Source organism: Acinonyx jubatus, chromosome D2 (assembly GCF_027475565.1).
Source record: "Acinonyx jubatus isolate Ajub_Pintada_27869175 chromosome D2, VMU_Ajub_asm_v1.0, whole genome shotgun sequence".
Lineage (NCBI taxonomy): Eukaryota > Metazoa > Chordata > Mammalia > Carnivora > Felidae > Acinonyx > Acinonyx jubatus.
Window position 1 is genome coordinate 38,410,806 of NC_069393.1, and position 70,620 is coordinate 38,481,425.

The 70,620-nt window shown below is 44.1% G+C and overlaps 3 protein-coding genes and 1 long non-coding RNA gene across 4 annotated transcripts in view; 3 read left to right on the forward strand and 1 right to left on the reverse strand.

The window, feature by feature from the left end:
- Positions 1 to 439: 439 nt before the first annotated feature.
- TMEM254 (transmembrane protein 254) lies at positions 440 to 9,184 on the reverse strand. The gene is made up of 4 exons (XM_015066217.3): positions 9,026 to 9,184; positions 6,820 to 6,923; positions 6,571 to 6,630; positions 440 to 2,139 (listed from the first exon to the last, which is right to left on the reverse strand). The coding sequence occupies exons 1-4, from the start codon at positions 9,113 to 9,115 to the stop codon at positions 2,019 to 2,021; spliced, it is 375 nt and encodes a 124-aa protein (XP_014921703.1). The 5' UTR covers positions 9,116 to 9,184; the 3' UTR covers positions 440 to 2,018.
- A 19,240-nt stretch (positions 9,185 to 28,424) lies between these two features.
- On the forward strand, positions 28,425 to 39,503 carry LOC128312602 (cytoplasmic polyadenylated homeobox-like protein 2). Its single transcript, XM_053207190.1, has 3 exons — positions 28,425 to 28,767; positions 34,962 to 35,164; positions 37,292 to 39,503. Exons 1-3 carry the CDS (start codon positions 28,662 to 28,664, stop codon positions 37,832 to 37,834), a joined length of 852 nt encoding a protein of 283 aa, XP_053063165.1. The 5' UTR covers positions 28,425 to 28,661; the 3' UTR covers positions 37,835 to 39,503.
- A 19,528-nt stretch (positions 39,504 to 59,031) lies between these two features.
- SFTPD (surfactant protein D) overlaps positions 59,032 to 70,620 on the forward strand; it is an 11,702-nt gene continuing 113 nt past the window's right edge. Inside the window, exons 1-8 of the mRNA XM_015066237.3 lie at positions 59,032 to 59,153; positions 61,209 to 61,410; positions 66,016 to 66,132; positions 66,406 to 66,522; positions 66,820 to 66,936; positions 67,213 to 67,329; positions 67,943 to 68,026; positions 70,222 to 70,620. The exon at positions 70,222 to 70,620 is cut by the window's right edge and continues 113 nt beyond it. Of these exons, the coding sequence (XP_014921723.2) occupies positions 61,212 to 61,410; positions 66,016 to 66,132; positions 66,406 to 66,522; positions 66,820 to 66,936; positions 67,213 to 67,329; positions 67,943 to 68,026; positions 70,222 to 70,598 (1,128 nt within the window). The 5' untranslated portion in view covers positions 59,032 to 59,153; positions 61,209 to 61,211 and the 3' untranslated portion in view covers positions 70,599 to 70,620. The remainder of the gene's footprint in view (positions 59,154 to 61,208; positions 61,411 to 66,015; positions 66,133 to 66,405; positions 66,523 to 66,819; positions 66,937 to 67,212; positions 67,330 to 67,942; positions 68,027 to 70,221) is intronic.
- Positions 61,419 to 65,396, forward strand: LOC113600201 (uncharacterized). Its single transcript, XR_003421159.2, has 2 exons — positions 61,419 to 62,609; positions 63,106 to 65,396. It is a non-coding gene; the product is annotated as an uncharacterized LOC113600201 (long non-coding RNA).

Below are 70,620 nucleotides of genomic sequence, written 5' to 3' on the forward strand. Positions count from 1 at the left end.
AGGTAAACGGGCCCTGGGCAGCTCTGTAAATGTAACAAGGAGCATATGCCCTGCAACTAGGGCACTCTACGTTTTCTTTTTTTTTTAAACGTTTATTTATTTTTCAGAGACAGAGACAACATGAGCATGGGAGGGGCAGAGAGAGGGAGACAGAATCTGAAGCAGGCTCCAGGCTCTGGGCTGTCAGCACAGAGCCCAACGCCGGGCTTGAACTCGCAAACCGTGAGATCATGACCTGAGCTGAAGTCGGACGCTTAACCCACTGAGCCACCCAGGCGCCCCTCTACGTTTCTTTATCCATGGAAAAAAAGCCTCAATATCTGAACTGTACGAACAGTTCCATAATAGAGTCTACCTAGAAAAGAGTAAAATCAAATGTGCGACAATAATGAAACTGACATACAAAAAAGTATTTGAATAGAAAAGGCAATTCACAGCATTTATTCAAGTTAATGCATTTTATTCAATAATCTGCCATATCGTTGCTGTCACCATTACTGTAATATTGTCATTACTATTTCTCTTTTGACAGGGCCATGTGTTTAAAAAATCTGGGTTGGATTTCCATGATGTTTAACTCTATGATTAAAAATCTGTCTCTTCACCAAAAGGCAACCCCTTCACCACCAGAGAAACTGGAAAGACTGAGATTTAGTTGTAGAAAGTGATCACCACCAGAAACAATTCATAGTCCATCATCTCTCAGGGTTGTACTTTTACTTGGGGCCTCTTTAGGGGTGAGCGGGCTGCCTCTCATAAACGTTTGCTTAAAACAGGTAACATGCCCTGCTGCATCATAGAAGGAAAATAAGGTCTAGTACTGGGAAACAGATCTTCCTGGGAAGGAATCTGAATGGCTCCTAGGTGACTGAGCCATTCTGGCCAAGGTCAGGGGACAGAGTCAGTGACCCTTCTGACCTGACCAGTCAGTAGTAAAAAGGTCTAATCAGGTGAATGGGAGAGGTAGTCGTTAGCTTCCAGTTAGAATCTCTAGCTCAGGAACATCTGTGTTAGAGTAAGCCAGAGCAGGAGGGAGATGTTAGAGTCTGGAGAAAATGACTAAGAAAAAGATACAGGTTTCCTAATGGGGAACCCACAGAAAGGTGGCACTACCGGCCAAGGGCAGTCCTGTGCTTCTCTCTGAGAAGAGAATACACTGAGTGGGTTCTGCAGTTTTCGTAGAACAACTGGAATGACACTGAACACTTGGAAAGTTACATCGGTTTCTGTCCTTTGTTCGCAAAACGCTGGTAGGACACCTGTGTGCAAAGCAATGGGCCAGGTGCTGAAACAAAAATAAATCTGTCTGAGATGTGATCCTGCACGGAAGGAGCAATCCAGCAGTGGCCTTCAGACCCTTGCACACCACAGAGTGCTATGTCCTAGAGGCCGCGTGGAGGGAAGGACGGCTTCGGACTGGCAGGACCAGGGAAGGCGTCCCCCAATCCTCTCCTCTCGGTACTCAGTGTGTCCTCTGTGCCTCTATGTTACTGCTCAGCCTGACCCATTCCATGCACCTGCTCATCTTTCTGATCTTTTCTTGGTGGTGTGAGAAAAGGAAGTTCTAGAGGATGAGATCCTGCCTCACAGATGCCTACCGTGTGTGGAATTGAGGTGTCGTGGACATGTCACTCTGTCTTGGTTCAGAAAGGTGGAAAAAACTGGGGGAAAAGAGAGCTGAGATGGGGTTTACTCAGAAGGTGGGAGCAAAATTATACCACCAGACAATTCTGGTGCACAGCTTAAACCAGACAACAGAATGAGCACCAGCACTGCCAATGACCTCAAGAAGGTAGCTGGAAACCCTCTGCCTAATAGTCTGTCTACAGAACTGGGAAGCTTAAATCCTTTCTTGTCATCCAGTCAAGCTCAACCAGAGAATATGAAAGAATAATGAATAACTAAACGGTCTCCAACTTCTGGAAAGTAGAAAGATCAAGTCAAGTCAGCATCTTCCTTGCCCCCAAAACAGTGAAGTGGAAGGCCAAAAGTGTAGAGAAAGCATTTGAGTATGTTCCTTAAGTTTGTTTTTGGCGTTTTGGTCTGTAAGCAATTAAGATGGAGAGAGATGCCACCCCAAAGAGGAAAGTTTGTAGGAACCACAGCACTTGAGCCCGACCGTCCGTGATGCCTTTAGACCTAAAAAAAAAAAATAAAAAATAAAAAAGAGAAACTTAACCACCAGAATTTTTATGTTATGGTTTCATAAGAGTTAGTCTTCCATTTTTTATTTTTTTAATTATTTATTAAAAAATTTTTTAAGGTTTATTTATTTTTGAGAGAAAGAGATACAGAGCACAAGCAGGGGAGGGGCAGAGAGGGAGGGAGACACAGAATCCAAAGCAGGTCCAGGCTCCGAGCTGGCAGCACAGAACCCGACGTGGGGCTCGAACCCACAAACCATGAGATCATGACCTGAGTCGAAGTCGGACGCTTAATCAACTGGGCCACCCAGGCGCCCCTAGCCTTCCATTTTCTTAAAAAATGTATTCCTTCTAGGGGCGCCTGGGTGGCTCAGTCAGTTGGGTGTCCAACTCTTGATCTCGGCTCAGGTAATGAGTTCAAGCCCCACATCAGGCTTTGCGCTGACAGCATGGAGCCTGCCTGGGATTCTCTCTCCCTCTCTATCTGTTCCTCCTACTCTCTCTCTCTCAAAATAAGTAAATAAACTTTAAAAATATATATATATTCCTTCTATCTACTTTCATTAGGTTTATTTTTGCCATTTTCCTCTAGTTTCTTAACTCGCATGGTTAGTTCATTTATTTTCATTTTTCTTGTGCATTCAGGATGGTACACTCTTCCCTCAGACGCAGTCTGGCTACTGCCTAGGGCATGGAATTATGAAACTATTTCTCGGGGCACCTGGGTGGCTCAGTCGGTTAAGTGTCTGACTTCGGCTCAGGTCATGATCTTGCGGTTTGTGAGTTTGAGCCCCGTGTTGGGATCTGTGCTGACAGCTCAGAGCCTGGAACCTGCTTCGGATTCTGTGTCTCCTTCTCTCTCTGCCCCTCCCCTGTCTCTCAATAATAAATAAATGTTTAAAAACATTAAAAAAAAAAAAAAGTTTCTCCTGTGACTTCGATGAGCGGAGGGTTAAAAAGCACTGGGATGCCTTCAGAGGAAGAGTTTTGAAGGCAGACCAGATGTAAATCCTAGCTTGGCCAACTACCAGCTGTGACGGCTGGGCAAGCCACTCCTCTCTTAGACTCCGTGTCCTCCTCTGAAAAACAGAAGTATCAGTATTTATCCCAGCAAGTTTGGGGATGATTTAGGAGATAACATACACACAGTGCTTAGTCAAAAGCCTGGCTCACAGAAATAATAAACACCCGGCTGCAAACTAAATTGCTTGAAACAGAGCTCAAAAGAAAATGGCCTAATGGGAGTGAATGGCTTGCTGGTCTCATCTGTATATAAATAAGTCTTATGTGGATGACTTCTAATTTAGAATAGTATACATAGAAATGATATTGTTTTCCACACTAACAGATTAAAGGAGAAAAATCCTATGATCATCTGGATACATGCAGAAGCATCTGAGAAATGACAACATCCATTCTGAATACAAGTTCTCAGCTAACTTAGAAACAGGATAGAACTTCCTTACTCTAATAGAGGTCTACGTGACTCTAGAAAAAACGGTGCAAAATTTGAAAGCTTTCCCTTTAATCTGTAACAACACAAGGGCCAGGATATATGAGGAATTCATGTTCATGCAGTATTATTTATAATAATAAAAAACTAGAGACTTCAAAGTCCATCAGAGGGGGATTTGTGAAATACAGTGAGGCACAGCCATGTAACAGAATACTATGCACTAATAAAATGAATGAGGTAAATTTATAGGTGTAGACATGAAAAAATAGGCATATGGAAAAATAGACAATGGAAAAAGTTACAGAAGAGTTGATATCTACATTTATATATATTATGGTGGCTATGAAGTCAAACACATAGACCAATCTTTTCTCTGGTTAAAAGGGATTCACCAATTCCTTTTTATGGCTTGACAGTGTGATTTGGGAGGTTACAAAAATACATTCACTTAAATTCATTCATTCATTCATTCATTCACAATTCAAATGGAGTATTTATTCTGATGTACAGTGACTAATGATATACTGCAACATATGAGACCATAAAGAAATAACTTCAAGAACATAATAAGAGTGACCTCACCTCTCTATGCCTGCTCTTCCTCTACCCTTCAAAGACTTGGATAGCAGGATGTTAAATTTGAGTCTTTTGGTTTTCACTAGAGGCTCCAAATGCCCATAACAGAACAGGCGTCAAATACTCCAACACTGTAAATTCGAGGGGTTAGACCACACGCCTCCAAGCTAAGATTTCAATGCAAGGCTGAAGGGGCCAAGTACTGCGGCATTTCCCGTCACAAGTCAGACTCAAAGAACAGCTTCAACAGACCCACTTGGAGAGCCTGACCCGAGTCCCCTGGAATTTAGGGGAAGAGATTAATATCTGACTCTAAAGTTAAGACTCAGGTAAAGCTTGCCTGATGGGAGACCAAACACACATGACTGCAGCGGGAAGTGCATGTATCTGCAGATTATCCCACTGGGAGGACAAGGAAGCTGTTACTATGAGCCATCCAGATCTGGTGGAAGGCCACAGGCGTGGGTAGGCTGAAAAGGGACCCTGGCCCAGAGGCCCTAATTGAAGGGTAGAAGAGATCTCAGTAAAAGAAAACTTCCCCTCAACCACAGATCCTGAAGGGAAACTGCAGGTGGCAGGCTGGAGGAGGCAGCGGAAGGAACCATCAAGGGAAATGCAGAAGGGAGACTGATCCCCAGTGATGGCTGCTTTCTCAAAAACCCACTGGGCCTCCGCCAGAGAAAACGAGCCACCACCGGGCATGCAACATCCACAGCCCCCAGCTGCCTGACCACAAGGCAGACCGTGCCCTGTTTCCCCAAACTTACTCCCACCCTGGTGGGCCACAAGCAGCTGTCGCTAACAAATAGGAAAAAGAGGTGGCCCGAGAGAGAAGACACTAACTACACTCTCTTCCCCAGGGCAGCCTCCTGAGCCCCAGCTGGATGAGAACAGACACTTTTGACTTTGGTTAACAGTTTCATCGTTTTAATAAATAGCCTGGACTAGACTGGATTACATCAGAGAGTGACTGGAAAACCTATGGAACCACTTCAGATTTCATCCACGGTCCAGTGGGAGGCAGACAATAACCCATAGGGTGAGTGTAACTGGAGAGGGGTGAGAAAGAATAAAGCAGCTTTCTGCTCCTCTCCTAGAGCGCCCAGCTTGTTTCATAAATCAGAAGACAGAGTGACATAATCTATTTGAAGCACTTAGCAAGGGTCTGGCAGAGTGTGATTAATAACTTTATCAATTATTTATTAATTAATTTAATAAATTTAAAATAAAATGTAGAATTTATTTATTAATTTATAATTTTATAATTAATTTAATAAATTAATTAATTTATTAACAACTTAATAAATATTACTTTATTATTAAAAGATAGTTGTTATAAAGTATCTTAGTTCTCACCTTTAGAATACAATAGAGGTGATAGTTCATCTCGACCAGAAAAAAATTAATTGCAAAGTAAATTTGGCATGACAGTAACCATTGCTTCATGAGAGCATGCTGTCTCTACACGCTTACGTAAAGTAGTAATGGAAAGAGAATCTTTCCAAATACGCTCACATAGTATTAACTTATGCTGTCATCTGCTGAGTAGGGTCTAGTCCAGAAGCTTCTTTTTTTTTTTTAACTTGCCGAATTAACCCAGAATTATTTGTGGAGCTTGAAAACAAAGAACATATTCCCATTTCTGAAGCAAGGCCTACCAAATCAGGATCTCTGGGTCTGGAAACCAGACATGTGTATTCTGAGAAAGCTCCTCAGGTGATTCAGTCATGAAACTAGGACTGAGAATCTGAAAATCGATGGCCTATGTCCATAACTTGGCTCTTTTTCTTTTTTTATTAAAAAAAAAATTTTTTTTAGTGTTTATTTATTTTTGAGAGAGAGAGAGAAAGACAAGAGCACAAATAGGGGAAGGGGCAGAGAGAGAGGGAGACACAGAACCTATAGCAGCCTCCAGGCTCTGAGCTGTCAGCACAGAGCCCGACGCAGGGCTTGAACCCACGAACTGTGAGATCATGACCTGAGCCGAAGTCAGATGCACAACCAACTGGGCCACCCAGGCTCCCCTAACTTGGCTCTTTTTCAAACTAGAAAGCAAACTCCAAATCTTCTGTTCTAGTTGGGACTATTTAGAGAATTTTTTTTTTTTTTTTAATGAGAAAACCATCTAAATTAAGTAGCTCATTAATTGACTAGCCAACACAAATGAAATGAATCCATTTGTTAAATATTTACTGAGTACTCCCTCTGGGCTAGGCTCAGTATTAGGCATGGTGATTCAACCCTATGCTGAGAATGCTCTTGGCCTACAAAGGCATGAATTATTTAAATGTGGCTACTCTTAACTTACATTAGATAGCAAGAGAAAAATGATAAAGACCTATTAAAAACAGTTACTTGCAAAAAACAAACAAACAAAAAAACCCCAACACTTACTTGCACAAAACCATGGCATATAAGGCCTCTCCCACGTGAATCAGCCAGGCAAGCCAATACCTGAAACAAAAGTCAGCCTTGCTTAAGGTGATGGTTATCTGCTGATGAAATCTAATACAGAAACCTCAAAAAGAAAGGTGCCTTAATGTGAACCAGCAACACTCTTAGATATCTAAAGGCAAGTGCAGGCCTTCCAGGTCTTCAGTAGGGCTGGAGCTGGCCACACTCCACTTCCGGAGCTCTCCTTACCCACTGCGCAGGAGGGTGTGATGATGGTCCACCAAGTACTGAGTGAAGAGGCCCAGCGGCCCTAGGCTCTGGTAAGGAATACTCTGAGGCCAGAAGACAACCCACTGAAAGAGAATCAGAGGCACAGAATACCTGTTAGGGTGCTGAAATCAGCACAGGTTTATTTTTCAAAGAAACTATGAAATAACCCAGATTCTACAAAAACAACTAAAGACCAAAGAAACTCTGAATTAAGTCATTTGGGTTTCCATTCTCCACTTCTGTTTTCTTTCTTTCTTTTTTTTTTTTTTTTGAAGTTTTATTTATTTAAGAGAAAGAGAAGACAGTGCCAGTGGGGGAGGGGCAGAGAGTAAGGGAGAATCCCAAGCAGGCTCCACACTGTCAGCACAGAGCCCGATGTGGGGCTCGAACTCACAAAACTGTGAGATCAGGACCTGAGCCTACATCAACAGTCAGACACTTAACTGACTGAGCCACCCAGGTGCCCCTCCACTTAATATTTCCTAAAAGTTATCTGGTTGGGAGATTTATGACAAGGAAGCTGTGTGATTATCAGACTCAGTGTCCAGGCTGGATGACTTGTATTCTTAATGAATTCCACCCAAAACATTATTTTTATACAGGTTACTAATAACTGTTGAAGTTTCCACGTCCTTGGTAGCTTCTTTACGACAGAAGCTACAGCTTGAACCAAACCCCCATTTAACTTAGAATTCCTTCACTTCTTTCACTCTTCCTACCTCTAAAACTGGGAATGATCCGCCTCAGAGCTGAAAAATATGTGAGTCAAGTTTGTGAAGTGCTAACACCAACTACCTAATCACATTAGGTTTGTATAATCTGATCGACTTTCCTTTAATCTCTATGTTGTAACCTCTGCCGGATTTTTCTGAGAATAATTAAATGCCAACAGGTCCAAAACGTTATTGTCTCATTCAGATCTCATTATGTTGTAACCTCTCCCATTATGTTGTAACACATCTAAAATTTAAATAAAGCTTAAAATATCACTGCACCTTCCAAAACCAAAGGGAATGGAAGGGGCAGCACCTGCCAGCCCCATAATATCCCAATTTGAGGTCCCCAACGCTTTCCTCCATCTATTTTTCTAACTAGTCAGGAATGCAGAACCATAGAACAGAAATGCACCTTTGCAGAATTTCGGTTCAATCCCTCCATTTTACATATGAGGAAATCAGAGTCAAGGAGCTCAGATTTGACAACAAACAACACTGTGGACACGACAACACACTTCTAAGCCCCAGTGTCCAAGGATCTCCCCGTCAAGATCCAAATAGATTTCCCTCTCTTCAAAATTATACCAACCTAGTCCCCAAGCTACTTTTCCAGGCATCTTTCCTATTATCCTTTAAACGAACTGTCAGCCAGACAAAAGTCGCTTCTCTCTCAGCAGAGATCCCTTCTTCCTGATACCACATCTATGCCATAATATTTATATCCTGTCTATCCCTTCTTTAGGTTTATCCCCGTTTTCCAAACAATTCTAACTGCCTCAAACATTCTGCTTCGGAAGCCCTGTTCTGAGCCGGCAGGCCTACGGCAGCCTGTCAACGTGAATTCCTCCTCGGTGAACTCTACTCACACCCGGTTATGCCGCAGTAAGTGTGGAGGCGCGAGGACGCAAAGGAGGGACAGGTGGAGTAGAAACCGTCCCGTGAGCCCACCGACCTTCCGCTTACGACAGTAACCTAGGCAACCGCAGGACGCGCAAGCGCGAGACCTCGCTGCCTGAGCTACCCTCGCCCTACGAGGGCCTGGAGGGCCCAAATAGGTGCACCACCCCTCCCTACTCCTCACCGCGAAATAGCCCAGTCCCAGGACGGTGACCAGCGAGGGCAAACGTCTGGCTCGACGGAAGTAGCCAGAAGCAGCCCTGCCGGCCTCGGACTTCGTCACCACCATCTTGAAAGATCTACACACTGAATCGTGGGATGGGGAACCATCCCCGCCCCCGCCCCCATCCCGACAAAGCCTGGGTAGCAGGTTTCTCAGGACCGCGAGAACCCGGGAGAGGCGCGGGCACACGAGTGCGCCTGCGTCTTCTTTCCCGGGCCCGGTCCCCGCCCTCGGGGCTCCGAGCCTTATTGCGCCTGCGCGACCCCTCCGGCCCGGCTGGCCCGGGTCCTGCGCTTGGAGGAGCGCTTGCTCCGCTCTTCGGACGGCTCAGGGCGGCCGCTGCCCTTACCGTGTAATACCCAAATGAAAGGATGATGACGGTGAACCACAACAGACTGCCCCTCTGGAAGTACGCTTTACCGCCTGCCGCTGTCCCCATGGTTGCGGCACTTCAGCGAGACTGCAAGGCGGGGCGCTCCGCTGCGCACGGCGAGGCGGGGCGGGGCCTGGGCGAGCGCTCCTCCCTTCCTCCTTACTCCCGGGAGGCCGAGGCACCTGCGTGTTGGGAAACTCGGACAGCGAGGCTTGCTGGCCTCTGACCTGCTGGGCCGGTCGTTGTCTCGCAGGGAACACCCCCTCTGTGCATGGCCCTTTCCCGGACTTAAGAGGAAAGTGTTGGAATAGATGGTGCTTTCCGCCTCCAATAACCACGAGTCTGAGTGAAGGGATGCTTTTCCTCTTCATTAGTGAAGATGTATGGTATCATACTGCACAGCACTTGTGAGCAGGGGCTGTGGAATAGACGACTTGGGTTTAAGTCCTGCCTGTGCCACTCATTTGTGGCTTAAGCCTACACTAGTCATTATTAAATAACAAAAATTCAAGTGAGTAATTGATCAAATTGGCTTTACTGAAGGATTCCTGAGTGGGGCAGCGCCCATCTAGCAAATCAAAAGGAGCTCTGCTGAGCTGCAGAAAAGGCTTTGGGTTGTTTGTTTGTTTGTTTGTTTGTTTTTAAGGTAGAGAGAGGGCATAAAAGCAATTTATTACCAAGGATTGCATTGTTTTAGGCAATGCATCCCTGCCAAAGGGTAAGGGGTTGACCGAGAAATTCCAATGTGGCTGGTTGAAGTTCACATCGGGGAGTGGGATGGAGAATGCAGTTAAGTTAGGTATTAAGTCTTGACATGGGGTCTAAGTTTCTTCATCTGTAAAATGGGAATATATCTATTCCTACCTCAGGGTTTTTCGGTGGGTTAAATGAGTTAATACCTACCTATAATAACAGCACTCACAAAAGTCTCTCGCCCATAGTGCTTTATAAGTTTTGATGATAATTCCTGGGCCTTTGCATCAGGCCCTGTGCTAAGTGTAATTCTGAAAACAACTCTGCACAGATTATTGTCCCTCACATAAAAGAAGAGGAAACAGCACATAGAAATGTCCAAAGTCATGTAAGTGGGCAGAAATACTGGAAATCAAGTGGTAGCCAAGCGTTCTGGCACTCTTAAGGACCATGCTCTATGAGGTGTGGAATATTTCCATAACTTCTTTCGTTGACATGGGAACAGCCAAGGTTCTGTGTCCTCATTTTTTAACATGAGTGTATTGGACTACATTTTTTTTTTTATTTTAAAGTTTATTTGAGAGAGAGCACAAATGCACATGAGTGCATAGGGGCATAGAGGAAGGGGAGGGGCATAGAGATAGAATCCCAAGCAGGCTCTGCACTGTGAGCACAGAGCCTGACTTGAGGGCTTGAACCCACGCACGAACCGTGAAATCATAACCTGAGCTGAAATCAAGAGTCCCATGCTTAACTGACTGAGCCACCCAGGCACCCGTGGTCTGGGTTTTAAAGAATGAATTCCACAGGGCACCTGGGTGGCTCATTCAGTTGAGCGTCCGACTCTTGGTATCTGCTCAGGTCTTGATCCCAGGGTCATGGAATCAAGTCCTGCTTCGGGCCCTGTGCAGACAGCTCAGAGCCTGCTTGGAATTCTCTCTCTGGCCCCTCTCCAACTCATGCACTTGTGCTCGCTCTCGCTCTCTCTCAAAATAAATACATTTTATAAAGAATGAATTCCAGGATATGTGATGCAATCCATTTCCCAGATAAATCACAGTGCCTGTCAACATTGGAGTTACCAGTCCTAGACAGCTTTTCTTGGTACTACTTTTTTCCCATCACATCACTTTCTTGGTCCTCCTCTCTCTCTGAATACCTGTGCTTTTTCAGCTTTCTTTTTACTTCTTGTCTTCTAGACACGTTTTTCCCTTGATCTTTTCTCTATATTTATAATCATACCTTTGAGATTCAATTTTTGCCTCCATCTGGATGACTCCAGCCTTAATGTCTGCAGCCTTAGCCTCCCTCCACTTGCCTGTTGGTCACCTTTACTAGGTGTTACACCGCACTTAAAAGACATGTCCACTATTATCCACAGGGTCAGTCCCACCAAGGCTCCCCTGTTTATGTTAATAGCCACTTCCTTCTTCTGGGAATCCAGATTCCCTCCTGCCCACCTTTGGCTGCCTCATATCTAGTCAGCTGCCAAGAGTTCTGTTGATTGGGTAACATTACTTACCATCCTTCTGGATTAAACCATGGCTTAATTTCTACTGCCTCCCTCAGTCATTCTCTCCTCTGACCTTCCTACTTCTTCAACCCACATGCAATCCCTTTATCAAATCCAACCTACAGTAATCTACAAAGTACAGTCCTAACCAAACCTTTACCAAGAGTTTTCAGGAACTTCCCTAATTTTAGGCTATTGTTTTTCAGTATGCCTCTTCTGGTATTAGTCTGCAGCAAGGGAGATAATAGGAAGAATAACTCAGGATAAAAGTTGTTGAAGAGGCAAAATAGCTAGGGAAACCATATCTTCCACCATCATGCTCTGAGCCCAGCAAAATACGTAGTCCTCCGTGGCTCTCCTCCCCACACCCCTGATTATGGTGGGAAAGAGTGGTAGGGACATAACCAGGGGTCTTACCATCAGACCATTATGCACACATAAGGAATCCAGATGAAGGTACAGAAGATCTTTACTCAGATGTGAGTAGTTTTTGTCAATTCATAAAGAACACACAGGTGGGGCGCCTGGGTGGCTCAGTAGGCTGGGCATCCCACTCCGGCTCAGGTCATGACCTCACAGATTCTGAGTTTGAGCCCTGCATCGGGCTCTGTGCTGACAGCTCAGAGCCTGGAGCCTGCTTCGGATTCTGTGTCTCCTTCTCTGTCTGCTCCTCCCCAGCTCACGCTTTATCTCTGTCTATCAAAAACACAAATAAACATTTTTTTTTTTAAATCTAAAGACTTATCTCTTAAGAAAGAAACAAACAAAGAAAGAAAAAACAGTGGTTTGAACTATAGTGTCCATAGGGGTTGTAGATAAATGGGTAGATTTGAGAGATACTGGGGCGCCTGGGTGGCTCAGTCGGTTAAGCATCTGACTTCAGCTAGGGTCGTGATCTCACGGTCTGTGGGTTCAAGCCCTGCATCGGGCTCTGTGCTGACAGCTCAGAGCCTGGAGCCTGCTTCAGATTCTGTGTCTCCCTCTCTCTCTGCCCCTCCCCTGCTCATGCCCTGTCTCTCTCCATCTCTGAAAAATGAATAAACGTTAAAAAATTTTTAAAAAGATACTGAGGAAATGGAATTGTTGTAATTAGTGACTGACTGGATGTGGAGGAAAGAGGTAAAGAAAAGGGCAGTGTAAAGAATGACTCCCAAATTTCTCACTTGTGCAACTCAGATGGGAGGGTGCTATTTACTGAAGCAGAGAAGACTGGAACAAGGTTGGGGGGAGAAAAGAATAAAATCAATTTCAGACATGTTGAGCTAGGAGAGACTTCTGAGTGTAATTATCAAACAGACAGTCTTAGAGAAAAACACGGCACGAGGGAGACAGTTACTGGCCTGCTGACAATAATTTAAGTCATGGAAATGAATGAGGTCACCTAGGGAAGATGTGTAAAATGGGAAAGAATGAGACTCAAAAACAGAGCCTTAAGGAATAAAATATTTAAGGTATGGATGGAGACAGGAATTAATTGCTAAAGAAATTTGTGGAAAACTAAAAATTATGATGTTGTAGAAACCGTCCAACAACTTTTTGAATATTTCCAAGAAGTTAAACACAAAGAGTCCACATGTGGGTGTATAAGGTTCCTTGCAGTATAGACTCGAGTCCAAAAGTAGGAGGAGGGGGCTAGGTCAAGAGCTGAAGGCAGGCTTTGCTCATACCATCACATTCTGGTGTGGTGATATTGTCAAGGTGTGAGTGTGGAATACATTTCCTTTACCACCTTGTTATCTTGAGTTACAACTTCTAAATGTTAAGACGTGGTATGTGAGCATTCATGTATATTGTTGCCCTGGACCCTGCGAATGTTAGAAGAAGGTCTGTTTTTCATGTGTTAGATTTTTTTTTTTATGTTTATTTATTTTTGAGAGAGAGAGAGAGAGAGAGAGAGAGAGCACATGAGCAGGGGAGGGGCAGAGCGAGAGGGGGCAGAGGATGCAAAGCACAGAACCCAACACGGGGCTCGAAACCACCGACCATGAGATCACGACCTGAGCTGAAGTCGGGCGTTCAACCAACTGAGCTACAGAGGCGCCCCACATGTGTTAGATTTTTATTCCTATGTACTAGTGGTCTACAGGTAGGTTTACCTGTAATTTCCTTGGATTTGTACTTACCTTGGACTTGTAATTTCCCGCAGATGTCTCAACTCAGTTCCCATCCCAGAGACAGTGATGTTAGTTTCCCTTCAGCAATTTACCCCCCTCCACTTTCTATCCATTACTCAGTTTCATTTTGTTTCTAGCCCATTACCTATCTGACATTATTGAATTATTTGCTGCCTTGTTTATTTTCTGTCCTCCCACCCCTCCCAGCTCCCACCCATTGGATGGATGTTAGTTCCACTGGAACAGGGATTATAAGCATTGTGCTCGCTGATGTCTCAGGATTTAGAACAGCACCTGAAATGTGGTAGACACCTAGTAATTTTCTAAAATGTAAATGAGTACTTTTATTTCTAAGTGGATACTGTGATTTATTTAAGGTATAAAAAATGGGTTAACCAAATATTTTCTGTAATATCACTGAGCGAAGATTTAATAAACAGCTATATTGATATGCAAGTAGCATATCAGTGATTTATCATGGAGATTTCTTAAGCAGTTGAGAGTTTTGAAAATGCTTTGTTCTCCTGGCCAATTTAAATCCTTTTCTAATCTTAAAATTACTACTTTTTAAATGTTTATTTATTTATTTTGAGAGAGAGATAGAGTGAGCAGGGGAGGGGCAGAGAGAGAGAGAGAGAGAGAGAGGCAGAGAATCTAACTCATGAACCATGAGATCATGACCTGAGCCAAACCCAAGAGTCGGACACTTAACCAACTGAGCCCTCCAGGCACCCTGTTAAAATTACTAATTTTTAAGATATTTCTCTTTCTAAATTTTGTAAGCATAAATTTAAGTTCCTCTTCTTTCCAATCATTACTATTTAATGCATTTACATTGCTTATTGAAATTTATTAATAAGTTGTTATTGTGACACTAATGATTGCTTTCAGACATAACCGATATTAAAAAAAAAGAAATTAACTGATATTTTAACTAAAATAGATGTAGAATCAAGGGTGCCTGGCTGGCTCAGTTGCTAGAGCATGTGACTCTTAATCTCAGGGTTGTGAGTTCAAGCCCTACACTGGGCATAAAGCTTACTTAAAAAAAAATTAATAAATAAGTTAGATGTGAAATCAGATAGAATAGGCAGATTGTTATTTTCTGAGCTTCTGAGGCAAGCTTAAACATCATGATATACTTCAGCATCGGTTTTTAAAAGCAAAAACTTAATCGGTTAAGAACATACTTCAGAAATAAAAATAACCGTCATAGAAACAGTGCTTTTCCCTATGAAAGTGCATTCATTAAATGTTTTATTTCACAGTCTGGCTGGCTCAGTCCAACTTCGGTTCAGGTCATTATCTCACGGTTCGGATCATGAGTTTAAGCCCTGCATTGGGCTTTCTGCTGTCAGCACAGAGCTCACCTTGGATCCTCTGTCTCTTTCTCTCTCTGTCCGTCCCCTGCTCACTCTCTCTGTCAAAAATAAAAAATAAACATTTAAAAAAAGGTTTTATTTCACAGACTAGTATGTCAAATCAGTCAGTGTTCTTAGATGGTCTTTCTCAGAAGAAATTCCAGAAGCAATTTGCCTTCAATTACGGGAATAAATAAGGGTGTTTTATTTTGCACAGCCCCTGGAATCACAAATGAAAATTTACTACTAAAATTGTAGTCATCTACTATTTGTTGTTTCACAAACAAATCATTCCACTTGGCTGCAGTTACAGTCAGGGTAAGGGATATATAGTGCTTGAAGCCTGCAAGGCTTGAGGGGGACTTTGCATTCTTGTTTCTAAGCAGCCCATTTCAAGGCTTCCTCTGGTTTCCCCAGCACCCCCAAAGCTACTCTCAGTGGTGCAAAGCTCCTTTAAGTACACAGAGGCTCCATATTTAGAAGCCATCTCTGGGAATTCAGAGTGTTCTGAGAGGAAAATTGGACTGTCAAGATTAAGGTGTATTCGTGAAAAGTTCTGTTAAATTTCTGTTGGGATGCTAGTCAGTCTCCTGAAAATTGTTAATCAGTTCAATTATGTAACACACTTCAACTTCAACACATGGTACAGGAAAAGAAAATGCCCTGGGGCATTCAGGAAGTCAGGGGAAATAGTCTAAATGAAAATCGTTCCCAAATAGTCTTTTAGCTTGATCTTCAATATTCACTTGTTCTATCACGTTTGATAAGTTTGGGAAATCAATATTTAAAGCTCGGATAGCTGAAGAAGTATTAGAAGAATTCAGGAAATAGAACAATTATTCTTTAAATGGAAACCCCTACTTGTAGTGCAGAAGACAATTTTAGCATGGATTATTAACCTCATGCTGGTAGCTTTAGCTCGAATTATTAAATAAAGAAATAATCCAGGGGCACCTGGGTGACTCAGTCAGTTAAGCATCCGATCAGGTCATGATCTCACAATTCATGAGTCTGAGCCCCACATCAGGCTCTGTGCTGACAGCGTGGAGCCTAGAGCCTGCTTCTGATTCTGTGTCCCTTTCTCTCTCTGCTCCTCCCCAGCTCGCGCTCTGTCTCTTTCTCAAACATAAATAAACATTAAAAAAAGTAAAAGCAAAAAGAAATAATCCAATACTTTTTTAATGTTTGAAGCCTGACTAACCACACTGTCAGCATTGAGCTAAATGAGTTACACTGTAAGTTATGCTCTATTCCTATTTATATTAAAATATTTTGTCTGCGTTCTTAAGAATATGGATCATATCAGAGTTGTCAAATATTAAAATGTCAATCCATCTCTAAATATTAGTGTACATGAAACGGTATGGGAAAGTATGTAGTACAGTGCCTAGAAAATACGTGGTGGTCAGAAATGTTAACATGAATGAAATACTAGACAGAGGAACAGAAACAGATGATGTGATGTGACGACAAAAGTTAACCATAGCCTACAGATCTGCCCGTGAGTATTAGTCCTGGAGAATCGGATCAGGTAGGTCTAAAATGTGACTGAGGCAGCCTTAGTTTCTAGTTCACAGCCTGGTCAGAGTTGAGAGTTGTGAAGGTCACATATAAGTAGCAGCACGTATTTTAACAAATAATTTTAATAAGTCATTTTGAGGAACTAAAAATTATAACATTTTAATCTTGGACCTATTTTTCTGTTGTTTTAAAAGAAGAAAGTTGATGTTAGTGATTCTGTTCTGGTTTAGAATACATTTCTCCTGGCCACAGCTGAAGACTGTTTCCAGTAGGGTCGATGGAACAATTCACCAAGCTCACCTTGGCGAGGACGCGTTGATCTTGGCTGTAATCTTGGGGTTTACATATTCAGCAACTCAATTTTATTGGTTCACTTAATGGATGATTAGACTTTAGATTCCTGCTTGTCAAAACCACTAATGACAATATGAACTACAAAGATGATACCATATCCTAGTGCTTCTGAGGGGCTGGAGAAAAGGAGCCTAGTTAAAGCAGCGGACTATTATAATAGAGTATGCTAGCAAAAGGAGGCTTGAAAGGGGTGCCATATTTAAAGATATTGGTGCAGTTGTGATGAACTCACTAGGATCCTATAAAATCATTTTCTCAACATTCTCTGAACACTTTTGAGAAGACAATTAACTAGCTTTGTAACCATAGGAAGACATCTCATTTTTATGGACCCTTGAGGTTCTTTGTAAAATCACCAAAACCTATTTATCTGAGCGTTTGGGGCCAGATTATTAGTCCTAGCTTCTACTGAGCTATTGAATTAGATTCTTCTACTAGTTCTAGCCGCTAAACAATCCGCTTGTAGGCTTTTGCATACAGCTATCAGATGATCAAATTGTTCTTGAGTATATTGGGGTCCCTTTAGAAAAATGATTAATTATAACCTTATTTGTTTGCAGGATGTTTTTTAACTATGGGCTTTCCCTGGGAAAATATGGAGGCTTTTCTATTTATTTATTCAATGAGATAATTATATTTTAGGATTGCATCACTATGATTTCCCTAATAATATTGCCTTTCTTTTCTTACCTGATCATTTACTATGGATTTAAGGCCAATTATGCTTAAAACTTGGGGATGGTATGGTAAGATTCTTTGGTTTCAGGGAGAAGAAAGTAAAGTTGAAATTTGAGCAGAGTAAAACATTAAAAAAATTTTTTTTAACGTTTTTATTTATTTTTGAGACAGAGAGAGACAGAGCATGAGCAGAGGAGGGGCAGAGAGAGAGGGAGACACAGAATCCAAAGCAAAGCTTCAGGCTCTGAGCTGTCAGCACAGAGCCCGATGTGGGGCTTGAGCTCACGGACTATGAGATCATGACTATGAGATCATGACCTGAGCTGAAGTCGGACGCTCAACCAAACGAGCCACCCAGGCACCCCTAGCAGAGTAAAACCTTTTAAAGAGAGCAAGCAAGTTCAATTCATCATTAGGAATGAATCTTCAGGGGGGCACCAGGGGGGCTCAGTCAGTTAAGTTTCCGAATTCAGCTCAGGTCATGATCTCACAGTTTGTGGATTCTAGCCCCAAGTCAGGTTCCTGCTGTCAGCTCAGAGCCTGCTTCGGATCCTGTCCTCCTCTCTCTCTGCCCCTCCCTTGCTCCTGCGCTCGCTCTCTCTCTCTCTCTCATAATAAATAAATAACTTAAAAAAAAAAAAGTTTAAAACTTTTCTAGTAAACCCTTGTGGTTTCTTTGATAAATGGCAATTGCTTAAGGTGAGTGTATCATCCTGACCCAAACTGGATTCACAGCCTAAAGCGAAATTTCGTTGAGATCAAATAACGCAATTCTTTTTTTTTTTTTTTAACGTTTATTTATTTTTGAGACAGAGAGAGACAGAGCATGAATGGGGGAGGGACAGAGAGAGAGGGAGACACAGAATCCGAAACAGGCTCCAGGCTCTGAACTGTCAGCCCAGAGCTCGACGCGGGGCTCAAACTCACGGACCGCGAGATCGTGACCTGGCTGAAGTCGGACGCCCAACCGACTGAGCCACCCAGGCGCCTCAAATAAAGCAATTCTTGATCAGTCTAAATGAGAATAAGTTTTATATCTCCTCGTACATCCAGACAACTCAAAAGTTTATTGATCAATACAAGCTATCTTCATTAAAAGAAAAACAATAGCACATTTGAATTCGACATACAGTGTTTATTAAGCTAACAAAAATGGATTCGTGTTCGGTTTCACTTTCATATAATATTGCTTACCTTAAACTTTCTTGCTCAGAATTGATTTCTGCTTTTTCTAAAGGACTCGTCACCAACTTTAGGAAACCTCAGATTGATCTCTTTTGGAAAACAAAGAACACGTTATTTCCAGTGTCTCTAGCTTAATTTCCAACAAAACAAAAAAACAAACATATCCTCAAGATTGGTACTTCACCTCCAGTTGAAGCACATGGAACTGACATACAAAAGATTTCTGAAAGCAGCAAAATTTAGCTGTAGGACGGCAATAAGGTGTGAAATCTGCGTTAAAATTTTAGTCTTGAAATGCCATAGATTTTGAGAAAGAATGTGGGAGGTTTAGGATATGCAGAGAATAAGAAGTTCAATGGCTGCACTTTTTTCAAGATGCTTTTTTTACTTTAGAGTTTTAATTGACTATACAATTGTCTTTATGTTAGGAGAAATTGTTAGGGTTTAACATATTATTTTTATTTTTGATATTTTATGGCTAAAACGGAGTTAATAATTGTCTCTTAGAAGAAAAAGTCCTCAGGGTGCCTGGGTGGCTCAGTTGGTTAAGTGTCTGACTTTGGCTCAGGTCATGATCTTGCAGTTTGGTTTGTGAGTTCCAGCCGGGCCCTCGGGCTCTGTGCTGACAGCTCAGAGCCTGGAGGCAGCTTCAGATTCTGTGACTCCCTCTCTCTCTGCCCCTCCCCTGCTCATGCTTTGTCTCTGTCACAAAAATAAATAAAACATTAAAAAAATTTAAAAAAAAAGAAGAGGAAAAAGTCCTACATCAGAGCCATCCCCTCATAGCTAGGTTGTCAAAAGTGAACTTTAAAAACTAAAATTCTCAGGGCCTGGGTGGCTCAGTCGGTTAAGCGTCCAACTTCAGCTCAGGTCACGATCTCCCGGCTCGGGAGTTCAATCCCTGCATTGGGCTCTATGCTGATAGCTTAGAACCTGGAGCCTGCTTCAGATTCTGTGTCTCCCTCTCTCTCTGCCCCTCCCATGCTCACGCTCTGTCTCTTTTTATAAATAAAATAAAAAATTAAATTAGACAAACAAAAAATAAGATAAAAAATAAAATAAAAAATAAAAAATAAATAAATAAATAAAATTGAGGGCACATGGGTGGCTAGGTCGTTAAGCATCTGACTTCAGCTCAGGTCAAGATCTCAGGGTTCTCGTGCTTTCTGTCTCAAAATAAATTAAAAAACTTAAATAAAATAAAATAAAATTCAGAGCTCAATGCAAAAAGTAAAACAAAAAAATCCAGAAAGGTTTCCTCTCTTCTAACTCACCCTCTTCATGCGTAACAAGGGTAGCTCAAGTCCTTATGTCCTATGTCCTCTTGTCCTATGTTGCCACCTATGTTGTCGTACGTTGCCACCCCTCTGGGTTGGCAAAAAAGTCTCTCACCCTTTACACTTTCTGTCTCTTTTTTGGGTGGATTAGTACCTACACATTGGAGACAATGAAGAAAATATAGGGAAAGAGTTTTACAACCTTTGAGAGGGGGAAAGAAACTTCTTAGCAAGATATTAAAATTAAAAGCCATAGAAGGAGGGGTGCCTGGGTGGCTCAGTCGGTTAAGCACCAGACTTCAGCTCAGGTCATGAACTTACAGTCCATAGGTCATGAACTTACAGTCCTGCATCGGGCTCTGTGCTGACAGCTTGGAGCCTATAGCCTGCTTTGGATTCCGTGTCTCCCTTTCTCACTCTCTGCCCCTCCCCTGCTTGTGTGTGCTCTCTGCCTCTGTCTTTCTCTCAAAAATAAAAAACAAACATTAAATAAATAAATAAATAAATAAATAAATAAATAAAAGCCATAGAAGGAAAGCTAGAAATTGTAGCTGCATCTAAACTGAAAACTTATGCTTTAAAAAAAAAAAAAAAAGTTTATTTATTTATTTTGAGAGAGAGAAAGAAAGCGAGTGGGGGAGGGACAGAGAGAGAGGAGAGAGAATCCCAAGCAGTCCCAGAGCTGTTAGCGCACAGCCCCACCCAGATCTCGATCTCATGAACCGTTGAGGTCATGACCTGAGCCAAAATCAAGAGTCAGACGCTTAACCACCTGAGCCACCCAGGTGCCCTGAAAGCTTCATTCTTATGAAGGGCACCATAAAGTTGAAGGACTTGGGAGGGTAGAGGCTGCTTTGAGGCAAAGAGACTTGAGTAACGGAATGTAGAAAGGGGCCCACAGCAACCCCCTGGCTGAACACTGACAGGCCCCTCAGGAGACCCACCTCAAAATGTCCACAGGCCCTAACTGACCAATCAATGGGCTACTTACAACCAGGCACAGTTACCAAAAAAGAGAAGATTCCATAAATCCCCATACCTCCTCACCTTCTGCCTTTAAGTACAACCCCGCCCACTGCCTCTGTGCCCACAGCCTCTCCTCTGCTGTCCTGCTCACTGCTCCCTTGCAGTGTATTCAATAAATGTCTATCTCCTTTGTTCTGCTTCAGGTGAATTTGGGGGTTCTTATCTGATCGGGAGAGACACCCCATCTAGACACTACAAGAAGGAATTCTTCGATGTATACGTTATTGACAAATTAGTAAAGGGTATAAATCAGACATCCTTAAAAAAGAAAACTTGAATGGCCAAGAAATATGAAAAGATGTTCAACCTTCATGGCAATTTGGGATGTGCAAAACAAAGCCCAAATAAGATACTGTTGTGGTTTTTTTGTTTGTTTTTTCCCATAAAACTGTTCTACCAGGTATTAAGACACACTATAGGATCACCTGGCTGACTCAATCTGTAGAGCATGTGACTCTTGATTTCAGGGTCATGTATTCAAGCTCCACATTCGCTGTGGAAACTACTTAAAAAAAAAAAAGAAAGACACACTATAAAGAACTGTAATAATTTAAAACATTTGGTATTTGAAACCCAAATCACATACATCAATGGCAAATGATACTCAAGAGACACATCTGATAAATACCCAACCACTTATTTTATGATAAAGGTAACATTTCAAAATATGGAGAAAAAAGTGAAGTATGCATTGACTTAGGATGACTGGTTATCTATTTGGGGGGAAATTATTTTTTTTTAATTTTTTTTTAACGTTTATTTATTTTCGAGACAGAGAGAGACAAAGCATGAACAGGGGAGGGTCAGGGAGAGGGAGACACAGAATCTGAAACAGGCTCCAGGCTCTGAGCTGTCAGCACACAGCCCAACGCAGGGCTCGAACTCACGGACCGCGAGATCATGACTTGAGCCGAAGTCGGCCGCTTAACCGGCTGAGCCACGCAGGCGCCCCCGGGGGTGGAGGCGGGGGGGATATTTTAAACTCTATTCTCTTCCTTACACAAGTTCCTGGTGAGATGGGTGGGCATGAACTGATGAAGAAAAATCCCCCATACTGTCCTAGGATCATGAGGGGGAGGGGACTCTAAACAAACCTATGGGAAAATGGATAGAGCACTGTGTGCCCTGAGAATTAGAAGCCATTTGTTGTTGCAAAAGGGAACAATGTGACACTGAGTGAAAGAAGGTGAGGCTGGAAAGACAGGTAGGGTCCTGATCCTTAATGGCATTAGGTGCCAAACTGAGGAGTTTCAATCCCTTAGCCAACGTGAGTCAGTGAAGATTTTTTTTTTAATCGGCAGGGTGAAAATGGTGTACATTGGATGGAGGTGAAACTAGAAGCAGGGAAAGCAGGGCAGTTGAAACATAGATGGAGGAGTAAAATGGGGTTGCAGAAAAGGTTACATCATTCATTCAAAAAGTCAGTAAACATTTGGTGTCAGGCACAGTGCGAGGTCCTGGATACAACTGTGGTGAACAAGACAAACAAGGTCCAGACAGGGAGAGAGGGTTCTCTGAGGACGCGCCAATCAATAAGGATTTACTGGAGGCAGCATAACTTAATCTTTTAATACAACAGAGCCATTTTGACCTTAAAATTTGATACCCTGCACTCCAGGGGGGCAGGGGGAGGGGATTGCAAACAGAGGTGTCCTTAGGGCATTAAATTAACAAATGAATGAAGGGGGCGGAGATAATGAGTAGGGGGGTGGTGAAGCTCTGGGGGGAAGGAGAGTGTGTTTGTCCTGCCTAAGAACCTTCAAATGACGGGTGATGACTGATGATGATTAGATTTTGTTCTGGATCTTGGCCAATGGGACTCTGATTTTTTTTTTATATGAGCTTGGCAGTGGTTGGTTAAGAGGTGGCATAAAGTAAAAAGTCAGTGAATGCTTTCTGTTGTTCTTCCTACTGGTGTTGATTTCAGTGACCTAAGGGCTGTGATATGGGAGCAAGAGGTGAGCAAACGGCTAAAATTCAGTTTGAGAAAATGCAATTCACTGAATGGGCAAATTTACATACAATCAACAAAACCCAAAATGCACAAAGCCAATTTGTTGAATCATCAGTTTGCAAAGTCACCAAATTTATGGAGTGTTGGCTTTATACTTTAATGGGGACAGTAAACAGCTTTGTCAGATATGTTTACTTTTGGTCATGGAGTAGCTTTTCCGTTTATGCTAATAGTTTGTGACTCTTTTAAGATGTCATTTCCTGTTTGTCAACCTTCAGAATTTTTACAGGATTTTTTAGCCATTTTCTCAGATAGTCTATTGTATTAGTTAGGGTTAGATATGGCTGTGAAAAAGCAAACTTATATTTTTGTTCCACAAATCCAGGTGTTGATTTCCAGGGCTGGTTTGGGGACTCCCATGGGACTCTTTAAACCTGTTCTCAGTTTACCCCCACTAAGCTTGTGGCTTTGTGGTCAACCCCTGCAGGTATCCTCACGCCTGTGTAAATGATTTTATTCTTTTTTGTGGAATAGTATTGCACACTGCACACAATTCAGCTGAGACCAACTTCTCATGTGCAACCAAGATTTCAGTATGGGGCACGGGATGGATGCAAGTGAAAATGCCTAATAATTTCCCTTTGAGCACATACCCTCAGAAAGAAAAATAAAAGACTATCACCTAGAGGCAAGTGCAATGTCTTTGTAAAAACACATTGTGGTTAATCTCTGCATAAAACAATTGTGGCACAGAGTAGGGACTCAGAAATATGTATGGAGTAGATGAATGAATGAAATACTCTGTTTCAAATATCTGTATAGAGGGGCACCTGAGTGGCTCAGTCACTTAAGTGTCCAAGTCTTGATTGCAGCTCAGGTCTTGATCTCAGGGTCGTAAGTTCAAGCCCTGTGTTGTGCTCCACAGTGTGGGTGAAGCCTACTTAAAAAAAAAATGTGTAGAAGGAAAATGTTAGTCACACCTTTGAAGTAAGCAAAGCAAAAACTAACCACTTGGGGGGCAATGAAGCTTAATTTTTAATATCACAAAAACAATGGAGCAAATGAATACAAAATTCATTGGATCCAAAAAGTGGAGGAAAGTTCCCAAAATTCTTGGGGTGGGGGGCCGGAGAACCCAGAGAAAAACACTTAAGGAAACAGGACTACAGAGCACCAAATTCTTTTTTTTTTTTTTAATTTTTTTTTTTTTCAACGTTTATTTATTTTTGGGACAGAGAGAGACAGAGCATGAACGGGGGAGGGGCAGAGACAGAGGGAGACACAGAATCGGAAACAGGCTCCAGGCTCTGAGCCATCAGCCCAGAGCCCGACGCGGGGCTCGAACTCGGACTGCGAGATCGTGACCTGGCTGAAGTCGGACGCTTAACCAACTGCGCCACCCAGGCGCCCCCAGAGCACCAAATTCTTAAACTCACCTATTCTTTCTTGTTGCCCTTTTCTTTTCCCTTTTAACCAGATGATCATTTTATTTATGTATTTATTTTTTAACGTTTATTTATTTTTGAGACAGAGAGAGACAGAGCATGAACGGGGGAGGGTCAGAGAGAGAGGGAGACACAGAATGTGAAACAGGCTCCAGGCTCTGAGCTGTCAACACAAAGCCCAACGCGGGGTTTGAACTCAGAGACCGCGAGATCATGACCTGAGCTGAAGTCGGACGCTTAACCGACTGAGCCACCCAGGCGCCCCAACCAGATGATCATTTTAATCAAACTGCCACACTAATCAGCTTGCTTTTGGCTAGTTTCTTTTACAGGTGCCTGAAATTTATTTTCCCAGCACCGGAGACACATCTATAGGCCAGGAAGGCAGAGAGCATCACAGTAGCCGGCCTGGCCTGGTTGGAGCTAAGAGTTTGCAGGAGGCCACGCAGTCTCCAAGGCAAGGCTGAAAGAAGTACCGGCTAGGTCGTCAAACCCCGGTTAGGCATTCTAGTAAGTTCTGACTTTTCCTTGTGGGTGATGATTGGGAGTTAAGTACTAAAAGCTCCCCTGAAGGCTGGTTTTCTGAGCACAGAAACTGTGTTTATGTGGAGCACGGCTGTATCACAAGGGCTCAATGCACAGGACCTGATGTATGTTGGGCTCTTACTGTTACGGGGTATTTTTAAAAAGTTTAAAGGACTCAGTGGGTATCCCTTGAAGCCAAGCTTATTATAAAGAATCTGGGGGTGCCTGGGTGGCTCAGTTGGTTAAGCAGCTGACTCCTGATTTTGGCTCAGGTCATGATCTCACGGGTCATGAGTTTGAGCCCTGCACAGGGCTCTGTGCTGACAGTGCAGAGCCTGCTTGGGATTCTCTCTCTCTTTCTCCCCCTCTCTCTCTTACCCTCCCCTGCTCATTCTCTCTCTCTCTCTCTCTCTCTCTCTCTCTCTCTCTCTCTCTCTCTCAAAATAAATAAATAAACTTTAAAAAAAAAGAATCTGAAGTCAGCGAGTTTTCAATAAAAACTAAAAAAAGATTGTCTAACAATGTTTGATAACTTAGGGAGGCAGATTAACCACAAGACTGGGCAATTTAGGGGCTGATTTGTTGAACTTTGCCAGTGATGTCTAAAAATGGAGTGGGAGCAGAGGCAACACCCACTGGAGGCAAGAAAGAATGTAAGGCAAGTAAAATAAGGATTGGAGGGGTCCGGTAAAAATGCTTTCAGGAAGCAGCTTGAGGGAGGACGCACCCAGTGTGAGTGCAAGGTACTGAGAGAAAATATGAAACAAAGACAGTTGAGCTGAACTTTGAATTACTGGGGGGAAAAACGCCAGAGATAATCAGGTCCAACCTTATTTTGGTTTGCTCTGCTCTCTTAGTCTCCAGACTTCTCCAGTGCTTCCAGCTCCCCCAAATATTGCCCTCGACTACCTCAGAGCATCTGCTACTGCCCAAACAGATTGGCAGAGACACCAATGCCTCTGATGCCAGTGGCCAGTATAGGACCCATCTACAGCCATAACTCACTGACGTGACTTCCTATGATTTCATCTGCAACTTCGAGTCTGTTCCTCCTGGTGATTTTTCTTCACTTTGGTTGGGGAGGCATGATCTATCTTGGGATCAAGTCAGAAATAAGGGCTCCCCTTCCACCGCAGCCTTAACTTGCACAATTAATATCAAATCCTTTTTTTTTTTTAAAGTAAGTTCTGTGCTGAACTCTGGGTCGTGAGGCTTGAACTCACAACCCTGAGATCAAGTTGCATGCTCTACCAACTGACCCAGCCAGGCACCCCTTAATTTGCCCAATAAAACCCTTACTTTCACCTACTTTATGTTTCTCTAGGGATTTTCTTATTTTTAGAGTTTGACCTATCTGTGCTTGTAAGTAATATATATCCACATTAAGCCACTACGATTTGAGATAATATATAAAAAATATGTTCTTTGGGCCTGCTACATAAATTTGTAGCAGTTTGGTTGAATAGAAAGGGGAACATGTAGACCCCTCTGAAGGTGGATGAAATCATCTGAAACAGCTGTCAAGCACATGTTATGTTTTCCATACTTAGAGCATAAAAAACTTTCTCCCACACATTTGGGAAGGTACAAAGTCCTACAGTTGTGTAGAAAACACCAGTGGTTTGCAGTGTCCTCAACTGTAAAATGGAGGTTTCAACTATCTCAAAGGATTGTTTTTTGTTTTTTTTTTAAATCTTTTTAAATGTTTATTTATTTAAAAAAATTTTTAAATGTTTTTTTTTTATTTTTGAGAGAGAGAGAGAGACAGAGCATGAGCTGGGGAGAGGAAGACAGAGAGGGGGATACAGAATCCGAAGCAGGCTCCAGGCTCTGAGCTGTCTGCACAGAGCCCAATGTGGGGCTTGAACCCATGAACTGCAAGATCATGACCTGAGCTGAGGTCAGACGCTCACCTGACTGAGCCACTCAGGCACCTCTCAAAGGATTGTTTTAAGGATAAGAGGAATTAGCAAATGATCTAATATCCATAATCTTTATTCAATATTGGTCTCTGGTCTCTCCTCCGTCTAATCTCAGTAGGCCTTAGTCAGGGATATATCAAGCAATGTGGATCATCTGTGAGCCATAGGGTGATAGTGACAAACATGAGGTCAGAGGTCAGCTGCCCCTGTCCGAGGCTCACTCTGTGGTCTAAATCTCTTTGCCCTCAGTGTCCTCAAGTCAAAGTGGGGAAAAAAATAATACCTACTTTGTCAGGGTATTATGGGGATTAAATAAAAGTTGATTTGGGGAGCCTGGGTGGCTCAGTTGGTTAAGGGTCTGACTTTGGCTCAGGTCATAATCTCACAGGTCATGCGTTCAAACCCCGAGCCAGGCTCCGGTGCTTACAGCTCAGAACCTGGAGCCTGCTTCGGATTCTCTGCCTCCGTCTCTCTCTGACCCTACCCCACTTGTCCTTTCTCTCTCTCTCTCAAAAAATAAATAAACAAACATTAAAAAAAAAAAAAGGTAGATTCAGTTTGTGCTTAGTAAACGGAAACCAGGTTTTGAAAAGGTGGATTTGGTGAAGTCATCAAGAGGCGTGTCTGGGGCGGGGCATGTCTGGACCAGGCGTGTCTGGAACTGGGCGTGTCAGGGGGGGGGGGCGTGTGAAAAAGGTGTGGCTAGGGTGGGCCCGTCAGGGGTATATTACTGCCGCTCCCGTACTCGGCACGCTATTACTCAGAAAGACCCTGGCTGGAAGGTTCCTTGAATTCCCAACTGGTGAGTTTCTTTAGTGGGAGGCAGCCTACCTGATGGACTGGTGTTTGTAGGGTCTGTGCTTTCATCTTTTAAAAGTGCGGGCCTATCGGCTCAGGTCACCGATGTGACCATCTATGGTTGCCGTACACTGGACTGGGGCAGTAGGACTTTCTGAGAGGCTCTGGTCTTTATTTATATTCTTATTTATTTATTAGATATATATTTTTAACGTTTATTTAGTTTTGAGAGAGAGAGAGAGAGGAGACACAGAATCCAAAGCAGGCTCCATGCTCTGAGCTGTCAGCGCGGAGCCCGACGCAGAGCTCCAACTCACCACCGGTGAGATCACGACCTGTACCGAAGGTGGAAGCTTAACCGACTGAGCCACCCAGGCACCCTATTTATTGACAGAATCCCGAGCAGGCTCTGCATATTTATTTTTTAGAGAGAGAGAGAGAGAGAGAGAGAGCAGGGGAGGGGTAGAGAGAGGAGAGACAGAATCCCGAGCAGGCTCCACGCCCAGCACAGAGCCCAACTTGGGGTTCCATCTTGTGAACCTTGACATCAGGACCCGAACTGAAATCAAGAGTTGGATGCTCAACTGACTGAGCCATCCAGGCACCCTGATTTCTTCTATTTTCGATATACAAAAGCATTTCAGGGTTCAGGGCATGGATGGGTTCCTGACCTAAGAGGGGCCATGTTGCTAGACAGTGCCCGCGGGGTGATCGGATCACCAGGCTCATCATACTCCTCTCTCGTCATTTTCATGTATGTTTAAAAGTTAACACGATAAAAAGTTAAAAATTCTTTTTCCCAAACCCAAAGAGCTGCCCTGGAAGAATTAAAGCAGCCCTGGGATTTTAGTTTTTCCTAGTTCACAAACGATTTATTTTGTGAAGTTCAACAATAATTTGTAACTTTCCAAGCCTGGGACATGGAAGAGATTTTGACGCTCCGGTTCTTTGAGAAAGTAGATTGAGGATACATGGGGGTTTTGGCTTTCATTTCGTTTTCTAGGTGAACCCTACTTGAGGTGAGAAGTCTCCGTGGTCTGCTCCTGCCTTGCCAGGAGTCTTTTTGCGTTGTATGCTAATGAGGGGTGTGTGAGTCATCTGTCAGAGGCCGCTCAACTACAAATTGGTGGGACCGAGCAGTCCACTGGTCCCATCGCCATCTCTGTCTCAGAGACCAGAGTGATCCCAGAGCAGTGGTGGCCCAGCTGAGTGCCTTCAGGAAGTCTTCCTTGAAACTGCTGTGGAAATGGCCTTCATCCCTGGGCCCGGAGAGCGGCCAAAGATGCAGAGTGTGGCCTGGGAGGACAGTAGCCCAATGGGCCGTCAGCCTCACAGCCAGGTTTTGAATACAGGTAGGTGGACTGCGGAGACAGGCTCCCAAGGGTCTATGATGATACAAAAGAATGTCTGCTGGCTTGCTATTTTTAGGTTGATTTGTTTTGAGAGAGAGCGTGGGTGGGGGAGGGGCAGAGAGACCGGGAGAGACAGAATCCCAAGCAGGCTCAGAGCTGTCTGTGCAGAGCCGTACTGCAGGGATCGATCTCAAAAAATAAAAATAAAAATCAAGAGTCTTGGATGTTTAACCGAATGAGCCAACCAGGCGCCCCAAGGGTGGGGGATTTTTATTCGATTTTAAATTAACTCCGCAGAGTGGGTGGGATAACGGCTGATTGTTATTATTTCTTTACTTTTAAGAGAAAGAGAGAGTGCACACGCGAGGGGGAGGGGCAGAGAGGGAGACAAAAGATCTGAAGCCCGGCTGGGTTCTGAGAGTGGAGAGCCTCCGAAGGAGGGCTCGAACTTATGACCAGTGACATCGTGACCTGAGCCAAAGTCGGTCACTTAACGACTGAGCCGCCTAGGCATCCCAGGACTGATTATTTGTTTGCTGTGTATTCCTGTATTATATTGAAAACGTACTTCAAAAAACACCAGAAACAACTAGCTTGACAGTAAAATGAGCTCCCGGGCTCCGGTGAACTTGGATAGGGTTAAGGTCGTGGGAATCCATCTGCCTCCTTCATCTGAGGCCCTAGGAGTTGCAGGGCCAACCACTGAATATCTGGCCTGAGGGCTAGATTTGACCTTCAGCCTCTGCCTCTTCCGTTCATGCCCTTGGGCAATGCACTTACTGTCTTCTAACTTCTAGTACTTCCCAAGGTAAAATATTAATAACTTCCCTAGCACCCTAAATAGGAATTATGACACTGGGGGCAAATAATTCTTGGGGGAGCACTGTCTCAAGGGGTGAAATGACATGCTCATGGTCACAAGAAAGTGGGAAAGGTTTGTCAGGGAGAGATCGATCTTACAAAAACTGGGGCTTCTTTCCCTAATTCCCTTCCAGCTCTTTCTGTGGATTATGGGACTGGGTTCAGCCCAGGTGAGATTAACAACATTGCTCAGGGTTGATTAGCTTCCAGTTTGTTCAGGGATCTCTCCATACTGTCCTAATCTTCACTGAGGAAACATTGATGGGAAACTAGAAGGAAATTACCATTTGTGTTTTCAAGAATTGCCTCGGCCACTGGATTTTCCCCCTATAGAATAGCTAATCTCATCTCCACACTTCTACAAGTGGAAGAATCTGGGTATTTCAGGTTGTGAGCTGTTCTCCCCGAGCAATCCCCTCACTGCAGACTGAGACTCTGAAGCTGTCTCTTTGCTTGCCAAGTGAGGAGGAGCTCTTTGGAGAGAAGCTTGGATTTGGAAATTCCAGGGTAATTTTTTTCCTTAAGCAGTCCTTAGTCTTTGTAGATTCTTGTGGGATTATTTCAGACCAGGTTAGAGAGGCCTGGGTCTTTTCCCACATTACTGAGCTGATATGGATAGGGACCCACAGCCAGGAATCAGCCTCCAGAATGCTCTGTTGTTGCCAGCCTTCCTCCCTCTCCTGGATCCAGTGAACTGTCATCTTTGGATTTGGATTACGGGTGGTCTGGAAGACAAAATGGTCAAGGATCCTGTACCGTCTGAGTTTCTGGGAGAAAAGGGTTCAGAGCCAACATTTACTGTGTTCTTAGTATGAACTGGGATTTATTCAAAATACTTTACCCGAATTATTCATCTAATTTTTTAATGGCTCCCTACCATAAATCCTCTTAGACCATGTGATCATGTGGAGAAATGGAGACTCAAAAGTCTGATAACCCAGCCGGCAGCAGTTGGGAAATCCCTAGAGCTAAGCCAATATTTGGAAATGTGTGGGGGCAATTTTTGGTTATTTCTATGACTAGAGGGAGCTATAGGCAACTTCGTAGGAGGGAGGCAGGGATTCCATGTGGCAGTTATGAGACAGTTTTTCACAAAGAATTGTCCCCGAATGCCAATGGCTTCTCTACTGAGAATTAGCCCTGCTCTCACTATGTGTGCCCTGTTTTCACCTGGGAAAGGAGAAACAACAAAAGTGAGAAGGAAGAAAAAAGGAACTTTCTGGTTAGTTCAGGAATTCAAAAGCAGAAACCTGGGGCTGACAGAAAGACTACGCCAAAAGTTTAAAGGGCACACGTTGGGCAGAGACAAACTAGGATGGAATTTTTCTTTTAAGGGTTTGATTTGCATTTCCCTAATAATTAGTAAGATTAAACATCTTTTCTAAAATTTTTTAATGTTTATTCATTTTTTGAGAGAGAGAGACAGACAGACAGACAGACTGTGAGCAGGGGAGGGGCAGAGAGAGGAGACAGAATCTGAAGAAGGCTCCAGGCTCTAAGCTGTCAGCACACTGCCCGAAGCTCGAACCCACGAACCACAAGATCACGACCTGAGAGCTGAAGTCGGATGCTTCACCGACTGAGCCACCCAGGCGCCCCTTAAACATCTTTTCATATGCTTGTAGCCATTTGTATATCTTTGGAGAATATTTATCCAAGTCCTTTGCCCATTTAGAAAATCATATTTGTTTTAATGTTGAGTTGCAGTTCTTTTTTTATCTTTTATTTTTTTAAGTTTATTTATTTTGAGAGAGAGTGAGCACAAGTAGGGGAGGGGCAGAGAGAGAAAGAATCCCAAACAAGCTCCATGCTGCACCGATGTGGGATCTCAAACTCAGGAACCAGATGATGATTCAAGAGTCAGATGCTTAACTGACTGAGCCACCCAGGTGACCTGAGTTGTGGGAGTTCTTTATATATTCTGGATATTAACCCTTTATTAGATATGATATGCAGATATCTTCTCCCATTCCTCAGGTTGCCTTTTCAATTTGTTATTGTGTCTTTTGATGCATAATTAAACATTTTGATATACTAGGACTTTTTTAATCTTGTTGCCTGTGCTTTTGATGTTCTAAGAAATAGAATACCCAATGTCATGAGATTTTGCCCTGTTTTCTTCTAGCAGTTTTATATTTTTAGATCTTTGGTCCATTTCTGAATTTTTGTATATGATGTAAGGTAAGCGTCCAACTTCATTTTTTTGCATGTGGATATCCAGTTTTCCCAACACAGTTTGTTGAAAAGACTGTCCCTTCCCTTTGAATGGTCTGGACACTCTTGTCAAAAATCATTTGACCATATATGTGAGGGTTTAGTTCTGGGCTCTATTCTATCCTGTTGGTCTACATGTCTGTCTTTATGCCAGAACCACACTGTTTTGATCACTGCAGCTTTGTTGTAAGTTTTGAAATCAGAAAGTGTGAGATGTCCAAATTGTTATTTTTCAGGGTTGTTTTGGCTCTTCAGGGTCTCCTGAGATACCAAATGAATCTTAGGATGAATTTTTCTATTTCTGCAAAATACGCCATTGGGATTTTGATAGGGATTGCATTGAATCTGTAAATCACTGGGTAGTATAGACATCCTAACAGTATTTAGTTTTCCAATCCATGAGCATAGATATCTTTCTATTTATTTGTATCTTCTTTAATTTCTTTCAGCAGTGTTTTATAATTTTCTGTGTATAGGTCTTTTACTTCCTTGGTTAGGTTTATTCATAACAATTTCATTCTTTTTAATTTTAGGTTTATTCATAACAATTTTGTTCTTTGTTTTTAATTTTAATTGTTTAAGTAATCTCTACATCCAAAGTGGGACTCGAACTTACAACCCTGAGATCAAGAGTCACACACTCTACCAACTTACAACTTATAACCCTCAGATCAAGAGCCAACCAGATGCCTTACAATTTTATTCTTTTGATCATGTTATAAATGGGATAGTTTAATTTTCGTTTCAGACTGTTCATTGTGTATAGAAATGCATTGGATTTTGCATGTTGATTTTTGTATCCCGCAACCTTCAGTTTGTTAATCAACAACAAACTTTTTTGGGGGTAGAATCTATAGCTTTTTCTACATATGAGATCATGTAATTTGTGAACAGACATCATTTACGGTGTCTTTCCTTGTCTGGATGACTTTTCTTTTTTTTACCCAATTGCTCTGGCTAGAATTTCCAGTACTATGTTGAATAGAAGTGGTGAAAGTGAGTATTCTTTCTTTGTTTCTTTGTGTTTTTTTTTTTTTTTTATAAGTTTATTTTGAGAGACAGCGTGCTCGAGTGGGGGTAGGGGCAAAGAGAATTCCACTGACAGTGCAGAGCCCAACACAGGGCTTGATCTCACGACCCTGAGATCATGACCTGAGCCAAAATCAAGAGTTGGCTGCTCAACCTGCTGAGCCACCCAGGCACCCCATGTTCTTAATCTTAGAGGATAATCTTAGAGGATAATCTTCCAGTCTTTCACCATTGAGAATTATGTTTGCTGTAGATTTTTTTCATAGGGCTTTTACTACGTGGAGATAGTTCCCATCTATTCCTGTGTTGTTGAGTGGTTTTTGGGTTTTTTTTTATCTTGAATGGGTGAATTTTGTCAAATGCTTTTTCGACATCTATTGAAAGGATCATATAGCATTTTTATCTTTTATTTTGTTAAGCTGGTGTATACTTGCATCCTTGGGATAAATCCCACTTGATCACGGTATATGATTCTTTTAACGTGCTGTTGGATTCACTTTGCTAATATTTTGAGTTTTTGCATTTATATGCATCAGGATATTGGCTTGTAGTTTTCTTTTTGCATAGTGTCTTTATCTGGCCTTGGTATCAAGGTAATGCTGGCCTTGTAAAAATAAGCTTAGGAGTGTTCCCTCTTCAATTTTTTGAAGAGTTTGAGAAGGGTTGTGGTTAATTCTTCTTAAATATGTTAGGTAGAATTCTCCAGTGAAACCATCTGGTCCTGGGTTTTTCTTTATTGGGAGGTTTTTGATTACTGATTATACTCTCCTTGTTTTCAGTCTGTTGAGACTTTTACTTTTCTTTTTTAAATAAGTGTAATCGACATACAATATTATGTTAATTTCAGGTGCAGATTTTCTTTTTCCTCGTGATTCAGTCTTGATGAGTTCCGTGTTTCCCAGAAATTTATCCATTGCTTCTGGGTTACCCAATTTGTTGGTGTTAGTGTTCTCTTATAATCCTTTTTATTTTATGGAATTAATTGTAGTGGCCTCATTTCTGATTTTTATTATGTTTTTTTAGTTATTCTAGGCAAAGATTTATCAATTTGGTTGATCGTTTAAAAAAAACAGCTATTAGTTTTGTTGATCTTTTCAATTTATTTTCTATTCTTTGCTTATCTCTACTCTCATCTTCATTAGATCTTTTGTCTTCTAAGTTTGGATTTAGTTTGTTCTTTTTCTAGTCTCTTGAGGTATAAAGTTAGATTGTTGGGGCGCCTGGGTGGCTCAGTCGGTTAATTGTCCTACTTCGGCTCAGGTCAGGTTATCGCGGTTTGTGTGTTCGAGCTCCACATTGGGCTCTATGCTGACAGCTCACAGCCTGGAGCCTGTTTAGGATTCTGTGTTTCCCCCTGTCTCTGCCCCTACCCTGCTCACACTCTGTGTCTCTCTGTCTCTCAATAAATAAATGTTAAAAAAAATTCATATAAAAAAATAAAGTTAGATTGTTGATTTGAGATCTTTTGTTTTTAATTTAATTTTTTCCTTTTAGAGAGAGAGTGTATGAGTGAGGGAGGGGCAGAGGGAGAGAGAGAGAGAGAGAGAGAGAGAGAGAGAGAGAGAGAGAGAGAATCTGAAGCATGCTCCAGGCTCTGAGCTGTCAGCACAGAGCCAGACTCGGGGCTCGAACTCACAAACCTTGAGATCATGACCTGAGCCAAAGTTGGTTGCTTAACTGACTGAGCCACCCAGGTGCCCCGATACTTTCTTTAACCTTCATTGCTCTTCCTCCACTCCACCTCATACATTGACATTGTTGGTTATCCACATGGGTGTGAGCTGATTCATTTTGTATTTCTTCAACTACTAATGAGGCTAACAATTTCTAATCTGTCTTTTCCTCTATAGCTATGACTCTTTGTTAGGAAGTCATTTGCTGAGGAAGTCATTCCATACCTTGACTCATAAATCTCATTTTCTCATTATAATTTTAAAGGCCTTTAACTCATTAGCAGTCTTATTATTATAAGTAGGCATGAGGTAAGGCTCTACTTTCCAACTATCTTATTTTATGAATGGTTAGCCAGTGAATAGTGTTGGTTTTTTTCCCCTCAGTATTCCCCAATGCTTTTGTCTTTCCATTTATAGGTTTTTCAGGATCTCAAGTCGAAGATGGTCATAACAAAGTAAAAGAAATGAAAGCAGGAAGAAGAAACGGAAAACCCAGACGTAAATTTACTAAGGATGAATTGCACGTACTTAATTACACATTTGAAGAGAATCCGTATCCTGATTTTACCATTCGAAAAACACTGGCTGAACAACTATATTGTCAAATATATGTAATTGACGTAAGTAAAATATTCAAAGTTTTCCATTTATGTCTTTTATAGACAATATGGAAAATGTAAAGAATTAAGAAAGAATTTAATAGCATTTCATCACCCGGGAAAAAGTGTTGACATCTGGGTCACTTTTCTTGTTCATTTCAATGTGGGTATGCATACGCTCTGTGTTTCATGGAAAAATAGACAATTGTGAAGCAGGTCTGGAAGCAGAGACCAGTTAAGAGCCTATTGCAATGATCTAGAATTGGGACAATGATGATTTGGACCAGGGTACTGGTTGTGGAAGTACAGAGAGCTGGAAAGCACTTCTGTTATTTTGAAGATGGGGCCGATAGTTTGTTAAGAGATCTCTGCATTCTGCCTCATTGCATATACATAAGGAGAGCTCCAAAATGTCGGCTTAAGCAAGTGGAAGATAAGAGTTGGCTTTAAGGTAAGGAAGGCCTGGGAATGGAGGTTTTATGCCAGAAACACTGGGAATTTCACTTTGGACATAAGACACATTTGGTATGCCAGTTAAACCTCCAGGAGGAGACAGTAAGTAAACAGTGGGATACACAGGTCTGAAGTGCAGGAGAAAGGGTTTGTCTTGATTGTGTCCCCCGACTTGGCACCATACCTCACAGCTTTCGTGGGTGCTTCATAACCATTTGCTGTGTGGACCCATATCTTGTTCAGGGAATCTCTGACGTTACTTTGGAAATGATTGGTGACAGCTGCATGAGATTATTAAAAAATTACGGTATTTTTTAAGACACACAATTAGGAAAATTGTCATTTCTCTTCTGTTACCGTCCATAGTTTGTGGATTTATTACTTGCTCGACAATTGGAAGACATAAGGAGCTTTGGAGGTAAAAGTATAGGCAAATATTATGGAAGTCATGATGGTACATTATCAAAGTTTGAACTGGAAACATTGCAAGGAAGATAAAAGGCCATGATTTCACACAAATAAATAGAAAAGGGATTGTTTCATAAGCAGATTCCTAACAGGAAGTTCACGCATATGGCCATTGAAATTACATTGCGTTGACTTGAGGTGCATGTGCTTGGAGAAAATGCCCGTGTGTGATCAGGAAGCCAGCACAGCTTACGGGAGGATGCTGGGAGGCTGTTACACTAGAGAAAGGGAGCACACTTGTTTTCAGTTGAGTCCTCATGAGATGATCTTCTGATTGGCCCTGTAACTTCTGACAAGTTAACTTTTGCAGCTTTGCTTTCTGTAAAATTATCTATGTTGTTCAGTTGTGAGAATGAGTATTTGGAGGTGTCAGATTCATTGTGCGTGGAGTTTTGTTTTTATGCAATCAATCGTGAGTGGATCAGAGGTCCTTTTAGCTTCAGTGCTACTAACGGCCTAAAGCATTCCTGAACTTGGAGACAGAGGAGACTCTAGGAGTGAGCAGATGGCAAAAGGCCCCCTCCCCCAGACACTATGACCCATGTTGCGTGACTGACTGACCTACAGCAGCCACGGCCTATTAGAATGGATTGTCCGAGAAAGGTACCATTTCCACCTCCCCCAAAGTCCTGGAGATTATGATTTGGCATGTATAACTATCCCCATTTTAGGGAGGGAAAAAAATGGGAGACTGAAGGTGCTAAAGGGAATACTTAGGGTTACAAAAAATAGGCAGTCACGTTATGAGTCAAGCTCTTATGGGCATTAGCCTTTGAAAATAATAAATTTCAGAACATAATTTAGAATACCTTGAGTTGAGAGTTCATTCTGGTGTGGCAGCTTGAGTAAAATTAAATTGTCGTGTGGGGAAAATTCATTGTGTTTAGGGAGCAGCTGGGAGAGAGTTCTGTCTAAATGCAGAGTAGGTTGTGAACAGGTCGGGGGAGATTTTGAAAGGCCTAGGTTTGCACGTACAGAAGGGCCCCTGTAGACGGTAACGGCCGTTGGGTTTTGGAATTGTGCACCACGTGACTCCTGTTGATCACACGTGCAGCCCCCGGAAAGACGGCCTTGATCTTCCATGTCTCACTTAAGGTCAGGAGGAAAGTCAGTGAGGATACTGAGGCGAGGCTTAACTACAACATTCTCTCCCACATTATGGAAATATATTGTGCAATGATACCAGATAAGTCAACTTGATAAATCACGAGTCTCTTTTCTCCTTAGAACTGGTTCCAGAACAAAAGAGCCCGACTGCCACTAAAAGAGAGACAGAGAATATTTGCTGCTAGAAAACTACGTCTGTTCCCTGTGCAGAGTCATTCACGTTTAAGCGTCCAGGACCCCCAGGCAGAATCTCCCAGGGCCACTGAGAAGACCTGCTTCTCTACCCAAGAGGCTCTTCCAGAAGGGGCTGGCTATTTTTTTCCAGGGACACAGCGGGCTCCCAGTCAACAGGTTGGCTCAGGGGACGCCGTGGTCCCAGGCATTGCAAAGGAACAGAGCTATGATTTGGAGTACCAAGGTGACACGGGAAGTAGGCTTTATCCTAACTATCCATTTTATAGCTATGACTCAGCAGTCTCTTTTCATCCTTCTACTTTTTCTGGGCAGTATTTGGAGAACTATGGGGCAGGGACAGGGGAAAGCTGGGAGTCAAAGGCCCACATCCTGCATCATGTTTGCGGTACACAGGGGGAGAGGCAGCAGCAGCAGCAGGCCTGTTGTCCTTATTCACTGTGTCAAGGACAGCAGCACAATGGTTACTGATGTCCTCAGTAGCAGCCTCAGGTTCAGAATTATCAAGACAAACCGTGTTCTAGGATCAGCTCCCGTGCCTGAATCCTGGGGATTTTGGATAGCAGATGGCCTCCCTTCAGTCAGAGCAGCAGGGTGGATGTTCTCAAACGAGTCAGGTCTCTGCTAATGCTGCTGGAGCAAAATAGGCTTTGGGATGAGGGGTCTGCAAAGGTCTGCTGCCAGGACCAAGAACGTAGCTCTAGAATATGGTTCTAAGCTTCAGAAAAAAACACCCATAGGTCATCCCATGGTCGTCCACACAGCAGCCCAAGGCAAAGGCCTCTCCAAAGCCTGCACATAAACACTGTCTGCAGGAAGGCCCCATGAGCTGTGGATTCCTTCTGGTAGGTCAGCAGTGTCCCCCCGCGCTCCACCCCTGACTGTGCATTTACAGTGCCTGGAGAACGCTGGGCTAGAGTATGGAGCATAAAACCAACAAACACAGGCAGAAGCCCACCATCAACGGCAGTTGCCAAACCCAGAGCAGTTTGCGCTTCAGAAGAAAGAGGCTCTTTGATGCACCTGCCCCAGTTAGTGTACCCTGCCCCTCAGAGACAAGAGATCCAACGAAAAGTACAAGGATGTGAAGGTCCTTCCCCTGCAGTAGCCTTTGGATGAGGCTAGCAAGGCTGCTACTGCCAAGCTCTCTCCCCCCGACAGAACCGGGGCAGCGGCCGTATGTCCTTGCTGGAACCCTGACTGCGAAGGACATCCTGATGACAGCAGCCTGGTCTCCTTGCATCCAAGAGGCAAACCCTTGGTTGAGACCATTTAAGGCAGGAACTTGCATCCGCGTGCGGTGGATGATCCTATACCTGAGCCGGTGAGCAGCCCTCACTGTCCCCCTTGGCTGAGAGCTGCTGCCTGGAAATCAGTCCAGAACGTGGATGTGCATCAGCAAGATGTCGCAAGATCTGAGAGTTCCTGGTGGAGCATCCAAATGCCATGGTGTTAACCAGAGTTTTTGAGGAAAAGCCTGGTGTCTATGAACCTCCGACTTTGAAATGGTTTTCATAATTTTGAGCTTTAGGATACAGAACCATTTCTCAAGTATTTCAGAGCTTTTTCTGTCGGTTTGGTATGCTTTCTCCTACACTGTATAATGTGTTTTACATATTTTAGATTTTAACCCAAATTGTGTCCTGCTGACTGCAAAATAAGGCGTGTGTCCTACATCTTTCCAAGGCAATATGGTATACAGATCGGCCTCATTTTGCAAATATTTCCCTTCTGTGACTACAGTAAGATTGAGAGTAGGAGGAGAAACAGCACTCTTAATGAGTTGAGTATGAGCATGATTTGCACAGTCACTTTGCACGACCACTAAGAATATTTATTAAAGTTGTAGATGTCTGGAAACTCTGCTACTGGATGTATCCTTTAAAAAAAACGTGTATGTACTTATAGAACAGAGCCCCAAATAAGAAATATCATGTACGGTAATAATCTAGCACAATTAAAAATAATGGATTAGGACTGTATAGTTGACAGTTCTGGTATACAATGTTCAGTGAAAAATCAAGTTGCCTAATTAGTTTTATAGTATGATATTTATAAGAATGAAATAAGAACTATAGCAGTAAATAATGTTGATTATTCTTGGATATACATACATATGCAGCAAAAACAAAAACATGGACTGGGTTTATATTAAATTATGGAGGGTTGCATTTGGGCAAGAAGGGAAAGGAAAGAATAACTTACATTATGAAGCATAGTTTCAGTATATGCAGGTGCATATAGTATATATATATATATATATATATATATATATATACTGTATATATATATAACTATATGTATATGTATATATATAGTTATATATATAGTGTATATATATATTTCAGTATATGCAGGTGCATACAGTATATATATATATACACTGATTTACAATAGTGAGGGGTGGCATCATTGTCTATATTTCCCCAATTCACATTCGGTATGGTATTTACTATATTATGTATTATCAATTTCTGCCAAAGGAGTTCGTTTACTTCTAATCGACTCAGTTTATTTCCTCCTCCTGTATAGATTTTGAAGTTTTTTTTCTTTTTTTAGATTTTGAAGTTTTAATTTTTTCCAATGATTTCCACAATATGATTTTTGATGCTATAGCCTGTAACATAAATGTAGTGATTTGGATACGTTTTTCTTCTATTAAAGAATGTTGTGTTCTTGGAATAACCCAATTAGTCATGATGTATCCTTATGTATTGCTGGGTTAGAGTTGCTAATATTTTGATTAGTATTAATCAAATTAATCATCAATGTTAATCATAATCATCTATGCTCATGAATGAAATGGCCTCTAATAATTTTCTTTACTGACACTATCTTTAAGGGCTTAGATCATGTTAAGCTAGTCTTGGAATTATGTATGCTAACTCTTACTATTCTCTAAAACCTTGTGTAAAAATTTATTCCTTCATTAAATGAATTTCCTAATGAATCTGTTTGTGCTGACGTTTTCTTTATGGGAAGAGTGTGGACTACTAATTCCATATTTAAATGATGATAGGACACCCATTTCTCCTTGCTATTTATGGCAAGGTGAAATTTTCCCAAAATATGTCCATCTCACCTGAATTCTGAAATTTATTGCCATAAAGTCATTGAAAATATCCCCTTTATGCCTAGAGCATATGTAGTAATGTATTTTGCATTTTACGATACATATCTGCACTTTATATTTTTTTTTTTCTTTAGAGGGTTTGGAAAGACCCAGGTAGTATTATGGGACCTTATTTCCCTGTGGATGGGACTTCTACAGGCCAAGGGTTGGGGGGGGGTTGCTAGGAATCGGGTTCGTGTGGGTTGAGGTCCCTGTGGACCAGGTCAGGAGCCTGGCGACCCAGTGGTGAGCGGATCCTGCTCCCTGAGGGCTGTCTGAGGGCACCTGCACCCCGGAGGTCCCGGCTGCTGCTCTCCGACACCCACCTGTGACAAAGTCATCCAAATGAGAGCTGGTAGATTACGGGTCAGAATCCAGGCTGGGACTCCTGTAGCTTTCTTCCACAAGAACACACACCCAGCCGGTGTGTGGAGTGTAGCATGGGGACCCAACCAGGGAGTCCTGTCGCTCTCTGGCCATTGTGCCTGAGAACCGGGGGCCAGAAGTGTCAAGTTCTGGCATGCTGGATCAGGTCCAGGCTATTATCTGTGGCTCAGCTAAGATGTCCCAAGGAATTCCTACAGGAAATTTCTGTCAACTTGCAAGTAAGGGCTCCATCTGTATCCTCTGTCTTCATTCACCTCGTGCTTTGATAGCCCATCACGAGAGTGTTGCGGAAATGGCGGTCACAGATCTGCTGTTCATTTCTTCAATAATAGAAGAAACCAACACAAAGTCTTTGAGGTATACCCCAAGAAACAGGTGCATCAGGAATATCTGCCTATTTGCATGTCCATTCTACAATTTAAAAAAAAAATTTTTTTTTTAACATTTATTTATTCTCGAGACAGAGAGAGACAGAGCATGAATGGGGGAGGGGCAGAGAGAGAGGGAGACACAGAATCCGAAACAGGCTCCAGGCTCTGAGCCATCAGCCCAGAGCCCGACGCGGGGCTTGAACTCACGGACCTCGAGATCGTGACCTGAGCCGAAGTCGGACACTCAACCGACTGAGCCACCCAGGCGCCCCCATTCTACAATTTTTTAAAAGTCTGAGTTTTATAACCGCTTGGACAGAGACAAATGGAAGGAAGAGCAGGGAAGCAAACATGATTTGTGCAAAGTTTTCATTAATTACTTTGTAGGATGTTCCATTCGACAATAAGGATAGAAATTCTAGTTGTAAGGTAAGCAAATATTTCTCTTTGAAAAGATTTAGCGAAAGGCATTGTAAAATTCTTTTTTTTTTTTTTTTATGAATAAAATTGTCTTGGGACCACATCTTGACCTCCTTGCGGCATTGTTTCTCTTACTGAAAAGAGACTCAGCTGAAAAATGACATAAATCTGCTATCATCAGAAGAGATTTTATGGGGCACTTAGGTGGCTCAGTCAGTTAAGCGTTGGACTTGAGCTCAGGCTGTGATCTCATGGTTCCTGAGTTCGAGCCCCACGTCGGGGTCTCTGCTGTCAGCACAGAGCCTGCTTCAGATTCTCTGTTCCCCCCTTCTGCCCCTCCCCCACTCATTCTCCCTCTCTCTCTCTCTCTGTCTTTCAAAAAAAAAGATTAAAAAAAAGATTTCATAAAAAAAAAAAGATGTGGATAATGCATGAACTCTGCACAAACTACAAAGAATAAGTTGGGGCACAAGGAACTATAAAGGTCTAGATGCTTCCATGTGGCCATTGTGTACCATGGACTTGTTGGTCCACTCCCTGAGAATGTTTGTGCAATCTTCCATCAAAGCTTTATCAAACTGATGTTTCGTTCTTAAAGATCTGTGTCCAAAAAGGATCTGGATGTCCTATAAGGGCTCTGACCTGGTTCATAGTGGAGCTTCCTTGTTGAGCCATGGCTGATATAGTCACGGTATGTGCCCTGGAGCATTCTAGTTCATAATGTTGTTTTAGCAGACTGGGGTCTCACCCTTCAACTCTGCTTCAAGAAAAGTCCCAAGTATTGATTTGGCATATTGTAGGGACATTCCCTCGCACATAAAAGGCTATCTGAACTCCCGGAAAAACATCGTACTTTAATCTGGGCTCTGGTGTTTCTTCTATAAATAGCTTTAAGAATTACCACTTTAACAATACCAATCCTGGGGCGCCTGGGTGGCTCTGTTTAGTAAACGTGCGACTTTGGCTCAGGTCATGATCTCACAGTTGGTGGGTTCGAGCCCCGCAGCAGGCTCTGTTCTCTCTCTCTCTGCCCCTCACCCGCTTGCACTCTGTCTCTGTCTCTCAAAATAAATAAATGTTTAACAAAAAAAAAAGAATACCAATCTTACAGTGCCAGTGAGAAATCTTATAGTTTCCTTGAAAGATTTGGCATCTAATGTCATTCTGCTGGTAGGGTTGGAATATCTCACCCCTCACTGATAGTGGACAAATCTGCAATGTCTCTCTAGTCATTGAACAAAGTGCTGTACCTCACATTGAGCACAAAGACTGGATTGATTGGTCTCCGCTTCTAATAAATAGCTTTAGAACAAGGAGAAGTAAATCCGGAGAGGTCTTTGTTTTATCGCTTTAATCCTTTTTCCCAAAGACTAATAACAGCCACTCAAGGATAAAGAAACATTTGGGCCATTCTCTCTTCTTCCACCTGCAGGAAATATTCTGAGTCTTTGTCTCTTTAGTGCACTGGGGTCTCCCTCAGTTTCTGCACATCATGTGAGCACATGGACGAATACCTTCCCCACGTCTCTGATGTGAGGAATCTTGTCCTGTGGGTACCCTTGAGGCTTCCAACCTGAAGGAATGGGAAGCCTCTTGGAACATTTCATTAAGAAAATGAATTTTATGCCCTTCTAAAATACATGGGAATTTTGCTCCAGTTGAAAAAGGGGCAATAAAATCTGTAGGGAGGGACCTCTGGAAATGCAGGCAAGAGCTGAAGCTGCTATCCATTTTGGGAATTCCTTCTTCGGGAGTTCTCAGCTTTGCTCTTAAGACCATTCACTGATTGAGTCAGTCCCACCCAGTATCTTGGATCATCTGTTTTTAAAGTCAACTGGGAGGCCAGAGGTCGGCTTACCTTCTCATCTTTGGGAAAGTTGGGGGTCTAACCAAGATCACTGCCAACCTGAGGCCCAAAGGAGGGCTACCCAGGTGCACCTGGCTGCCATTTCCCCGTCTGGTGACCCCCAAAGGATGTCATTTCTGCTAGGCTCTACTTTGGTACTTAAGGTCGAAAGGCACTGAGGCCACGGGAGGGGCCCAGCATGCCCCGTGGAGCTTTTTCTGAGAGGCACCATGGTCCCCGTGGAGGCAGAATTGTTGCCTGGAAATGAGACCACGTTTCTTAAGTGGAAGAAGCAGAATGAGTGCATGCCTGTCTTCCCAGCATCTGGAGGGGGCTCAGGGAAGGCTGCGGCATCAGGTACCTTCCCTGAGAGTCCCAGTTGTGCTCACATGCAAGCCTTTCCGCATGTCAGGGAGCCACCTCAGCCCGTGACTGTGCCAAGCTCTATGCCAGATGCTAGAACCAACCATAATCAAGACAGACCTGACTGTCCGGAGACTCCAGTGAAGAAGGAAAGACAAGCATAAGGCAATTGTTGGCGCAAATACAGAGTGACAATTGTGCAAACGTCAAGAAGGAAAAACAGGAAGTGCTATTGGGAGGGACCAGACCGGCCTATGACAGAGTTGAACCTTGCCAGATAATAAGGAGGTGGCCGGCCAGAAGGGGACGAAAAGAATAGTGAAGCCCTGCAGTTGCAAGGAGTAGCGTGGCCCAGAGACCGAGGAAGGTCAAGTGCATGCAAGGAGTGGTGAGCAAGAGGGGGCTGAGCCCTCTCTTAGAGGTCATGGTGAAAAGCAGGGTCTTGGTCCGAATCGTGGAGTCTTTTCATCCTAGACTATAAGTTCCACTGGCCTCGATCTTCTGAACCCAATTAAAACTTTTATGGTTAATCTGATCGATCACATTCGACAAATACAATAAACATTCACTGTGCCTGGCCCTAGAAAAACAGGACCAAAAAAGAGACTTTGTCCCTGTCCTCTGGTCCCCCTCTGGAGGACGAACTGGGGAGAAGGCAGCAGGTGAGCACTTTATTAAGTAACTCTAAGCAAGACAGACTGAGAGGTGTCTGCAAAAGAAACACAAGGGCTGAGGCTCAGGGACCAGATCTGACAGTTACAGGAACTTTTTATGTTAATGGCCGCATCTTTGAAACGCCTGTCACATCCTTGGGAATGTTTCCAGAAAAAAGTATAATTTAAGATGAGCCATGGACAATGATAGGACTTAAAAAAAATGTTTATTTATTATTTAAGGGACATGGGATGGGGGGCGGAGGTGGGGAGGCGGACAGAGGATCCAAAGCTGGCTTTGTGCAGACGGTAGAGAGCCCGATGCAGGGCTCGAACTCATGAGCTGTGAGACTGTGACTTGAGCCAAAGTCGGACGCTTCACCGATTGAGCCACCCTGGCGCCCCAGGACTTTTTTTAAATTTTTAATAGTTTTTTTTTTCCAATTTAAAAGTAATATATTATCTTAAAAGAAAATTTGGTAAATACATAGAAAGATAAGGAAGATAATTACAACCCCACTTAATCCAGAGATACCACTGTGAACATTTTAGTGAGTAACCTTCCAGACTTCTTACTTAAATCTAACAACATTGAAATCATTGCATACATAGATGTGATTTGGCCTCACTCCCTTTTTTTCATTTCATGTGTAAAAAATTCTTTCCCATACCGTTATTCTTGAAAAACATTTTTTTTTAAAGCCCGTTGATTTTATACTTTAATCATGTGTGCAAAATGCCTTCACAGTAACGCCTGCATTAATGTATGACAGAGAAACCAAAAAGCTTAGACCCGTCATATTGACACATCCACCAGATCATCATATTGATGGCAAAAAATATGTTTCCAGAAAAGCTGAGGCAAAGTGAAAAATACAAAATGAGGCAGACATTAAGCAAGTCCAGCCAGCATAATTAGGAAGCAAGAGAACTTGAACGTACCCGAGAACAAAGTGTCTATATACTGGTTTATAGTAAACAGTTCATAAACTGGAAAGCACAGAACCCAAGTCATATTTGGAAGGATTTATTATTATTATTATTATTTTTTTTACCTTTATTTTTGAGACAGAGAGAGACCAAGCATGAATGGGGGAGGGGCAGACAGAGAGGGAGACACAGAATCGGAAGCAGGCTCCAGGCTCTGAGCCATCAGCCCAGAGCCCGACGCGGGGCTCGAACTCACGGTCTGTGAGATCATGACCTGAGCTGAAGTCGGACGCTTAACCGACCGAGCCACCCAGGCGCCCCTGGAAGGATTTTATGATAGATGCAAAATTACGCAGTAGAATTTGTACTTTCACTTAAAATTCAACTTCCCCTTAATCCGATTTCTTCAAAATTCTTTCTAAAGACATTAAACAATTAAAGACACAATTAAATAGAAAGGTATTTAAGAAATGGGTGGGGCACCCTAGGTCTTATTAATACTGTGTCTTGGGAGATGCTTAATGGACCAGCAGTCTCTGGAACGTAGGTGACTCTCTTTTGTTCAGCACATCAAATGATTAAGTTCCCCTCAGCCTCTCTGCTGTTTTCCTTCATGATGCCAAAGGCCTTAATTACTTCCCAGAGTTTGTGACCGTTTAAATCACAGCCATGATCGGAGGGACAGGTTTTTAAATGGTAAACTGGGAGTGGCGATTGATGAGTGTTTTGAAACTGGATACTGGAATTTCAAATGTAAGATGACAGTTAAGGGTCCCCTATATGAATGAGTCTTTAACCTGAAGAGTTATTTTAGTTGGAGGAAAAAATGGAGTTCCTCGTGTTTTATATTTAATTTTCTTAAACTGTGTTATTTATTCCAAAGTACCATCTCTTGGTACATTAACATTTAAGTTTTTTCATGGTATTTACTTGTTTCATTTAGTTTCGTGAATTTTCCTAGTTTCTATCGCTTCCTCTTTTCTTTGCATGTAATACTGTGGATTTGCTGTACTCTCTTGCTTTGCACACTTACATTATTGATTACCATCCTTTCCAAAATATATGTTTGTACTAATATGTCCGTGTTAACATGGCTTAATCTGTATCCCTAAAGTAAAAATAGATAGTCGTTATTAGATGTGCAGACTTTCTTTTTTCTTTTTTTCAACGTTTTTTATTTATTTTTGGGACAGAGAGAGACAGAGCATGAACGGGGGAGGAGCAGAGAGAGAGGGAGACACAGAATCGGAAACAGGCTCCAGGCTCTGAACTGTCAGCCCAGAGCCTGACGCGGGGCTCGAACTCACGGACCGCGAGATCGTGACCTGGCTGAAGTCGGACGCTTAACCGACTGCGCCACCCAGGCGCCCCTAGATGTGCAGACTTTCAACCTGGAATAAACAAAGTATGTGCTCACACCAGTTTTTAATTTTTTTTAATGTTTATTTATTTTTGAGACAGAGAGAGGCAGAGCATGAACGGGGGAGGGGCAGAGAGAGAGACACACAGAGAATCTGAAGCAGGCTCCAGGCGCCGAGCTGTCAGCACATAGCCGGATGTGGGGCTCGAACTCACCGACTGTGAGATCATGACCTGAGCCGAAGTCGGAAGCTCAACTGACTGAGCCACCCAGGCACCCCTCACACTGCAGTTTTTAAACTGTAAACATATCCTTCATTCTCCTTTATCACTTTTTTCTTCATCAGACTCATTACAAAAAGAGCCCAGCCCAGGAGGATTGTTTTGAACCCGAGACAATAGGATACTCTCCAGTCACGGTTTGAACAGAACCCCTTTCCCAGAATAGCTCCCTGGGGACAACTGGTTAAAGAAACTGGCATTCTGGGGTCTACAATTCAGGTTGGCATTAATTGCTATTTCATTCTCCCTCAAAGTCAAGGTAACAAGAAAGCTATGCTAAAAATATTTGAGCAATTCTTTTAGGTCAACTCTTTGCCAACAAGTTTTTTTTTTCCTGTCGTCTAATGAAAAAATAGCACACAAAACCAAGAATTCTGCTTATAATTTTTACTAACAGTGGAAACATTGCTTGTGTGTATTCACTGATGGGGGAGGGATAACAGACTGGCTCAGGCTTTCCCCATAGGAGAGAATGAAATCATAGAGATTATAGAATTATAGAATATAGATTATTGCATCAGCACTATAATGATATGATGTCTTTAATGATTATATGTAGCACAACAATAATTAACATTATAGTTTTGAGAAAACCAGGGAGTAAGAACTCATGCGAATTCCCAGTTGATAGGCTAGTCTTTTTGTAGTTAATGTTTCAAACATGATTCACAAGAGTGTTTGAAATAAAATTCTATACTGAATTATTTTGAATAAAAGTACTTACAAAAACCTTTTTGTAATGCTTTCAATTTTCTCTCTTCTCTCCCTCTCTCTCTCTCTCTCTGCCCCTTCCCCACTTGCACACACTCTCTCTCTCAAAATAAATAAATAAGCTTAAAGACAAGAAGAGAGATGATAATATCATCCCTAAAGTGACATTCCTAAAGGATTCCTAAAGTGATATTCCTAAAGGAATATCATCCCTAAAGTGCCTATCTCTTATGGATACTATCCCACCAGGAGATGCCAAACCAGTTTTGTCTGATTGGCTGGATGTTTGGAGTGACATAGACCGAGTGACTCACATTCTTTTCCACTTAGATTTGGTTTGAAAACCCCAGGGACAGGACGGACTCACTGTAAGAACTCTTCAGTTGTAATGCAGTTCAGCAACAACACTCTTCGAGAGGGTAAACAGTTCTGCATGTTTTCCAATTTTCCGTGAAGAATGCTTAGCATAGGAACCAATAATAACATATTTCGGGCTTCCTAGTGTCAGAGGTATATAACATTGTCCCACTGTTTGCTGGGCAAGGCCGGTTCTTAGCAAGAAGGCTTTGGATTTTCTGTTTCTGCTCTTGCTAAGTAGTGCCACATCCTGGTCTTTTGTCACCTCAAAGGTTTTATCCAGAAATTTAAAAATCTATTATATTTCTATCCATGAGCAATGAGCAACACAAAATGGAATTAAGAAAACAAATCTATATGCAGTTGTATGAAAAATACTTAACAGCCGATTTAACTTGCACAACGAAAACTACAAAACGTTATTAAAAGAAAGTATAGAAGCTATAAATAAATGGAGAAACATCATGTGTTTCTCCAATATGAAAGGGAGACTTCATATTGCCAAGAAGGCAACACTCCCAAAAGAAATCTACAGATTCAGTGAATTCTATATCAAAATTTCAATTGCCTTTTTTGGCAGAAACTGAAAAGCCGATCCTTAGATTCATTTGGAAAGTCAAGGAATCCGGATTAGCCAAAACAATCTTGAAAAAGCACAATGTTGGAAGACTTACACTTCCCAATTTCAAAACTTACTACAAAGCTACATTAGTCAAAACAGTGTGGTCCTGACACGGTTCTTATATAAATCAACTGAACGGAATTTTGAATCTAGAAATAAACCCACTTGTCTATGGTCTATAGAGTTTGATGCCAGTGCAAGATAGTTCAACTGAAGAATGTAGACTTTAGGGGCACCTGGGTGGCTCAGTCAGTTAAGTGTTGGACTCTCGGTTTTGGCTCAGGTCATGATCTCATGATCTGTGAGCCCCACTTTGGGCTCTATGCTGACAGGATGGGGTCTGCTTGGGATTCTCTCTCTCCCCCCTCTCTCTTCCCCGACCCCACTCATGCTCTCTCTCTCTCTCTCTCTCAAAATAAATTAAAAAAAAAAAAAAGCATAGACTTAAAAAGAAAGGGCGTTAGAGGAACTTGGATATCCACATGGAAAAGAATAAAAGGACACCTGTCTCACCCTCTATACACAAATTAAAAATTAAATTATTTCAATTGGCAAATATCAGATTCGTTTTCGTAACTTGTAGAACTCTTTCTACATATATGCTGCAAATCCGGGAAGGTGTCTTGTGAGTGTTATGCCAAGAGCTCCCACCTCTGACCTACCTTGAGAATCACCCCCCGGGGAACAGAATCATCCCAGGAAACAACTTAAAAATAAGACTGATGGCACGGTATCCATGGGGTCAGATAATCACATCAGAATCTTTTCAGGTAAATCTATACCATTAACATCTGGGTGTGCATGCACATCAGCACATGAATGTTTTCATTTTCTAGATGATTGACGAATGTGAGGTTTACATGAGGCATAATAACTATTGCCAATTGGACTTGGACAATAAATACTACAGTTGGGATATCCCGCCGCTTGTGTTTTAGCGTATAAACGCTTGCACACAGGTGCGCACAGATGCACCGGAAACAATATCCGCTGCACGCTGTTTGCAATGGTGTGAAACTGGTATGTTTGCAGATATAAGCGATGAGCTAGTTCTGTCTGTACTGGCCTCATCCTCACATCTTCAGCTGCAAAAAAGAGAAAGCAAAAGACTGAAAAGGTTGAACAGTGGGCAGAATGCAATTTGAGAACACGAAGTAATACTTATCTTTCAAGGATGTTTTTGTTGTGCAAAGGTAGAGCCACATACTCCTTGCTGTATGCAAGAATGTATTTTGGAAATGATCACTTCCAAGGAAGGGAAAAAGTAGAAAATAATGATTAGTTTTTAAAATTGAGATATCATTGGGGGTGCCTGGGTGGCGCAGTTGGTTAAGCGTCTGACTCCGGCTCAGGTCATGATCTCAGGAGGTTCATGGGTTCGAGCCCTGCAGCAGGCTCTCCGCTGTCAGCACAGAGCCTGATTCGGACAAATCCTCTGTCCCCCTGTCTCTCTCTCCCCCTCCCCCACTCTCTCCCTCTCTCTCAAAAATAAATAAACATTTAAGAAAATAATATAAGTTGAGATATAATTGACATGCAGCATTGTGGAAGTAAGTGTCAAGGTATAATGCATTGAGGTGATACGTTTGTACTGCGGTAAGATTGCCCTTGTAGCAGTAGATAACGCCTCTATCGTGCCACATAATTATCATTTCTCCTAGTGGTAGGAACGGTTGAAATCTAATCTCTTATCAAGTTTAAGGCTTACAGTAGAGTTTTGCTGTCTGTATTGCCTGTACTGTGAATTAGATCTTCAGGGCTTACGTATCTAGTAGTTTCCAATATGTACCCTTAAACCCTCCTCTTTCCCATCCTCTCCCTGCCCCCAGTCTTTGGTAACCACCATACCACTGTTTTTTCCTTTTATTTTTTTTAATGTTTATTTATTTCTGGGAATGAGTGGGTGGGGGAGGGGCAGAGAGAGAGGAGACAAAGAATCCTAAGCAGGCTCCACACTGTTAGCACAGAGCTCAGTGTGGGGCTCGAACTCACAGACCGTGAGATGGCGACCTGAGCTGAAATCAAGAGTCAGATGCTTAACCGACTGGGCCACCCAGGCGCCCCAAGACACTCCTATTTTTAAAGCATAGCCTACCTAACACTACCTTCATCCGTGCGTTGATCATGAAATTTTGCTTTTCTCTGCAGCCTACTTTCTTGAGGAAGCAAATGAAATCGTGTGATATTTGCCGATATAATTCTTTCTGATTATTTTATAATCTGTGTCTGTCGAAATCTCATAAATGCCAAAAACAGTGTTCCCTTATATGTACCATATAGTGTTTGAAGAGTGGGGGTGGTTTTTTCTTTGCCTCTGGTAGAATTTTCCACTGTTATTTAATTTTCTGTGCACCAATCGATTTTATCAGCTGATTTCTAATTCTACTTCTAGGTATTTGTGGGCCTCCCTAGGCGTTGTTTCCGATTCTAACAAAGACTCAAAAGGTGTTTGCGAGTAACGTGGCCTTTGGAATTGTGTTCCTTTCCCAAACTTGCGTTGGGATTTCAGGGAACTCAATGCCGCTCGTGGTTTATGGTCACATTTCCCTAATTGACAGATGCCAGAAGAAAACCGCAGATAATATTCTCACCCATCTGACTCTTTGCAATATGGTCATCGTAATTGGTAGAGGCGCCCAGAAGTGCTGTTTGCTTTTGGAGTTAAGTGTGCTCTAGATGATGCTGGATGTAAGGCAGGGATGTTCACTTACAGAGTCACACATGGATTTTGCATCTGCTTCACATGTCTCCTGAGTATATCCCAGGCCAGCGCTGTCAGTCCCAGCACGTGCATTTAGGTATGGCTCAAATGTGAAATATCCAATTTGATTGTATCTTCTTTCTTCTTCAACATGTGGCTCAACATCAAGGTCATCGGAGGTAGTGCAGCACCAAAAAAAAAAAAATGTCACTTTTCTTGGACATGGATTTTCTCTGAAATGCTGCATAACAGAGGACTCCACGTGACATTTATAAGTGTCATATCCACCTGTGACCCTGTCTTTGTGTTCCTTACGGTCTCGACCAGTATTTATGTGGTGCTTGTCCTGCACAGACATCAGAAGAAAGTTCAGGGCTGGCACAAGAGCAAGAAAGCCAAGAAACTGTCCCCAGAGAATAAAGCCACCCAAACCATCCTTTGGCTGGTGACATGGTTTGTTTTCTTTTATTTAGGCACTTCCTTCCTCATCGCGCACCTATCCTTTTCACATTACAAAGATTTTAATCAACAGAACACTGGTGACTTTTTCTCATCCTGTTACCCAATGACCTGCCCTTTGGTGCTGATCAGTAGTGACAGCAGGGTTTTCAAAGTGCTTTGTGCTCTTCCAAAGAGAGGAAAGACCTCAAAAGCAGATAACTGATGGATGATACCCAAAATATGTTACACTTAATGGGTCGGGAGCAAAATTCTTCTTTGTCATGGTAAGGAAAAGTTCTGTACACAGAATTTTAATGCATAGCCCTTTCCCTAATGTCTCTGTTTATTTAATTCCAATAGAGATGTTTTCATGAGGTTATTATATTTTTCACTCGCCGACAGAATTAAAGGTAAATTTGGGGAATGGTACAAGCAATATTGTCTGGGTAGACTCTTTGAAGCAATTGAGTGAAATATTTAAAGGTTTTATTATTTTATGTCAGTGGAAGATCACCTTAGATAAATTGTTGCATCATTATTTAGTTATGGTGAGAAAGGACTAATTTAGTGTTCTCTAATCTTACCACATAAATATGTGTCAGAGTGTATATATATGTGTGTATATATATATATATATATATATACACATAATTTTTAATTTTTAGTTATTTTAAGAGAGAGAGAGCAAACAGGGGAGAGGAAGAGAGAAAGGGAGACAGAAACCCAAGCAGGCCCCATGCTGGCAGCGCAGAGCCCAATGCGGGGCTTGAACTCGCAAACCATGAGATCATGCCCTGAGCCGAAATCAAGAATCAGATGCTTAACCGACTGAGCCACCCAGATGCCCGAGGTAGACACAATTTTTAAGGAAATACTAAGAATTTTTCAGAACTAACAAAAGAAATCAAGCCACAGATTTATGACAAAAACAATTTCCATTTTAGTGAGGATGCATGTGAGAAGGCTGTTCATAGAATTACTGACCTTAATTTTTTTCTTAAAGACAACAAATCACACATGCACGTACATCAATAGCTACCTATCAATAATTACTGATATTTTTCTAAGTACTTTAATCACTTTGATACTAATATAAATGGACTGTTGCTTGATTTCATTTTCAGATTATTTATTGCTAGTGTGTAGAAATACACCAATATTTGTATATTGATCTTGTAACCTGCATCCTTGCTGAACTAGTTTATTACATGGTTTTTTGTTGCTGTTGTTGTTCCTTAGGATCTTCTGCACATTAGATCCCAGCATCTGCAAAGTAGAGACACTTTAACTCTTTCTTTCCATTATGAATGCTTTTCATTGAGGAATCAAGAAAAAAGCTTTCAAAAGGGAAGGCTGGAAAAATCTGAGCATCGAAGTAAAGAAAGTAGTTGGACTACAACTCAAAGTACACAATAAATATACATGAGTCCATATTGATGTAAATAAATGATTGAGTAAATAAATGGAGAATAGACAAATATCCCATGCAGAAGAATTAGAAACAATTTATGTAGATACTCCATCCTCAAGGAGGTGAATCATAACCCTCTACGTCTTTTTTTTTTAAGTTTTTTTTTAATGTTTATTATTTTGAGAGAGAGAGAGAGCAGGAGCAGGGGCGGGGCAGAGAGAGAGGGAGAGAAAGAATTGCAAGCAGGAACTCTGTGCTCATGCACAGAGCGCGACACAGGGGTCGAACTCACGAATCGTGAGATCGTGACCTGAGTTGAAGTCAGGAGTAACGGACTGAGCCACCCAGGTACCTCTGTAACCCTCCACTTCCGTAAGTGTGGGCTGCTCATAGTGCTATTCTTCAAAAGGATACAGTAAAGAATGGAAACAATAGTTACTTTTCAGTTAAGAAACCTGAGAAACCTGACTTTACCGGGGTGATGGAAATCACCACCAACAGTGAAAAATCCTGTTCATAGTAAGTACCTTGGAAACAATATGATGAAAAAGGTAGTTTACCTCTACAGTATTCCTCCCCAAAAGTCATTAGCCCAAGTCTAATCATGAGAAAAATATAAAAATATGCAATAAAGGGACGTTTTACGAAAAACCTGCTAGGAACTCTGAAAACTGTCAAACTCATCAAAAACAAGGAAAGGCTGAGAAACTCTCACAACCAAGAGGAGACCAACAAACCTAGGCATGACTATGAAAATAATGACGTATCCATGGTGAGCCCTAGGGATACAAAAATAAAATTACTTAAAACCTAGGGAACATCTAAGAGTGTGGACTTTAGTTAATAATGTATCAAACTGGTTCATTAACGGTAACAAATGTACCATGTGAACGCAAGCTATTAATAATAGGGTAGACTGCTGAGGAGTAGATGAGCATTCTCTGTACTAACTTTGCAAATTTTCTCTAAATCCAAAACTGTTCTAAAAAAACAAAGTTTGTGTTCTAAAAGTGGTGTATCTTGTACAAGTGACAAGTAATATATTGCAGTCCCTGTTTTTTTATGATCAAGGGACGTTGGTCTTTATCAAATGCCTGTTGTCTGTCCATTGAGCGATCATGCAGTTTTTGTCCTTTGTCCTGTAAATTCATTAACATGTTGAAATTATAACAGCCTAGTTTGAAGTGATACCAAGGTAGTTTCAATTGCACACCAAAACTCTGCTCCTATACAGTCCCATCCCTCCTTATTTATGTTCATTTCGTAAATTACATCTTTATACATTGTGTGTTCACTTACTTATTTTATGATGATTATTTAATATGTCTTTTATACAAATTTTTTTGTAACGTTTATTTATTTTCAACGGAAAGAGGGACAGAGTGCGAGTAGGGGAGGGGCAGAGAGAAGAGAGGGAGACACAGAATCCGAAGCAGCCTCCAGGCTCTGAGCTGTCAGCACAGAGCCTGACGCGGGACTCGAACCCACACAATGTGAGATCATGACCTGAGCGGAAGTTGGATGCTTAAGCGACTGAGCCACCCAGGCACACATTTGGTTCTTTTTTTATAATCTCAATCTCTTTAGTAAATAACTCCTTCTGTTCATTTATTTTATTCTTGAGTTCATTGAATTGTCTTTCTGAGTTTCCCTGTAGCTCATCGAATCTCTTCAAAACAGCTATTTTGAATTGTTTATCAATTAGATTGCAATATTCCATGCCTTTGAGTTTGGCTGCTGGAGAATTATTATTTTGTGCGTGTGTGATACTATATTTCCCTGAATTTTTCAGTGTTTGAAGATAGGTGCTTCTGCTTTTGTACTTGAAGTAGCAGACGCCTTTCTTACTTAAGGTTTTATACTTTTATTATTGCTGTTCATACAATTCAACAAGCTGATTTTTAGAAGCCTTTCCTCTGAATTCCAGAAGGTGGCCCTATAGCTTAAGTTTGTGCATTCTTCCTACCAGAGAAGGTGCTCACGCGTGCATTCTGCATACCCAGGGATCAGCCCTTGGGGCTTTGAGGGTGCCGTGGGCCTGGTGGGAGGATCCTTGAGTGGCCACACACTCATCCCCCCATCCCCACCCGTGTGCTTGTGAGTGGACCTCCTGCTCCTGTCTCAAAGCAGACGGCAGGAAATGCATTCCTTCAGTGTTCTTTGATATTCTCACCTGCTTCCTTCCCTGTACTCTCTCCATTTCAGAGGTCCCTCCTCCGAAATCTGAGTGCTGGTGGAGAAAAGCGGATCTTTCCAGCCACAACCCACGCACCTGGAACATCTGGGCAGTCACTCGCTACTTTTGTTTCCACTTCCTCTATGGGAGAGGTCAGTGCTTTCCTCCCCTTCTCCTGAGTGAGGTGGCTGCTATGCTGGTAAAAGCCTTGTAGTGTTGCACTGGGGAGGGCAGGGAGGTGGGGGGGCTACCTTGGTGAGTTCCTCCCTCTCCTCTGCCTCCTGTTTGACTCTGTTGGCATACAAGACTCTCCCATCAGTCAGGCTGGACCTCCACAAACTCTTTCTCTAATGAGTGCTCATTTTAGTGCTCTCCAGATGCCCCTTTTCTTCTCCAATTGCAGTGAGTGGGGTGGGGCAGGCTCAAGGACTTCTTTGGACCCACTGCCCCCACCCAGGTCTTACCCTTCCACTTTCAGATGCACGGGTGGGTAGAAACCTCTCAGGGGTCCTGCTGTAATGAGCAGGGACACTTTTGTTTGGTTATGGATGTTCAGTTAGTTGTTAATCAAAAAAAAAAAAAAAAAAAAAGATGGGGCGCCTGGGTGGCTCAGTCTGTTGGGCGTCCGACTTCGGCTCAGGTCGTGATCTCACAGTCCGTGAGTTTGAGCCCCGCGTCGGGCTCTGTGCTGACAGCTCAGAGCCTGGAGCCTGCTTCAGAGTCTGTGTCTCCCTCTCTCTCTGCTCCTCCCCTGCTCATGCTCTGTCTCTCTCTGTCTCAAAAATAAATAAAAACATTTTTAAAAAATTAAAAAAAGAGAGCAACTCTTGCCACCATAATGCTGACATCACTTTTCTTGAATGTAAATTCTCTTAAATAATATGTAAATTATTAATTTACATTAATTAATTAATATGTAATTATTAATATGTAAAATATTATCAAATATTAATATGTAAATTAAGAGAATGTAAATTCTCTTAAATAATTGACATACAATATTATATTAGTTTCATGTGCACAACATAGTGATTTGACATTTGTGTACATTACAAACTGATCACCACCATGTTTAGTTACCATCGGTCATCATACAAAGTTATTACAATATTATTGACTAGACTCCCCATGTTATACTTTACCTCCTGTGACTTGTTTATTTTATAACTGCAAGTTTGTACCTCTTGATTCTCTTTGCCCATTTCACCCTCCATTCCCTACCCCTCTGGCAACCATCCTCTGTTCTCTGAATTTATGAGCTTGGGTTTTGTTTTGTATTGTTTACTTGGTTTTTTTTAGATTCCACTTGTAAGTAAAATCTTGCAGCATTTGTCTTTGTCTGACTTATTTCACTTAGCATAATACTGTCAAGTTCCATTCTTGTTGCTGCAAATGGCAAGATTTCACTATTTTTTTAATGGCCCAGTAGTATTCCACTGTATGTATATACACCACATCTTCATTCATTCATTCATTCATTCATCTGGCTGTTTTCATGTCTTGGCTATAGTTCATAACGCTACATTGAACATTGGGAGTGTATATATGTTTTCAAATTAGTGTTTTGTTGTCTTCAGAGAGATAACCCGGAAGGGGAATTGCTGGATCATATGGTAGACCTATTTTTAATTTTTTGAGGAATCCTCATACTGTTTTCCATAGTGGTTGCACCAATTTACATTCCCACCAACAATACTCGAGGGTTCTTTTTTCTCCACATCCCCACCGGTCCTTGTTATTTCTTGTCTTTGTGACACTAACCTTTCTAACAGGTGTCGGGTGGTATCTCATTGTGGTTTGGATTTGCACTTCCCTGATGATGAGTGATGTTGAGCATCTTTTCATGTACTTGTCAGTTACCTGTAGGTCATCTTTGGGAAAATGTCTATTCAGATCCTCTGCCCATTTTTTAATTGGATTGTAGGGTTTTTTTGTTATTGAGTTGCATGAGTTCTTTATATATTTTGGATATGAACTCCTTATCAGATATATCACATGCAAATATCCTCTCCCATTTCGTAGTTTGTCTTTTAGTTTTGTCGATGGTTTCTTTCACGATGCAGAACCTTTTTAGTTTGATGCAGTCCCAATTGTTTATTTTTGCTTTCGTTGCCCTTGATATGGAGTCAGACCCAAACAACAACAACAACAAAAAAAACCAAACTAACAAAAAAAACCAGCCAAATCCTAGCACTGAAGAATACAATGGCTGACCTGAAAAATTCAAGAGATTCAACAAAAAACCTGGCCAAGTACAAGAATAAATCAGTGAACTTGAAGGTAGATCTTTTGAAATTACCCAGTCAAAGAAGGGAAAAAAAAGTGTAAGTAAGTAAGTAAGCTTATAGGATTTATGGGACATCATCAAAAGAAATAATATATGCATTGGGGGAATCCTAAGAAAGAGAGCTAGATGGAGAAACAAAGTCTATTTAAAGAAATAGTGATGGAAAAAAAAAAAAACCTTGCCAAATTTGGGGAGAGAAATGGAATCCCATGCTGATCTAGATCTCTAGGAGCACATGAACATCCTAGAATGGAGAGGGCTGTGTGTTAATAATGAAAGAGTTCTGTCATTAGGGGCTCAGGTAGCTCTATTATGGATCCCGCCTCAAAAAAAAAAAAAAAAAATTCAGCATAGGAAACAGAAGACCTTTCCCTATGAATTGAAGCATTATAGATTCGGCAGTACACAAGGCGACGCCACAGGAGCATCAGAAGCCGAAAACAAATCAGCACCACCAATGGAGTGGCCAAAAGAGAAGCTTGGACACATGGGGATGCTGGCATGTGGATCTAGGAAAAGAATTAATGCAAGAGATAAAGACACAAGAATCTAGAAGCAAGCAGAGACATCCTTTGCTATCAAAGGCAGGAGGGTGGGCAACTGGACATTAGAATTTCTTTGGACATGGCTACAACAGTGTATCAGCAACTCAGGAGTCCAAACTGGTCACCTGAGCAATGCACAGGGCAAGCTCCAGCCAAGAAGGTGGGAGATAAGGTCAAGGAAGTTAAGGGAAGGCCATCCCCTAAAAGGCAAGTGGGGGTGTCTCCAAGATCTAAAGTAGGAAGCAAAAGAGTGACCCTGCAAGAGTGGCCCCACAGGCTGCAGCCTCCACAGCCCCTCTACTTGCCCCACCCCTGCCCGGATATGCCAAGGAACTGCCAGCTCTTTCCCAATATCTGGGCAGTAAAGTTGAGGTGAAGGAGGAAGAGAAGGGGGCACAGCAGGTCCTGGATCTTGGAATCTGCAGACGCGGGGTGCATTGACAATAGACGTAGATCATTGTGCCGCTTGCCGGTCTTCTCTGGAGCTCAGATTTTCGGACATCTGTAAAATACAGACACTAATAATGCCATTTAACTCACAGGGCTCTAGGGAGGTACAGGTGAGATCACGGACTGAGAGTGCCGTATAACATTTAAGGTGATATGTGCGCAGTGTTATGAATATCAGTGGCAGGTTTCCAGAACCCAAGTGGGGTGAGAGTGAGTCAACAAGGAAGAAATGGCCCCACTTCTTGAAAAGAGCTCTTAAAAGACCAGGGCTGGGCAGCTCAGGTGACAGGGCAGGCATAAATAGCCAGTGCCGGCCAAGGAAAGGCTAATTTGCCTGGAGATCCTGGAGTCCGAGAGGCAGCATCTGTGAGTCTCTATCCTTGCCTTCATTTTGTTTTTTTCAATGCCCGATGAATATCTCTCCGCCCATATGGCTGGTTTATCCAACTGGTGCTGTGGAAGCAGGGTCTGGTCTGTTCTGGTCTAGGAAGTGTGAAAGGTGGGGGACGGGGTGAGGCGATGAGGATTGCTCTTTCGCCCCTCACTGCTCCCTATGCTCAGTGGGAGATTTGCTCTCCGGGCTGTGGAAGGCGGTCAGTTGGATGATACCCACCCAGATGCCGGATGCCATTGTCTGGAAGCCCCAGGGGAACAGGCAGTTTCAACTTCTCTCTTGTTCCCCTCCATTCCTGATTTCTTTAGAAAGGAGGGTGGTAGAGGAGAAACAGACCAGGTCTACACAGGCCTGCCTTTTAAGCCCATCCGGGTACCAACTGCCTGTAGGACGTGGACATTCATGCTTCTCCCTTAGCCTCACATCTTTACTTTAAAAAAGAGACTGACTGGGCTAAGTCACTGATTTTCCAACCAGTTTTCAGAGGAGGCATTTTTTTTTTTCTCAATAAAATCTGAATCAGAAAGCTTGGCGCGGACACCGTGGGCTGAGGGGGCTGCAGCTCTGCCCACTCCCTCCGTAGCCCCAGCTAAGATGCCGCGTCTGAATCGTGGGTCTGAAAACCTGTGAGTCACCTCTCTTCATGGCCCCTTCCGGCTACAGTGGGTGCTGGTGCCTTGAGCTGCTGGGCAGAATGTCGATTGTTTATCATTCTTCCTCCGATTCGGGGCGCAGAGCCCCAGAGGTGCTGTAGCTGCGGACCAGGGGACAATGCCCTCGTTCTGGCCTGGGTCCTTCAGTGCTCATGACTGAGCCTCTGCCGCAATAAGGGAGCTCACCTGGGTGTTTCTAGAGATTCCCAGGAAGCCCAGGCAGGTGGTGAATTCACAACTGAAAGAGGCTCCTGCAAAATAGGGATCGTCCAGCCCAGGGTCACCAGCAGCCTGGAGAAGGCACTTCTCTGGCCAGGAAAGCCCCTCCCCTGCCACCACCTCAGCCTGCCTGGTGACCCCCTTCTCCTTTGCACGCGTCCCGCAGGCTTTGTCCCTAGCCTCTGCAACTCCCACAAGCTCTTCCCATGCTCATAACCTTACCGTTTCTCTCTGAGAGAGGAAAGAAGTCCAATAGTGGAGGTGACCGAGGCCCTGTACCTGCCCCGGTCTCACTTAGTCCCTAAGTCCCAATCAGATGGTGCCTGGACGCCCTATTGGACATCTGCTCTCCCTATCCCCGAACTAGCCTTCCCTTGACTGAACCCACCTCACGTGGCCTTTTCCTCCATGAGGCCTTTCTCTCAAGTTCTTTTAGGTGGTCAGAGCAGAATGCCGCATGCCCCAGGGGCTCTCCAGCTGCTAAGTTAGCTTCTCTGAGAACTTTCACTTGGGTTCTGCGTGTGAATTTCCTCATGGAGATGGTGTCCAGTCCAGGGATGGCAAATCGCTTGGAAAACACGCAACCACACACCCATCCTGTGCTCAGGACAGACATCACTAAGCGTTCAGGATCCTAGCTCCTTTCCAGAACCGCACTGCAGACAGCAAGAGTGTTAGTCCATCCAAGGCAGCAAGTGAGAGGAAAGGGGGTTGCCCTGTCAGAGCTAAGCCAACCACCTTGACGGTATAGACAGGGAGCTGGAGGTCCAAAGACGGGAAAGGTCCTTCCCGGAAGCACCCAGTGAATCCTTCCTGATGTGACATGTGGCCTCAGTGAGGATTTCTACATCCTACCCCTGTGCCGATGGCAGTCCCCAAGGGAAGTCACAAGAAAGGACAACACGGGCATCTGAGAATAGGTGGATTCTCCTGCGAACTTATAGTTGAGTTCCAGCTGGGTGACTCATGCTTTCCCAGACCAGACCATATGCCCACCTGGTCGCTAAACTGCTTTGGGAGACTTGCTTCTCTCAGCCCCATGGAGGGAGGGCAGGTGGGGAGGTGCTTCTCCTGACCTTCAGGAGCTGGGCCAAGCCCTAGCCCATGTCCTGGGACCAAGAGCATGTCCTTTCTCGTTCATGTTCACCTGCCTAGGCCATGCTTCTCCTCCCTCTCTCCGTGCTGATGCTGCTCACACAGCCCCTGAGGTCACTGGGAACAGAAATGAAGACCTATTTCCAGAGAACAGCGGCCAGCGCCTGCACCTTGGTCATGTGTAGCCCCATGGAGAACGGCCTGCCTGGTCGCGATGGACGGGATGGGAGAGAGGGCCCCCGGGGCGAGAAGGGGGATCCAGGTAGAGCTGGGACCACTGGCTTGTCCTAGTGGAAAGGGGTGGGCATTGGAACTGTAACCAACCCAGAAGTACTGGGATGTTCTGCTACGGAAGGCTCAGAGGTGGACTTCTTCTTCCTGAGCGGATGGGTTTCCCCCAGATGTTTGGTCCCTCTGAAACACTGCCTTACCGATTGGAAAATGACTGCTGCTCTGAGCCCCCAGGTGCCTCCCTCCATTGCCAGCTGCCTTGTCTCCTTCTTTGGCACCTTCTCCTTCCTCCCACTCCAAAAATGAGGAAATAGTGGGTAAATCGAATCTGTGGCTCTCCAGAACCCTGCTCCAGGACTTAACAGTTGGTCACCTGGATTAAATAGGGTCGGTGCAGGGTGTCAAATATTTTCAGTATCATATGCCTTGACTCATATGTGGAATTTGAGAAACACAACAGATGAACACAGGGGAAGGAAAGGAAAAATAAGATAAAAACTGAGAGGGAGGCAAACCACAAGAGACTCTTAAATACAAAGAAGAAACTGAGGGTTGCTGGAGGGGAGGTGTGTGGAGGGATGGGTTAAATGGGTGACGGGCATTAAGGAGGGCACTTGTCGGGATGAGCACTGGGGGTTCTATGTAACATGAATTATTGGGTTCTGCTCCCCAAGCCCAGACTCCACTGTATGTTAAGTAACTTGAATTCAAATTTTAAAATATATATTTTTTTCAATAGTCATGACGGACGGGAAAGAATGAGGTTCCGTGACCCCATACTCAGATCTGATCACAAGGATCTCTCCTAATACATTACAGAGAGAGTGAAAGGAAGCTCACATTCCTTTGTCCAGCCTTGTGCTTGGGCGTTCACTGAGTAATTCATTTAATCCTACCAGAAGTCTTACAAGGAACATAGGAATCTCATTTGACAGGTAAGAAAATTGTGACACGGAGAGGCTAAATGACACCCAGTCTGGAGGGGAAAGGACACGGGCTTCTGCATCAGACAGATCTGTGCTTGACTACCAGCTCCATTCCTACAGCAGGGACCCACCCTGGGACAAGCCAGCGCCCCTGAGTCTCAGTTTGCTCATCTATAAATGGGAATAATATCTACTACATAGTGACAAATAACGGAGCCAAGGCTTTCTTTTTTGTCAGGTTGTTAGGATAAAGTTACATCTTTCTGCTGGACCAATTGGGTGAATTCTCGTGAGGTTTCCACAGGTACTGATTATCAAGGGAATCATCTGAGAAGTACTGTCCCGTAGGGGAGGATCTGGGTCCAGTGGCAAGGAGTCAGAATTCAGTGAGCCAGCATCTAGGACAAGGGACCCCCAGGTTCTGGGCTAGGGCTATGGAGCTATCAACCGTGGTCTTTATCTTTTGGGAGTTGGCATTTTGGTTGGGGAGGAAGGAAACTAACAACATTTAAGTTGGAAAGAATAGGTAGCATCCCTAGGCTTTGTAGGATAAGGGACAAGTGACTACCTATCCGTCCTTTACAGATAGAAAGTGGCTACCGACATGAATGGCCCGGGGCTCAGGGAAGGTCCCCTGGAAGTGAACTCGGAAGGCATATTCAAGGTGTCAGCATCTTGGAGAATCCCCGCTCTCTCTAGCTCTCAAAGGGACCCTGAATTAAATCCTGGGGGACCCTTTCCTATGGTCACACTGTGAGCCTAAGCATAGAGTGTGGCTGAGACCTCCCTCTCTTCTGCAGGTGGTTCACCCCATGCACATTCCAAGCCCGGCCTTGGGTTGGTGCTTGGAGAGAGAACCATGCACAGATGGGCCAGGGGACCAGGCTGCACTCTGGCTCCTGAATTGCAGGCACGTTAGTCACTCAACCATTATGGGTCTGAGAATTTCCTAGCGAGCTTGGAGCATCTCAAAATCCTGACCCATGTAAGTCTGACTGGGGCCAGAGTCTGCCCTTGTGACAATGTCCCCTGCAGATTTTGATGCACAGGGTTCCAAGAACCTGCTGTAAAGGACAAGATAAGCCTGAGAGAAAAGAGCCTTGAGCAGAGGTAGGGGGTGGAGCGGGCTCAATGCGGTAATGCCTCAGGTGTATCATGGAGGTCCAGTAAGACCCCACACTGCTTTGCAGCCTGTATTTCCAGGGACAGTCCTCTTATTCCTCAGCATCTCCAAGATTCCTGCCCAGAAGGATTTGGTGTATATAGGCATGTATCTCCCGGAGTAGAACCACACACCCCTCAGCAGCTCACAAGGACACTCTTCACTCTTGCATACTCCTCTGACCTCACCTCCTCTGGCCACACTGGCTCCTTGCTGGTCCCTAACCACATCCAGCCCCCTGCCACCCCAGGGCCCTATCACTGCTCTTCCCATAGCTGTCCCTGTGGGTCACTCCTCGGCTCCTTCACGGCCTTACAGACCACATTCTCCACGAGTCTGTCCCTGACCACCCTACTTAGAAGACACTACCCCCGCCTTCTGACACTCTCTGTGCTTTATTTTTCCTCACTGGCACTTATTCTGCTCTAATAAACCATATGTTGTACATTTTAATTTTTATGATCTGTCTCTGTGCAGTTGGGTTTCAGCCCCAAGAGAAAGAGGGATCTGATGTTGTGTCTGCTTTTTTCACTGTTGTGTCCCTGCATTGCTGATGGTATCTTGTGCACAGTAGAAGTTTCGAGTGAGTACTTGTGGAATGAGTGACTGTAAGATGTAAGGAAATGAGGAATTTAGTGCAGTTCAGACTGGCCAGACTGCGGGTCCACAAAGCTTCACTTCAGGTGGCGTTAAGGCACAAGGCTGGCCTTTGGGGGACACCGGGATGCAAAATTAGTGCTTCGGGAGGCATGGGTGCTTGCTGTTGAAGAGGGAGTCCTTTCATGGTCTCCAGGACTTCTACACCATGGATGGGAGACCTCTAACGCTTTTTCTACCAGCTGCCATCCCAGCCAGGGTGGAGCCCAAGGGGACCTCAGCCTAGGGATGGGACATCTCTGCCCAGCATGATGCCCTATTGGATATGGGGTGAGGGGCCCATCCTGTAACCCTCCATGCTTCCATTTCATTCCTGGTGAGGATCATAACTACAGGCAGGATACAATGCCCAGCACAGAGCCTCTCAGTCACCCATCACAGGCACCCACCCCACCACCAGCACAGTGTTACCCAGGCAGGCCTGGCCCCTCCTGGAGCACAAGTCTCCAAGTCTGACATGTCCTCTTCCCTCTGCGAGTCTCTCTAAATCCTCCTCACCCTGAAGTCCCATTTGCTCCCTCAGGAAGACAGCTCTGGCCATATGTGTGTGCACTGGGGTGGGGTGATGATGTGGTAGGACAAGGGGCATCTTGTGAATCTTCTTCCTCACTCATCACTTGTGCCTCACCGTTTAAAATTCTATTGCAAATCTCTTGCAGACCGGGTTCTGGTGCTAACATTTGCATCTTGCCCGGTTATATTCCACAGATGGTTTCTCAGTGAACAGATGAGTGAATGAACAAGTCAGCGGCACCTGTCAGGTGTCATTCCTTCTCTTTTTGCACATGAATGTTCATAACAGCTTTATTCCCAACAGCCCAGAGATGGGAAGAGCCCAGGTGTCCATCAACTGATGAGTGGTTGAACAAGACGGGTTCTGTCCACACAGTGGAATACTACTCAGCGACACAAAGGAATGAAACCCTGAGACACACTGCCAAGTGGATGGACCTCAAAAATGTCACTCTGAGTTAAAACAGCCAGACATAAATGGTCATCTATTGTCTGATTCCATTTATATGAAATGTCCAAGATAGGAAATAGAGACAGAAAGCAGAGTAGTGCTATCCAGGGGCTGGGGAGAGGGGAAGTTGGGGGTGATGGCTTAGTGGCTATGGGTTTTTTTGGGTGACGAAGTGATTTTGAACTAAATACAGGAGGTAATTGCACACCACTGCGGACGTGCTAACTGCCAATCAATGGTACACTTTACAACAGGCTAATGTTATATTATGTGAATTTCACCTCAGTAAAAACACAAAAAACAAACAACAACAACAACAACAAAAGAATAACCAAATGAACAGAACTGAGTGTAAAACTCTATTTTTAATTTTTTGGGGACCCTTCATTCTGTTTTCCACAGTGGCTGCACCGATTTACATTCCCATCAATAGCGCATGAGGGGTTCCCTTTTCTCCACATCCTAATCAACACTTGTTATCTTTTGTCTTTTTGCTAATAACCATTCTAACAGGGGTAAGGTGACATCTCATCGTGGTCTCGATCTGCATTTCCCTGATGCCAGGTGTCATTTCTGACATAAACTCTGGTTCTGGGAAAGGGAGAACAAGGAGTCCATGATCAAGGCTAAATCAAGGCTAAGACTGCCTGCTGTATATACCGTGGTCTTGGGGCAGGGGGAGGTGCCCTGCATGGAAAGTCAGATGGGTCTTGGCTTGAGTTCACAGCCAGCTCCAGCAAGCCTGTTTTCTCACCTGTAAAATAGGGGTGTGGACACCCATTTCCTGGATCACCACTGTACCAAGGAATGTGGAAGTGGGACGTCTACACCCTGTAGAACCCTGAAGGAATGCAAGGGGCCCGACCGTGCACGCAGCTGGCTCGTCTCTGGGCCTAAGGTTTGTGCCCATTTCTTCTGCTGCTACAGGTTCGCCAGGAGCTGTAGGGAGAGCGGGGACGCCTGGACCGGCTGGCCCAGTTGGGCCCAAAGGGGAGAATGGCTCTGCTGGAGAGCCTGGACCAAAGGGAGACTCTGGACCATCTGGTGAGCAGCTGGGCATGGAATGCAGATGTCTGCAGGTGGTGCTGCAGCTTCTAGAACATGCCAGTAGATATGCACAGATCCCACCCCAAGAAGAAGGAAGAAGGTTGTTCTGAAGGTGGTACTGGGTTATTGCAGGGGAGACTGAATTCCTGTTGACATCACCTTTTATGACGATGCTGCCTCTCTTGACTTCTATCACTGCTCTCCTCTCTTCGGACGCTCTCACTTCCAGCAGGATTTAGTGTCACTGACCATGCTGGTCCTTTTCCCCAGGACCTCCGGGACCTCGAGGTACGCCTGGTCCAGCTGGCAGAGAGGGTCCCTCAGGGAAGCAGGGAAATGTAGGACCTCAAGGCACACCAGGCCCCAAAGGAGAGGCTGGGCCCAAAGGTAGGTGGTTGGTAGGTGGCCGGGTCTGGGAGGGAGAAGGGAGGAATACGGCACAGTCCATGGTGTGACCCAAGGCCGGCTCAGAGTGCCGGGAAATGCCCAGACCATCAGCGCTGGGCAGGCCTTGTCGTGGCCCCTTCTCCCCCACATTCCCACACTGACTGTGTTTTCCTGCTCGCCTCTGCGAAGGAACCCCGGCCAGTAAGCAGCACCTTCTCACCGGTTCTCTCTCCCCTTGGAGCGAAGGGTGAAAAGTCCACTCTCGGCAGCTTTTGCTCCAATTTGTTCCTTCCTCAGGAGATGTGGGTGTGCCTGGCATGCAGGGCTCTGCAGGGACGAGAGGCCCCCCAGGGGTTAAAGGAGAGAGAGGTGCCCCTGGTGAGCGTGGAGCCACTGGAAATGCTGGGGCAGTGGGTGAGTGACGGAAGGAGCTAGGATGGGGCTCCGGTTCCCTTGTGCATCCCTGATGCTGGTGATGGCCACCCCTCCCCCACTGCCACTCATCAAGTTGGAGCTGGTGTTACTGGGTGGTAGGGAAAGTCTATGTCCAAGGAGGGTGCATGGCTGGGTTCTGGGAGCAGTCTGTATCGGGGAGGGGGGACCGCAGGCCAGGTGGACAGCCCATGTCTTGGGAGGGTGACAATGCTGGAAAGTGGATACAGAGCTCACCCAGTTCTTCTCTGATCCCAGGGCCTGCTGGAGCCACGGGTCCGCCAGGACCTCCAGGTGCCAAAGGGCCCGCAGGACCGAAGGGGGACAGAGGTGCTCCTGGGGACAAAGGAGCAAAGGGAGAGAGCGGGCTTCCTGGTAAGGCAGCATCTGCTAGATCTGGGAGCCGCCACGGGGTGGGGACAGGGGGAGGGAGGTGGCCTTCTTTATCTCAGGACAGCCTATCTTCGGCCCCATTAACCGCAGGGAGTGGGTGGGAAGCAGGGACGCTAGCGGGCAGGAAGGCAGGGGAATGAGGCTCTGGTTTTAGACTCTTACTCACAGGAGGGCAGCCCTGAGCAGCTTTTCCATTCGATCACCGGAGAAAACACAGCTCCCTTCCCAATTCAAAGGATAGCTTTGACTATCAAATAACCCAGTGGACAGGAAGTACTGACGAAAGTATATTGCTGCCCCCCCAAAGAAGGCGCTATGAGATCCCCAGAATATGGAGTTAAATTTTCACAGGGTTCAGTGTCAGTGGTGTGCAGGGACCTGCTCCGGGGACAGTTTGTTCATAGAAGTATAGGAAATCTGGGGGCAACAGGGGCTAGTTGTGTTAGTGGATGTGGGCTTGCTAGGGCCTGGTCCCAGCTCCTTATCCCGTCCCCTATATGTGCCTGCAGCTGGGTACCTTTCCCTTAAGGCCCAAGCTCTGAGCTGATCCCAGGCTATGCTGGGCTTGCCTTCACTCGACCTCTCTCTTCTGCAGACATCACTGCTCTGAGGCAGCAGGTGGAGGCCTTACGTGGACAGGTCCGACACCTCCAGAATGCCTTCTCTCAGTATAGGAAAGGTACGTCCCTGGATCCGAATCGAGCCAGGCACCAAGGCTAGGCCTCCGACTGGGCCTGGGCCTTGGTTTGGAGTTGGCTGGGTCTGGGTCTGGGATTGGAACAGGTTGGGGCAGGGTCTGGGGCTGAGGGTAGTGCTGAGACAGAGCAGGCAGCCCTATACTCCAGGATCTGGAAGTAGATGCAAGAGACAGAGAGGAGGGTGTGGCCATATCACCAGTTCAATGGGGGTGATGGAAGCCTGGTGGAGGTTATCAGGCTCCAGGATGCCCCCCCCGCCAACATCACAGCCACCTATGACCCGATCGGTGCCCTGAGACCTGTGCAGTTCAACAGACCTTCACTCCTGCCTGCCCTGTGCTGCTCCCTGTGATAGACAGGGGACATCCAACCCAGGATGCATTTCTTACCTCTGTGGGACCCGGCGTGTGAGTGCCCAGATATTGTTTCACAGCCCAAGGCAGCAGAGAATCCAGACACTGTCCTGAGGGCTGGGGCTGGGATGCTGCTCTCGGGGTTCAAGGCTGGTGGGGGCCTAGCCTTGCTATGTGGCCACCAAGTATCTCACCTTGGACATGCCCATGGTTCTGGAAGGGGACTGGCCACCTCTAGGCTCCAGCCAGTGCTGGGCTCTCCCTGCACCCTGCTGGGTGTTTAAATCAGGGATTCTTCCTAATCCTGGAATCCTGCAGAGTACCCTGTGCCTTTTGGAATCTCCACCTTGGTCCTTGACTGGCCCTCCTTATCAGCTCTCCCTGACGTCAGCTTTGGGTCTCCATCATTCATCAAATCTCCCTGATCCAAAAAAAGAAGCGATTTCCAAAGGAGTAGATCCTAAAGGGGCCTCACTGGGTAAGACACAGGTTTGGCTCCTAAGTACCAAGTACCTAAGAACCAAGGATGGGAGTTTCAGGTATTGGGTATGTCTCACTCCCTCCACAACAAATTTGCACATGTGTTCACTCACTCCTTTGCACTCCGCTGCGAAGTGGAGCATGTCCAGAGATGCCGGCCACATGTGTGTACTCAAATACCATCACTCACCCCACACCATGACATACATGAGCACACGCATACGTACGCGCAAAAGTCCAGACGGTAAGTACTCCCATGTACCTCCAGACGAATACAGGGACATGTTCATGTATGCGCACGTGTGCCCACCCAGATGCATGGAACATAAAACCCAGTAGCGGCACATGGACTCTTGCACTGACCTTGTCCAGGGCTGCCCTGAGTGCCGTCCGTCCTGAGCCTGTGGAGAATCTGCCCCCGAGCCCTAGTTGAAGCTACTCAGAGAAGGGCAGGGGGTCGGGGTGCACCCTGAGGTCTAACCAGCCCAGTGAGGCCAGGGCACAGCCCTCTCGGGGGCCCTGAAGATTTCCGTGCCTGAGCCCAAAAGCCAAAGGGATGGGGATGGGATGGAAGATTAGACACGTGATATGTCACATAGTTGATGTTTTTATGAAGCGTACCCCCGCTTCGGAAATGAGGAATTAGAAACCCTGAAAAGGGAAGTAACTTTCCTTTTTCCACCTAGGCAGTCATTGCCAGGATGGGGTGAAACACCTGGCTTCCGATTCCCAAACAGGGCTCTCCCAGAATTGATCCCCTCGGCCCCCTGCCACCTCTCAGGTGCCTTCATCCCCTCACCCAGCACCCTGGAGAGGCTGACTGGCTGGGGCATCACCCACATGCATCCCGAGGGGCCAACACCGGGCTGCAGTGAGTGCAGAGATTAGCACAGTGAGGCTCTCAGATGCCCCTGCCCCACCCCCAGCACACGCGCATCAGAAACTGCCCCAGCCATCACTCACCAAAGTCATTGCAATTCCCACTGACCCCAGCACACAACGTGGGGTGAAACAGAAAGAGCACGTTCCAGCTCGAGCGTCCCAGCAAACAAGGTTCAGTCCTAAACGTACATTTGACGGGTATGTGACTCCGGGCCCCTTACTTAACCTCTCTGGGCTGTAGTGTCCTCATCTATAACTACGGACCACAGGAGTTCCTCCCAGGCTGCATTGTGAAGCCAGTGCACTGGAAGCAAGTGCCTCAGTTTTGTCCTATCGGGTGCCCTGATATCCCACATGGATGCTGGGCGGGGCGGGTGGGGGCTGTCGCACAAAGGTCACAGAGCCCGGGAGCTCTGGCCTGGTGCTGCCATAACCCCAACCTGACTGTCCTCTTCTCCTAGTGGAGCTCTTCCCCAATGGCCGAGGTGTCGGGGAGAAGATCTTCAAGACAGGAGGTATTGAAAAGAGTTTTGAGGACGCACAGCAGGTGTGTATACAGGCCGGGGGACAGATGGCCTCCCCACGCTCTGCGGCCGAGAACGACGCCCTGCAGCAGCTGGTCACAGTTGAGAACAAGGCTGCTTTCCTGAGTATAACCGACATCAAGACGGAAGGCAAGTTCATCTACCCCACCGGGGAGCCCCTGGTCTATTCCAACTGGGCCCCAGGGGAGCCCAACAACAATGGCGGCGCAGAGAACTGTGTGGAGATCTTTACCAATGGCAAGTGGAACGACAAGGCCTGCGGAGAGCAGCGCCTGGTGGTCTGCGAGTTCTGAGCCACCGGGGTGGGGGGCCGTG

What these genes read in the sequence shown, in the direction of transcription:
- TMEM254 (XM_015066217.3), bottom strand. Translation starts at nt 9,115, where the DNA reads ATGGGGACAGCGGCAGGCGGTAAAGCGTACTTCCAGAGGGGCAGTCTG. An exon ending in TTTCATTTGGGTATTACACG is followed by an intron (nt 6,924 to 9,025) that starts GTAAGGGCAGCG and finishes ATTCTCTTTCAG; the next exon opens with TGGGTTGTCTTCTGGCCTCA. An exon ending in TATGCCATGGTTTTGTGCAA is followed by an intron (nt 2,140 to 6,570) that starts GTAAGTGTTGGG and finishes TTTTTTTTTTAG; the next exon opens with GTCTAAAGGCATCACGGACG.
- LOC128312602 (XM_053207190.1), top strand. Translation starts at nt 28,662, where the DNA reads ATGGCCTTCATCCCTGGGCCCGGAGAGCGGCCAAAGATGCAGAGTGTG. An exon ending in CAGCCAGGTTTTGAATACAG is followed by an intron (nt 28,768 to 34,961) that starts GTAGGTGGACTG and finishes TTCCATTTATAG; the next exon opens with GTTTTTCAGGATCTCAAGTC. An exon ending in GTCAAATATATGTAATTGAC is followed by an intron (nt 35,165 to 37,291) that starts GTAAGTAAAATA and finishes TTTTCTCCTTAG; the next exon opens with AACTGGTTCCAGAACAAAAG.